Source organism: Thermobia domestica, chromosome 12, assembly GCF_964235325.1.
Source record: "Thermobia domestica chromosome 12, izTheDome1.hap1.1, whole genome shotgun sequence".
NCBI lineage: Eukaryota > Metazoa > Arthropoda > Insecta > Zygentoma > Lepismatidae > Thermobia > Thermobia domestica.
This window is the reverse complement of record NC_137465.1, coordinates 50,455,662-50,527,750: the sequence shown is the minus strand read 5'-3', so window position 1 is coordinate 50,527,750 and position 72,089 is coordinate 50,455,662. Positions and strand designations below refer to the sequence as shown.

General features: G+C 36.2%; 1 protein-coding gene across 1 annotated transcript; it reads left to right on the top strand.

The window, feature by feature from the left end:
- Window positions 1–47,428: 47,428 nt before the first annotated feature.
- On the top strand, window positions 47,429–48,247 carry LOC145665955 (uncharacterized). The gene has a single exon (XM_081733060.1). The coding sequence runs from the start codon at window positions 47,429–47,431 to the stop codon at window positions 48,245–48,247; it is 819 nt and encodes a 272-aa protein (XP_081589186.1).
- The last annotated feature ends 23,842 nt before the right edge of the window (window positions 48,248–72,089 follow it).

Below are 72,089 nucleotides of genomic sequence, written 5' to 3'. Positions count from 1 at the left end.
AAACCGAGAGCAAACGAAAATTAATTTTATTCGCATCTGTATCCATGTATCCACATGCTGCAATGCTGAAAAAGAATCTTGCTCTAATTTCTAGTTTGTAGGGACGAACTAGACTGATTTTCACTTCCCATAAAAATTGAATAATAATAATAATAATAATAATAATAATAATAATAATAATAATATTGCAAGAAATAAACAAACATCTTGAATTTAAAATTTTGATTGAAAGGTCATGAAAATCAGTTCAATTCAGTCCATGGTAGATAGAATTAGAAAGTTGCCTATATTGCCTTAATAGTTTGGCCTAAGAGACTCAAAAAAAAAAAAAGTGTTACCGTTGAGGTTAGGGATGCAATTTGTTTATGAAAGAAAAAGTTCACGAATTTTAGGTTAACAAAACAATAAAAGCTTTAATGAATAAAAACAAACAAAAATGTTTAGATAAAAAAAAATCGAGTATGATGAAAATTAACGCTGCATTTGGAATATTATGATAACAAGTGTGAAAAATAAGGCAGAAGGCCTTAGCACCGAAATTAATTTAAGTAAATTACATCTGTTTTCTTTCTTGACCTCCAGCTTGAATGACTTATTACCAGCAACTTGACATACATAAAAAAAAAACTAGTGAGATTGATATACATGAACAGTCATATCTGAAATTTATGATTGATTATCCTTTCATAACGAGAACAATACACGCTGGTTAATTTACGACCTTACATTTGAAAATACTTATTTACGTAACTTTGGATAATAAAAGGTTAGCGTTGATCAGCTGATACTTTATGACTAATAATATTCCTAAAATTATGAATTTAAGATTTGTATAATGTGATGGAACCTGAATCTAATTACCTACGATTTAAGTTAAGTAAAATTAATATATATATTCCCGAATAAGTTGGAATACATTGAAATAGCAATAAATCGAAATAAGTTGAAATAGGTTGAAATTAATTGGACTAAGTCATGACTTTGATTTAGAATTTAGTGAGAAATTTGAGAGAAAAGCAGAATGAGCTAAAGAAAATGAGTAAGCTTAAGCCTGACTTCTAATTGTTCTTAGTTATGACTGAGAATTGTAGATAATTACACCTGATATTAAATTTGATATCATCATAAACAACAAGAATACCTCATATATAATATCAATGTGATTAATATAGTGATTTAACCATGCATAACACACATACATATATATACACATATTAGCGAATATAGCAAAATATTAAGACACATACACAGATAAATCATAGATATAAGCATGCATAGATATACAGAATACAATTTTATACTAGAATATTGATAATAAATGCAAAGACGTCTTTTGAAATAAATTTTTAGACAAGTTTATCTATTTTTCATGGTTTCTCTTATGTTGCAACAGTAACATACGCATGTATTCGTAGGTTGTCGTAATTATTGTGGCCTATGCGGTCTATTGGAATTCTGATCGCTCTATTGGCTTGAGGATCAGAATAATTCATTCAATGCGGCTTTGCTTAGACTACTTCATGGTTATTGCCAATACATACTTTTCATGAGAGAATCTAACAGCTGTTCCGTTCTTAATAACGGATTTCGTATCTCTAACAAAAATGACTAATCGTGAGATTATTCGCGTTTTTCTGATGCTTCTATTACCATATTGATTGAAATGAATTTACTCAGTTACCAACTCCTTTGTAAATGACTTTACAGACATAGTGATTCCATACAATTTAAACAATACACTCATTACACTTAAAAAAATTATCAAGCTTGGTTTTTACATTAAAAAGAGTGCCTGTCCATGGCTTAGACGCATTTTCACTGCATACAAATTCAAACATTCTAATTTGAATACTTAATAGTCATATTTTATCAAGAATTGCACAATTCGAGCCACTAAAAAGTCTACATATATTTTGTTTACATTTAGTTTTTCTTTCTTCCGCAATTATGCTTCATAAGTGACAAAAACAAAAAAAATGTAGGGATTAATATATCTTGAATGAGAATGATGCGGTCACTAATATCACATACTACATAAGTAAGATTGGCAAAGTGTCTCTACAGTTCAATGTAGGCTGACTTTAAGGTAAAAAAAAAAAAAAAAATTCTAATCGTTGATAGCTCAAGTTCGAATTATAATGTCTATTCTCAATGCGATGGAATTATGCTTGGAAGTCTAAACTATTTCCGGACTTTAATTTTGGTATAGAGAACGTCTTGCATTCTTACTTAATGCTGAGAATTTTTCCTTTTTCTACCAATAAATAATTTAGATGGATCCTACCTTTCGTTGTCACCACTGCCTTGACCACTTTCGTTGTTGCCACGGCGCTGACTCCTTTTGTTGTTGCCACGGCGCTGACTCCTTTTGTTGTTGCCACGGCGCTGACTCCTTTTGTTGTTGCCACGGCGCTGACTCCTTTTGTTGTTGCCACGGCGCTGACTCCTTTTGTTGTTGCCACGGCGCTGACCACTTATCATAGAGGTCCTTACGTCTCCTCTTTCCATGCCTGGGCGACGAATGTCTTGGGTCCTGAGTTCTGTCCTCAGACTCCTCCTGAGCTTTCCTCCTAAACTGCCAGGGGCAACGCTCTTTGGTCTGTCCATGTCCATCGAAACAAGCACTGTTCCGTTGATTCATCTCTCCAACAATGCACTTTTCTGCACTAAGAATTCCAATTATTACACTGCACCACCACTCTTTGTGTCGTGTCGCACGGACTGATTATATTAAATGTTTTTATGAAGTATTCATGACAATTTAAACTAATTTCGTATTGTTAGGGCTAGTCTAACTGCTGTTTGAAAGTGTGTAGGCAACGTTCAAGTTTGTTTTCATGTCTAGTTAGTAAACGTAGCGTCTTAGCGAAATCAGTTTATTAACGCTTGGTGTGCAAGATTTTTTCATAAATGTATGTGTAAAAACTATATCACTCACACAAAATGTCTGTAAACGTTTACTTAGTTGCGATATTTTAGTTTTAGTCTGTTGCAGAAAATTTAATTATAAATGAATATACTTTAGTGTTGTTGAATGATCGTCCACCGGGCTACTTGTTAACCTAGCCTTGCATACTGTTTCTTAATTGACGTTTTGACTTACGAGGAAGGTCCATAAACTGTGAAAGTTGAATTTTGATGAAAATTTGAGACAAGATTCAGTTCGAGTTGCTAAGTAACGTAGTAATAGTCACTCGATGCGCAAATGCTTCGTTGAGCTGCTACACCGACGCCATCTTGAAATCCTTTAGGCAATGTCCAAGAATGCCCTTTTAGCACAAAAATGAAAAAAGCTTTTGATATATCTGATTTCAGTATTGTAAACCAAGGTAAATCATCTATATGCGAGAGTACTTCCAGTGCATGACCGCCATCTTGAAAGGCGCCATATTGAATCGCCGTCAAATATGATAAATAGTAAGGGGGTCATGTGGGGTATCAAATAGCACTGGAATTTACTCCTGAATTCATTTCCGTAACCAAAATTTAGATATCTGTTTTCACTTCAGGGTTAAGAGCCCTCTTACCCACAGGAACATATAAAAACTGTGCGAGTTAAACTTGTCATGAAACACGGTCGTGCGAGCACTTGCATGATTTTAACTAATGCAGTAGTTAATGCAGTACAATAGCAACTATACCAATCAGATATTGACACTAGTAAGAGAAATCGTTAATTAAATTGAAATTTCTGTAGTGAAAAATGGAATATCAGCATGCTACAAGTTATACCTATTTCAAAGTGCGATGGAATAGACTGTTGGTCGATGAAACACATGCCTAATAGTACTGACAAGCAGAGAATACCAAAGGGATTGTTCGGATATATATTAGAAAAATTATATAAACTGGTACATATTAGTTGGACGACCAAAATGGTTCGGATTCCACTATAATCAGTAGGTCCACGTCTTCTTTAGCGTAGCAGGCGTGTGGGACGTTGAATTGTATCAAACCAAAAATCTCTTTTAGGCAAATTTACGTGGTCCATTATAGTGTGTTAAGTTTTATTCTCCAATCTAGAAACCTTACGCAAAGACCATCATTGTTGCAGAATATTGTGTTCCTTTCAATACTCATATTTGACGACCTATAATTTACCGTGCATATTACGAAGTTAAAATACTTTAATGTATTTATTGACAGTTTCTCTAAATACAATCGATTTATTGCTGCCACATTGAACAATGAAGGAGATTTAAATTATCAGTTCACAGCCAATTCTTAGAAGCTACATCTGGAAACTTAGAATTCACTTTTCTTGTGTCTGTTCTGCTATTAGTGATAAGAGAATGCATTCAAAACTGCTAAGAATATGTGGCAGTAAAGATTATTGCAAGATTCAATTCCAAGTTGCAATCCATAAAACAAGCCTCTTTCCTCCTTTTCCCTTCAATATAAAATAATTAAATATCTGCATCTTTCCACCTTTAACGATAAAACACTTGCTTATAATAAGGGCAAGACTAGTTTTCATATCAAAACTGTGATAAATAACTGATTGTAGCAGGTGTTCACTTCTTCGGTGTACAAGTTATATGGCAGAATTTTCATAAAGAAAATGCATTCTGTTGTATATCATCAATTTTGTGCGCCAGTCCTAAAAGACATGCTTGCATATGCATGGCAGAAATGTGAGTACGTAACAGGAGCAATAGTTGGTTCATTTACAAATGTTCTGAAGACTAGTAGAAAATAGTGTCTGTGCTCATGAAGATTGTGACGAAAGTGCATTTGTTAAGTGTTTGCACTGCTCCATGATGCTGTGTGCTAATCACTACGTTTTGGATCTCCATCATCACAATTGAAGAGCAAAAGGTTAGTAGGTTAATATTTGCTTATGTGCAATAGTTTATATTATTTTTCTAATATTTTTTCTATTAATTTTCTAATAACTTCAAGACAGATTCTTTAAAACCATATGTGCCGTTCCACCTAACTTATATTACAGCATTTAAATGCTATGCATAATCGCAACACACACAGACTCATATATATATAGCGATTTTGAAATAGGTATAATTTGTTACAGTGCTGCTATTCCATTTTTCACTACAGGCATTTCAATTTAATTAACGATATCTCTCACTAGTCTCAAGATCTGATTGGTATAGTGGCTATTGTAGATCAAATAAGTACTATTGCATTAGTTAAAATCATGCAAGTGTTTGCACGACCGCATTTCATATCACAAATTTTACTTGCTCAGTTTTTATACGTTCCTGTGAGCGAGAGAGCTCTTAACTCTGAAGTGAAAACAGATATCTAAACTTTGGTTACGGAAATGAATTCAGGAGTAAATTCCAGTTCTATTTGATACCTCACATGACCCCCTTGCTATTTATCATATTTGACGACGATTCAATATGGCGCCTTTCAAGATGGCGGTCATGCACTGGATGTACTCTCACATATAGACGATTTGCCTTGATTTACAATACTGAAATCAGATATATCTAAAGCTTTTTCATTTTTGTGCTAAAAGGGTATTCTTGGACATTGCCTACAGGATTTCAAAATGGCGTCGGTGTAGCAGCTCAACGAAGCATTTGCGCATCGAGTGACTATTACTACGTTACTTAGCAACTCGAACTGAATCTTGTCACTAATTTTCATCAAAATTCAACTCTCACGGTTTATGGACCTTCCTCGTTAGTGTAGTGTGCGTGTGTGTGTGTGTGTTCCGGGTAAAAGTTTTTGAACGCACTTGTTCCCGGTTTGTTGACTATGTAGCACTGACTGACTGACTTGGAATTTTGAATTCTCAACTTCTCGATTGTTTAGGACACGCCTCTAACTGCGTTTTTGCTCCCCCTAATTTTCTTTCATTGGTCAGATTATATTGGCGTACTCAATTTTTATTTTCTTGGTTTCCGCCTATTTACGGTGTTCGAGCGTCGTCTCTCCGACGTACGTGCTTTCTTCAAATTTTACATGTTATATATAAAATTTTTATGGGGGTTGATATGGCGTCCTTTCGTCTCATGCGTGCTCTTGAACCAAGTTACAGACCTGTGTCAAAATTCTATCTAGGTTCTACGTGGAGACATAGTGACGAGTACGCGCGTTTGACAAATTCACAGAGATTATTTTCCACTTGGATTCTATTCAATATGTGCAGACTTTATTAATTTCGGAATTTCACAAAAAGATGCTAAGAGCTGTCTTGTTTTCCTTCTTTGAGCTCACGGAGGGTCCTCTGTATGTGTGGTCTTTCTTCTACGCGTGTGGCTTAGGCAGCGTGAGTATTAAGAGACAATAGAAGGGTCTTTCAAATGTCCTCGCCGCAGCGACAGGTATACAGAATAAAATAAGAAAACATCTTACTCTCGGATAGTGAAGGAAAATAAAGAATGTCCTTTGCTTCTTTAAACATACAAAATGAAAATGAAAATGATATTCACTAACGTTGTTCATAATTATATGCAAAATTGAATTAAAAAGATTTATTTAAAAATTAAATAAAAATGGTGATGATTCAACTGTGACACAAGCACTGTATTTTTTGTTTGATTTTTTTTCTTAAATAACATCGATCGTTTTCGATCATTTTTACAAACCAACTCACTATCAATTTTCCATATATAGAAAGACCCCCCCTCAAATAAAGGAGAATTTAAAAAAATGCTAGGACACATTCTGTTTATTTTCAATACAGAGTTAATACACTGAATTTCAGCTCCGTAAGTTTGACGGTTTGCGAGATACTAAATTTTCTTTCTCAAAAATTCGGATCCTCACTACCTCCTTAGGATATTACATTATAATGAAAGCAATATAACATCCCAGTTTGGATTAAGGCCTAACTATATAAGAAAAGTAATTTCATTTGACTTTGCTATTTGACCGTGATGATCAGGCACTCATAGTTACATTCAATTTTTTATATAATAATTTATATATTACAGTGATCCAAAAATGTATTTTTTCCAGTAGTTAGCTCCTCTAAAAACTCAAAGGTTTCGAAAGCCAAGTAGTAGTATAAGTGCTATTGTTATTATTACAATTAAAAATATCAATTTCCAAAAGTGTCTGAAGTTCTTTTTTCACTTAGTTAGATATACTCACCTCAGGTAAGTAGACAGAAACAAATGGAAAAGGAAGGGAAATGAAGCTCTTGAATGTAAAACGAAGACAAATTTACCAGTCTTCAGAAGATACTGTCTACAATGCAGTGAGCAGAGTGAGTCGGTAGATCATACTGAGTCGGTGGGTCGCAGTAGGTCACGGTGGGTGGTGGGTCGCAGTGGGTCACGGTGGGTGGTGGGTCACAGTGGTCATGGTGTGTGGTGGGTCACAATGGGTCATGGTGGGTGGTGGGTCGCAGTGGGTCACGGTGGGTGATGGCTCACGGTGGGTCACATGCTGTTGTCCCACTGACCCACCCAGAAAACTTGACCCACTTGACTCACTGACCCACTCCATCTCTGATTCCTACAACGTAAATTTCTCAGAAAAGATTAATGCTTAAGTTTTCTCAGAAATGCACATTTTGACGAAGAACAAAAATCTGTCTGAACTTACTGAATGGAATAACTGTCGAACTCCTGATATCTCTCTGATCACTACACATCAGATAACGGGATGATATAACCTGGTCACGGGAGTAACTATACTTTTACACAAAATAACAATACTGCCACGACCAAGTGTAATATTTTACTGCAGTGCATGCTATTTGTAAGTAAGCATCTTTTATTTTAAATGAAATGAAATCTTTGAGTTTTACGTCCCACGGTTATGCCGGTTAGGCTAAAGGAGACGGTGATAATGAGTAATGAATGAAATGGTGGAATGAAGAAAGTGGGAGGAAACGGGAGAACCCCGAGAAAACCCACGCACACTCTTTTATTTTAGTATGACTTTCAACATCGAAGTGAATGAGGATGCCGACTGATTTTTTTTCTGGTTCTTTGTCGAAAACAAACAAGATCATCAGAAAAGTGACGGAGGTTAAAAGGAACGTTCAGATAGTGAGGTCAATGCATGCACCTTAAAGATTTCGATGAATTAGATTTTGTTATACACAAACAAAAACGAGCGTGGAACTTTTTAGTACTCGGAACGCAGACTATCGCAACATACGGTACTCTGCAGTTGGTAACTCTGTTTTCGAGAGAGGTTTTGGTAGTAGTTTTAGTTGTGATCATTATCAACTCACCGTTTGTCGACCTATAGCGGTATCAGTCTGTGTGGGAGGCCACTAAGGGGGCCTGGCCCCCAGACCCTCCCTTGGCTCCGCCACTATCACTAAGAATTATTTCCGTTGCGCAGGAAAGAATTGCAGTAATGCAAGCGATTCATATGATCGAATAACTCATTTGCTTAAGGAAATCTAACTGATTCAATGAACGAATTACTCGCAACCAACTTGCGCGAAAATAATGAACGATTCATGTGAGCGAATCATTTTGCCCATCAAACCATTTTATTCTCTGTTTGAATTCTAGCAAGCTTGTCCACGTGCCACTGTTGTCAGATTCATAATAACAGACTTCCCGCTCAAAGCCCTGAAATTTCCCGATCGGTTGCAAAATTTCCCGCCAAGAAAGAATCTCTATCAATAATTAATTAATGAATCATTTATGAATAATTAATCATTATATTAATAACTTTAAATTAAAATCAATTAATTATGAACAATCAATCAGCAGTAAATCACTTCCTGCGGGAGAAGAAATTTATTATAGGGCAATCCTCCTATTTTATATCTGTAGTTTATTTGTATAGAGAGAAATATACATATTTATATGTTTGTATGTGTGTGGTACTTCCAAGTATTATATTTTCCCCTTCACTTCACCCTGATATTCCGTGAATGACTGACAATAATAAATATAGTAAGAAAATGGCCATAAACCCGCCCGCCCTCCCTTCTTTCTTCTCGAAGAAAATGAATATTGGCGAGATTAACAATCAGTTCCATTTGGTTCGGTTTATAAACCTCTCTTACTGTTCTGGTTCTTTTGACCTTCAAAAACGCTTCTAATCCATGTACAAAGAGATGAAGACAAGGGGTCAGAAAGAGCCAACATTAACAGGAATAAAATTTGGCAGAATTTCCCATTTTCAAGCAAAATTTCCCGGATTCCCGTCAATGCTAAGAATTTCCCGTTTTGCGGGAAATTTCCCGGCATCTGACAACACTGCCACGTGCATTAAATACTATAGTGTTTAAGGTATTAACATATGAAGCAATGGCATAAATCACCAATTTTTGCTTCTTCAAAAATCATTAAAAAACGCTTACGAACCAAGAAGAACGAGAACAAGAGTAAACACCCTTACTTCTGCCCAATCAGTATTACGTAACGTGTTAACTGCTGGTATTCTCAGTTTCTTCCTTAGGTAACATAAACAGTATCTAGTATAGTATTTTAACAATATAAATTAAAGTCGACTATAATTTTCAAACGAGTTTGAAGCGTTGTTCTAAAATACTTGCAAATCAAGTGTTATGTAGGACATATATTACAAATTGCCTTATGCTGCCACCTGTGGGGCACTTTTCAATTACGAGTATAGAGACTACTTTTTGGATCAAAAGTTCCAGTATGTTGCAGGCAAAAGTTTTCTTGTAGACCTTATATCTGGGCAGTGGCGTAGGGAAGGGTGGCTCAGAGGGGCCGGGCCCCCCCCCAAAGAGGTCCGACAATGTACTTTGGTACTTTGATGTTTGTAATTTTTTAAATATATTTTTATGTTTATATATATTTTTGTTTGTAATTACTCTATATGTACACCTTGTCTCAAAAAGGTTGAGCGCATTCTTTATTGCTGTTTCGAGGCAAAAATTTTCTAAGTCCAACTTCGTGTATCTTCGGGAAAAAGTAAACCAGGTTCGAACCTCAAAGCCAACCTTTGCAATCGGGAAAAATCTTGCAGATGTGTTTTTCTTCTTTTAAATATAATAAGACTTGTTACCAATTATATATAAAAAAGCAACATTGATTGAAATACTTAATGATGCAATATTTCGAAACTGTATTAATGCCAGCACATGCTTGTTTGTCATTTTGCTCTCCATACTTAATGGAATATTTAGATACGTAAACGAATCTTTCCATATATAAAAGAATGGTGAAAGTTAAGACATAGAACATTATTCTCTCCTGAGTACTAAAATAAAAGTCAAAGTAGAACAAAAACAGCGTTTGCAGTGGATATGAATGTAATTATTATCGTAAATACCGCTATATATCGCTAGAAGTATTATTCGAGGAGCGTTTGTGTTAGCTCAGTGGTACGCCGTTGGATTTCAAATCGTAAATTCGAGGCTTCGATTCCCATCTGAGTCAATGTTATTTTATGAAATTCTATTTTCCGCAATGCATGAAAAATTATATAAAATAATTACATTAAAATACGTCAGTTGTATATATATAACATATAATCATTGCGGAACATAGTGATTATTATGTTTAAAATATAAAGGTGTTCACAGTACGTTGGTATTCTATGATATATGTGAATGTTAAATACAAATTAAGAAAATAATATCATCGCCATAAATAAATTATGTAGTGTATTTATTTGTAGCTATTTGTCATATAGGGGTTACTTCTGAACATTCGTATTACAGCATGTCATTGATATTCTTGAAAAATTATCCGAGGCATAAAAAGAGGGTATAAACAGAGAATCCAAAGTCGGAACGCTCGCAAGAAATTCATGTACCCCAAAGGTCACGTGAGCAGACTGGAATTGTTTTTATGAAGCATGCCACAGCAGAAGGTCTTTACATAGATTTTCAATTCAATACCTGATATATGCTTTTGCAATGTGGAAGTGGTGATGCCTTTGGTCGCTCTCTCTCACTTTCTCGCTCGCTCACTCTGTATTTATATATATGAAAGTGGATGTATGTGTGTGTTTCGACATAATTCTGGTATGTCTAGAGCAATTTTAACCATATTTCTTACAATCTGGAAAAGAGTACTGTCGGGATATATATCAAAAATGCTAGAAAAGGATCGATATTAGTATCGAATCCATAGTTTCGTGGTCGCTTAGGTAAACAGTTCTACTTTCAATTCAAGTCCAATTAAGCTCCCATTAGCACCCAGGGTGGTTATGTAGCGACAAAAAAATACCGAAATCAACCAATATTAGAGTCGAAGCGTAAGTTTTCAGTGCCGCATTTCCCATTAGTCCAACTAGGCCCGTGCCTAGAGGGCAACATATTGGAAGAGAGCAAAGTTTAAAATTTTAATTTTTTTCGTTTGAAAAAGTTAAAAAAATCGAGAACAAATTTACTATTTCATGAGCAGTCCTCTTTTACTATTCTAATATATTTAATGATAGCGTAAGAAATCTGAAAATAATTCAGAATATGTTTCCCATTTATTTTTTGTTACGTAATTGTAGCTGTAGCATCTAGTGAGTGGTATTTAACTGCAATAAATTCACTAATTAAGCATATTCGAATTAAGTTTTATTTGTAAGTTAGGGATCAAGGGACGGAGAAATGTGTAGTTATTGGGGGCGCCGAGAGCAAAAGTGCGTAGGGACGCCGAGCTTCTAAATGCAGCACTGTTCGCTAAATTAATTGGTAGAAATTTTAATGCCATTTAAGACCAAATTTAGTCCTAGCAGTGGCAGTATCCGTTTGCTGTCCTAGGAGAAATGAAAGGGACTGACATCAAAATTATAGAAAAAGACCTACATTAGTGTCGAATCTATAATTTTGGGGGTCTCTTAGGTAAAGATTGGAACTTCAGATGCCATGTAATTTAAGCACTCATTAACACAATGCAGGAGTTTGTGAAATTTGTGACATGTAGAAATAATTGAAAATAACCAATGTTAGTATACATACAACCCATATCTTTCGTGGTCGCCAAGTTCATTGGGAGCAGTTCTGATGACCTTTAAGTTTAAGTTCAACTTCCAGTAAGAGTAAGATCCCCCAGCACATCTAATAAGGAGAGCGTAGTTCTGGAATGTCTGGGACAACCTTTACCAAACTTGGGGGACATACTACTTTCAATCTAAGAAGAAAATATTGTAGTAGTATGAAGTTATGGAAGTTGGGAGGTGTGACATGTAAAAATAATGTAAAACGACTGATCTTAGTGTTTTATTCATAATTTTATCGTTCGTTGAGATGGATAGTGATGCGCCCAATGGAAGTTACATCCAAATTCATCCCCATCTTCACACGATGATGGCCTGGAAGAGCTAAAAATAAAATATCAAAAATTACTTAAATATTTGTCGAATTCATAGTTTTCGGGGTGAGAAAGCGTTTCTAATAACTTTGGAAGGTAATTTGTACCCACGTCAAGATGGGCTTTTTAATCATATCAATTTCTCACCTTAAGAAGAAATTACCATTACAATTATGATATTAAGCCAACCTTCGCAATCGATGAAAAAATTATGTGGATGTACGTTTCGTCTTTAAATGAAACAAGACATGTTAAAATCAAAGATGGAGTGGGTCAGTGGGTCGGTTGGTAAGTGGGTGAAATGGGTCAAGATTTGTGAGTGGATCAGTGGATCGTGGGTCCAAAGGACGTGACCTACTGCGAAACACCACTCACCGTGACTCACACTGGCCCACCCGGTGGCCACCCTTTTAGTCCAAAGATATTTGGTCCAAAGAACATTTATTCCAGAGACATTTAATCCAAAGACATTTGGTCCAAAGGACAATTCGTCCAAATGACATTTCGTCCAAAATACAATTGGTCCAAAGGACATTTCGTCCAAAGAAGAATTGGTCCAAAGGACATTTCGTCCAGGGATGTTTAGTTCAAAGCACATTTCGTCCAAAGAACATTTGGTCCGGTAACGCTTGGGGGTCAAGGGTTTGTTTCTATTAGAAGAGTAAAAGTGATTCATATAACATTATGACTCAGTAGCTTCTTATTTCTAAAGGAAATTTGAAATAGAGATTTATTCCGCAATTTTCATTTTATAGAACAAATAAGGCTGAGATATTCAGAAAAACGTAAACGCCTGAAAACAACATGGCCGAACAACAGGAGTGAGGGAAAGGTTGTAGTGTGAAGTATGTTGCTGTAATAACTGCTAACATGACATCTAAAATTTTCATGTTGTGAATGAAATAGTTCTAAAATAAGTACCGGTAACTAAAATTAATGGAGTTTAAATTTGAGTAAGTTAAATATTAGGTATTCAAACCCTTGTGTTAGAAAAGTGAAAAATTATGTGTCAAGCATCTTTGAAGAAATACTGAGAATAGAAAAATACACATGTGTGAAATATATTCTTAGTGTTCAAAGATAATACTCTTAAATAGTCACATTCTTGGCTGCAACATCGTGAAAAGTGATTGACAAATATAAGATGAAAGTTGGAACATTTCGTGTAGAATATACGTATCTTTTCAGGTTAACCACAAGTCTGGTTTCTATTTGTAGACTATTGATAGTGTGTAACTTCGGCAGACATAATTAGTGAGTTGTATGACAAACCAGAATTGTTAACTTGTCTTGTATTTTTATTTCAGTGTTACTCCTTATGCAAATATAGTATATACTTTTGCTTTCATATTAATTTTCTCGGTACAGCACAGTACATTTAAGATATCCATTGCAAAGTCTCAAACCAAATACAAGATTCACATGACCATGCGGAGGCAATGTTGTCCGCAAATGAAGAGGGAGTATGCTCTTCAAATGGTTGTTTATCATTTTGGGAGGTGAATTCCTTAACCAACGAAGCTACAACTGTATTTCTACGAAGCTAAAACTGTATTTTTGTAAAATTATTAATGAAAGCAAAGAAAGGTGGCCATTTAGTTTTCAGGCGTTTACATTTTTTCTGAATATCTCAACATATATTTGTTTTATCGAAAAGAAAATTGCGGAATAAATCTCTATTTCAAAATTTCCTTTAGAAATAAGAAGCTACACAAGTAACACTTCCCAATTGTAACACTCCAATTTTGATAAAAATTTGGCAGGCAGATACTACACATAAAATAAGTAAATACGTGTTTTTTTATTTTCTACGGAAAAACGGTTTTAGGGGGCAAAAGCCCCCACCCAAAATTTTGAAAGTTGTCGCCCGAAAGGCAAGAAGAAGTGGACCGAAATGAATGAAATCGTGCACAAATATTGTAGACGAAAAATGAGGGAATACGGGTTTCGTGTTTTTCTAGAAAGAATGGTTGGGTGGGGCGCGGACCCCTCCAAACCTTTGCTCATGAAATATCAAAAGTGCTAGTAACAGTATGTCCAGGGCCGTGCTGGGATACTAATGAGGGCGGTGGACAAGTCTACTAAAAGGGCGCCCATACAAACGGGAATATTATAAGATATATATATATATATATATATATATATATATATATATATATATATATATATATATATAGAGAGAGAGAGAGAGAGAGAGAGACTTTGGAAGAAAGTATGGGTGCCATTTTATATCAAAATCACCACCAAATTTGTTTTAGTGTTAACGTAAATAGCTAACCTCGAATCGAAATCCTCTATACTACAGAAAAACTTTTTAGTTCCTGTAATAATATTTCTCTCTAGTAAAAATAAGCTAAATGTATCAACAACTTAATATAGCACACCTATGGACGCAGGAGGCTCATTGCCGCGTTTACAAAAGCTCTCCATTGATTTCTGTCCTTTGAAAACTGAACCCAGTTTCTACTTTATATTTCAATCTCTGCGAGTACCATTTTAATATTGTCCCCCCATCTGTGCCTCGGTCTTCCTAACGGTCATTTTCCTATTTGGATTTCCAGTTACAACTTTGAAAGCGTTTCTAATTTCTTACATTCTGGCTACATAACCTGACCATTTGAGCCTTCTAGACTTGATGACCCTAACAATGTTTGGTAAACGGTATAAAATTATGCAGTTCCTCGTTATGAAGTTTCCGCCTTTCCCCATTCCCGTTCCTTTTGGAGTTCGAATATTGGTTTAAGAATCTTGTTTTCAAATACTTTCAGTCTGCGATTTTGCCTCAGAGTCAGTGACCATGTTTCGCAACCATACAGCACAACAGACATGATTATCGTTTTATATTTTGAGCTACAAATTCCTCAACAGAATTAGCGACAACAAAAGATTTGCAACTGAATAATAGCACGAGATCCCTGCTTTCAGTTGGCATCATTTTTTTTTAGTGATTATGGTTTTGGTGTGTTAATAATGATCCTAGATATTTGAGAGTATCTACTTTGTCGAAATAAAATATTATTTGGTATTTTAACACATCCATAAAATGCAGTATTACGATCCTGACAAACTTCCATTTATTTAGTTTTCTCTGCATTTACTTATAAGCCTATATCCCTGCAAGAGTTAATTAAGATTTCTGCATTCCTTTCTATTGTTCTATCATTCCCTATTAAATTTACATCAGCAGCATACGCCATAACCTGGCAACCTTTGATTTTCCTTATAGTGTTCTCCAGAACAAAGTTAAATAATTATGACTACAACGCATCTCCTTATTTCAGGTCTTTCTCAACGTGAAAGCTCGTGAACAAGAATTTCTCTACTCGAACCTTACTTCAGGATTCATTTAATTATATCTTAATTAATCTACCTTTTTCGGTATTGCAAATTCTGTAAGCATGTTGTACAATGTTTCCCTCCTACCAGAGTCTAAAGTCAATAATTGATGTGCCAGGATGTTGTATTCTCTCATTTTTTTTCAAGTATTAGTCGAATGGTAAATATCTGGTCGATAGTTGATCGATTTTACCTAAATCCGTTCTGATAATCTCCAATAATTCCATCTGCGTATGGAGTCAATCTTCCTAATACAATGTTTAAGAGGATTTATTGGATGTTGGCAGAAGAGAAATGCCTCGATAATTATTAAATCAGTTTTGTTGCTTTTCTTCTGAGCTGAAACAATGATTGATTCTCTTCACTCTTGTGGTGATTCCTCCTTGTTCCAGATAATGAGAATGAGTTTGTGTATCTTGCTCTACAATAATTCCCCTCCAGCTAAAATTAAGTCAACCAGAATTTCGTCTACACTCGGAGATGTGTGTTTATTTTTTTTTTAAATAGCGATTTCTTTTTCTGTCTGGTTAGGTTCTGGAATATACCGTTATGCTGCATGCATTTCACTTTCTCCACGTGCATTAGTTTTTGGCTATGTGTTAAGCAAATTGTGAAAGAAATCTTTCCATCTATTTAAGATGCTATCTGTATCAATGAGAACTATTCCTTTAGGTTTCTTTAATATATAAGGACGAAGTTGATAGCCCTTCTTAAGTTTCTTGATGCATTTATACATGTCCCGAATGTTTTTTTTTTCACTATTATCTTCAAGTTAATTAATTTTAACTTTCAAAAGTCGCGTTTCTTTGTTCTAAAAGTTTTAGAAGTTTTCTGCCAGATGACAATGGAATTTTATTTCGTTCGGATTTTGTAGCCAAGGCAGTTTCTTCTGTTTTTTCTTGTCTGCTACTTTAGTACATTCCTGGTTGAACCATGGTTTGTTCCTACGTATTTCTGCGTGCTCCAATATTTCTTTTGCTGAAATTTTAATGTTATCTCTAATTTCAACCAAGTATCTTGAGCACTAGTGCACTCCGAACCTTCTAAAACCGAGAATCTATTCGACACTTCAATCTGGCTCCCCTCTCACCTGACTCTCCTCTATTTTTTTTAAAAAAAAATACCGCTCCGTTTTCAGATATTGAATATTTCCTTTATTCCACAATAGTCTCTCTCTTATTATCACAATCAACTCCTCTGAACGACCGAACATCAGTTGTGCTAGGCTGTTCTTTTCTGTCTACTAAAACATGATCAGTTTGAATATTGGTTTTTCATCTGATGAGGTCCAAGTATATTTATGAATGTCGCGATGTTGGAATTTTGTAACCTTCACGATAAGGTTTCCGGATATTGCACAGTTCACGAGTCTAACGCCGTTCGTCACAACCTTCCTTATGCAAACATTTATTCCCTATAATCGGTTTGAAAATACCGTCTGGTCCTACCTTCGCATTGAAACCGCCTAACAGAATTTTCATATGGTAATGCAGGAGATGATCAAATTCCCGTTCTATTTTTTCGTAACAACTGTCTTTTTTTAATGGCCATCCTTATTTTCTGTTGGGGCATGTGCATTTAAAACAATAATATTACACCACCGATCCTTAAGAGAAGTAAAAAAAAAATCTATCATTAACAAATTCAACCTATGTAATTGCTGATATTATGTATTCGTTTGTGAACGGAAAGCCGTGTTTCTAGTTGGTAATTTTTAATTTGTTCCCCGTAAAAGATCGTAAAATTTCCTGACCTGACTTCTCAATTTAACTCTCATCTAACTTCCTGATATCCCACTAGGTCCAACCTCTATTTCTAAACTCATTTTTTACAAATTTTAACGCGCCTTTCCTATAGAGACTTATATTTTATGTTCCAAATCTCATGTTGATTTTACTTTGCGGAGTTCGTTCCAAGTTATCAGTTCTGATCCGAAGATTCTGCTAACTTATCTGAATTTTTTTAATGGATGAGGTTGTTAGCCTCACACCAAATTATCCAGCTGGATTATCACCCCTTGTCTGTCCGCAACTGCTTACTCAGTATATTCACAGCTAACCTCTATATCCCAGAGGCCACATTTTACGGAACTTAATACAGCTTTATTTCAGAAATACAACAGGTACTGATTATCCGAACACTGCTTTAAAACACGCAGGAACAATCAATATGCTCGGATATATGGATGCATATTAAGACTGAAAGCTTCGATGCCGTAACAATCGTAAATTAGAGACTAGTGTCAGTGTAGTATTATATAAATGCATCGTACGTTTGACTATCCGAACTATTCTTGATGTATCACATTGTTTCGTTTTATAGCTATATAACTATCTGAAAGTATTTGAGAACAAGATCCTGAGACGAATATTCGGACCCAAGAGGAACGGGAATGGGGAATGGCGGAAACTTCATAACGAGGAACTACATAATTTATACAGTTTACCCAACATTGTTAGGGTCGTCAAGTCTGGGAGGCTTAGATGGGCAGGTCATGTAGCTAGAATGGAAGAAAGTAGAAAAGCTTTCGAAGTCTTGACTGGAAGACCAATCGGAAAACTACCATTAGGAAAACCTAGGCGCAGATGGGAGGACAATATTAAGATGGATCTCGCAGGAATTGGAATACAAAGTAGAAACTGGATGCAGTTAGCTAAGGATAGAAGTCAGTGGAGAGCTTTTGTGAACGCGGCATTGAACCTCCGGGTTCCATAGGCCATAGAGTAAGTGAGTTAGTTAGATTATACTCTTTACCTGTTCTCTGCCAATAGCAACTCTATGGATTTGTAATACAAAACTGAAATACAGAAGAATAAAATAAAAAAATGTCATATTTCGCAGGGCATCTTATGTAAAGGGCTCCTTGTATTCTTCAGAGGTTCTGTACTACCAGTCAGTATTTCAATTTATTAAACAAAGCTGTTATACAGGATAACTAAAACCACTTATTTATAATGTGATGTTTCGTAGGGCGCCTTATGTAAAGGGCGCACTGTACCTTTCACGGGTTCTTCGCCAACAGTAACTGTGTGTATTTATTGTACAGAACTGTGTTATACAGAAGAGTAAATAACATCGTTCATCTTTGATGTGGTCTCGGAAGGGCGCCTAATGTAAAGAGCGCCCTGCACCTTGCACGGGTTCTTTACCAATAAAAGTGTAAGAATTTATTACTAAAAACTTGTACCTTTATTTATACTGTGATATTTCGGAGGGCGCACCGGGACACGACCCGGTGTCCCGGTGGGCCAGCACGGGCCTGAGTATGTCAGAAGTGCTTAAATGTACACCTTGTCTCAAAAAGATTGAGCGCATTCTGTTCTGGTGTTTTGAGGCAATAATTTTCTAAGTCCAGCTTCGGGTATCTTCGGGAAAAAGTAAGCCAGGTTCGAACCTCCAAGCCAGCCTTTGCAATCGGGAAAAAGTTTCCAGATGTGTTTTTCTTCTTTTAAATATAATAAGACTTGTTACCAAGTGTATAAAACAGCAACATTGATTGAAATACTTAATGATACAATATTTCGAAACTTTTTTTTTAATGTCAGCACATGCTTGTTTGTCATTTAGCTCTCCATACGTAATGAAACATTTAAATACGTTAAAGAATCTTTCCATATGTAAAAGAATGCTCAAAGTTAAGAAATAGAACATAATTATCGCCTGAGTACTAAAATAGAAGTCAAAGTAGAACAGAAACAGCGTTTGTAATGGATATGAATGTCATAATTATCTTGAGATCCGTTATACATCGCTAGAAGCATAGTTCTAGAAGTCCTTGTGCTAGCTCATTGGTAAGCTGTCGGATTTCAAATCATAAGGTTGAGAGTTCGAATCCCGTCTAGGTTAATCCTTTTTCTAAAATTATAGTTTCCGCAATGCATGAAAAATTATATAAAATAATTACATTAGAATACATAAGTTTTGTATATATAACATAATCATTGCAGAACATAGTAATTATTATGTTTAAAATATAACATCTGAGATAATTTTTACAGTAGGTCGGTATATATGAGGATGTAAATACAAGTTAGGAAAATCATTTAATAGCAATAAATAAGTTATGTAGTGTATTTATTTGCATCTATTTGTCATACAGATGTAACTTCTCAATATTCTCATTAACGCACGTCATTTACATTCGTGAAATACAATATATTCCTACGGATATAGAAAGTATATAAACAGAGTATCCAAAGTCGTATCCTGCTTCAAGACACATAACTTTTCCCGATCCCCTTAACGTCACAAGAAGAAACACAAACTCTCTTTAGAACGGAATGTCGTTACTTAGAGTCTCATTCGAATACGTTGAATATGCTTTTGTATATTCATCTCTCTCTCTCTCTCTTTCGCTTTGTTTATGTGTGTGTGTTGCGGAATATCCCAAGTTGAATACAACATTTGCCAAGTATATGAGCATCATTGTCATCGAATACCAGAAATTGAAAGTCGTGTTTCTTCAGGTTGGGTTTGCGTGTTCATGTTAGCTCACTGGTAGAGTACGGACTTGCCAATAAAGAGGTCTTGAGTTCAAAGCCTACAGCTAATTATCATTCTTTTGTTAGTAGGATTGCACAGAAATCGGATACAAGGAGTGGTTTACTTCTAGAAATATTTTCAGAAGCGTTTAGGTAGCCCTGAAAAGGGCTGTTTTCGAGAGTTGAGGCGGGGACATTAATATTGTGTCCAAGACCCTTCTGAATTTATTACACGCTCCATTCTTCTGGGCATGGAATCTATTACATGGGTGACAAATCTATCTCCTTCCCCTACCTCCAGCCATGCTTCAGAAACAAGATGCCACAGGTCATACTGAGTTCTTGGTGGATCTGCCTCAGGCCAACTTTCCCTTAGAGTACGCTTTACTTCTGCCCACATATTTTCCATGAGATTGAGGTCTGCTCCACGAGCGGCCAGTCGATTAAATCAATCTCAGGGTGCCCTGCGAACCATTCCTGAATCACACGGGAAGAATGTATTGGCGACTGGTATTTCTGGAACTGAATTACACCATCAGGCTGAAATACTCGTACAGATAGCACCATGATATTACTGATAATGTCTAAGTACTGAGCATTGTCCAGATGTCCTTCAATTCTATGAAGCTGTCCTGCTCCGCGACTGGAAATCCAACCCCAACATAAAATAGATACATGGCCACTGCGATTGCAAGCAGCCACATATCCATGGTCATATCGGGTGCCTCTCGGACGATACACAAAACGGCGTCCCTCCTTTGATGTTGTGAATATGGATTCATCTGAGAAAACTATGTTTTCCCAATTGAGACCCACATTCGCCTGTGCAAACGCGAGACGGTAAATTTTGTGGTCGTCTGAGAGTTTTTTCTTCACGGCAGCAACACGGCCACGTAACCCAGCATGACGAAGCCTTCGCAGAGCTGTATGCTTTCTACCAGGAAAGAGAGAAACTTTCCTTAGCTTCTAGACGTCCTTAGTGGGTCTAACCGGGCTTCGTTTACTAATCTCGCATCTTGGGCTTCGGTTGACACATGCGGGCGACCAGGAGATCGTAAATTATCAGTCTGACCTGTAGCACCATATTTCCGAATCCATCGCCTTCCTGTAGAGGCCGGGACACCTACTCGCCTGCTAGCTGCAGTTGCAGAATAACCTTCCAACTCCCATAAAGTAATTACTGCTGTACGTCTATCCATAGTTACCAATGTTCTGAGCTGTGAGAAGGAAGCAATAGGTAAAAGCTAGTACCTGGCGTGTGATTGGTTACTTGCACGACACGCCTATTGTGGGGAACAGCGTTGCCACATCTAGCATAATGATGCTAGATCTAGCATAATTTGCATGTCTCTAGCATCTAGCATCTTGCTTTTAGCATCCTGCCCAAATCTAGCACAATTTCAGCAAGTTTATCAAAAAGCCGTAAAACCTGGAGATGAGAAAGAAGTTGGTCGTGGGAAGAAAAAGAACGGCAGAAATGTATCCTCTTCCATTGATTCATACAGTCGGTAAACCATACAGGCAGTCTTATTTTCCGAAGTAAGTTCGAAACGTCTTTGGGCTTTTTTGTGGCTCCACCCAGGGTTTTCTAATCCTTTAACTCCGAGGCATGGGCGAAGCTATGGGGGCCATTCTCCCTCCAACTTTTTGAAAACTTCACCATCTTTATTTCTGACTTCATGATCATATTTATTCCTGAAATGACAGCTCCGAGACCGACCAAAAATCTGCCGCCCCCCATCCAGCAGACGATTCTCAACTCCCCTTATGCTGCGAAGTAATTTTCTTTCAAAATATGTAAACAAAAACTTTGCATTCATTTATACAATATATACGCCATTGAGTCTGGCAACGACTGCATTAATTTAGTTGAGTTAAAATTTTGGTGCGTGAAGTATTGAGTTCTATCCATGCATTCTTGCTCTCTGTGTATTTTAAGTTACGTTATCGTATCTCAACTTCGTTTTTTTAAACTCCTGAATTAGTAATTATGAGGATCTAGCATAGTTTGACCGAATCTAGCATAAATTCGATCAGGTTTTGGAATAATTCCGAGCTGTGAGTCTGGCATCGCTGGTGGGGAACGACTTGGTCAACGACTCGCGAAAGAAATCTGAAAATGGTGCGCCGTAATAATAATATCAAAAACAGTTTTTATAAAGGAATATTAATACATACGCAAAGCTGTTTAAAGAATGAATTGTTTTACTGACTTTACACGTATAAAAACATATACCATATACCAAACAGATTGAGCGATATGATGATAGCTGTTTTGAGACAAACTCTTTCGAAGTCCAACTTCGGGTATCTTCGGAAAACAGTAAACTAAAGCTGCTGGTTCGAACCTCCAAAGCCAACCTTAGTAATCGGGAAACGATGTACAGATATGTTTTTCCTTCTGTTAAATATAATAAGACATGTTGAAATGGTATTAAGTGTAGAAAAAAGTAACATTGAAATAATTAATGATACAATATTTCGAGACTAAGTATTCACACTCTCGTTTCGTCATTGTGATTTCCATACGGAAAAGAGCATTTACGTATGAGCTCAGTTATATTTCAGAAGCAGCTTCCGAAGAGCGGTCATGTTAGCTCAGTGGTACACCACCAAGCGTTTAAATCGTGAGTTCGATACCCGTTCAGGTGAAATTCTTTTATGATATTCTACTTTCCTCAATGCATGAAAATTATGTAAAATAGTTACATTACAATTCATCAGTTGTATATATGAGTTGAATATATATATTCATATCATCAGTTGTATATATCAGTTGAATATATATATTCATATCATTTCAGGACATAAGTAATTCTTATCTTTAAAATATAACATCTGAGGTATTGACAGAACGTCGGTGTGTTATGTGTGAATATTGAATACAAATTTAAAAAATCGTGTAATAGCAATAAATAAGTTATATAATGTATTTATTTGCAGCTACTTTCATCGCAGATAACTTCTCAATATTCGCATAACAGCATTTAGGTAGAGCATATCGAAAATCGGATCGTGGTCCAAGACAAAAAACTAGCTAGCCCCAAACTGTCACGTAAGAAATTCGCGAATCGCAAAAGTAAAGTGAAGAGATTGAGAGCGGTAATTCCTTAATCGCTCTCTCTCAACTCTCTCTTATCTGCATTTATACACATAAAAGTGTATGTATGTATGTTCCAACATAACTCATGTATGCCTAGAGCAGGGTTTCTCAACCTGGGAGACGCGGCCCCTAGGGGATCGCGAAGATAGGCGGAAGAGATAAATATAGTTAGAATCTAATACCAGAAATTATTTTTAAATATTATTTTTAATTTTGTTCTGATAGGCATACTTTTATTTTTTATACACACTGTAAAGAACAATAAAAAATAAGTCTACTGAACATTTTCAAAGGGTGTAGAATTCGTGTTACTATTCGGTTCAAAGTCTCTTGTCGTCGCGAATTCTGTCGAGAAATTTGAAGCTTAAAATATACAAAACGATAATCATGACTGTTGTTCTGTATGGTTGCGAAACATGGTCGCTTACTTTGAGGGAAGAACATAGACTGAAAGTATTTGAGAACAAGATCCTTGGACGAATATTCGGACCCAAGAGGAACGGGAATGGGGAATGGCGGAAACTCTATAACGAGGAACTACATAATTTATACGGTTTACCCAACATTCTTAGGGTCGTCAAGTCTAGAAGGCTTAGGTGGGCAGGTCATGTAGCTAGAATGGAAGAAAGTAGAAACGCTTTCAAAATCTTGACTGGAAGACCAATCGGAAAACGACCATTAGGAAGACCTAGGCGCAGATGGGAGGACAATATTAAGATGGATCTCGCTGAGATACGAATATACAAAGTAGAAACTGGATCCAATTGGCTAAGTATAGAAGTCAGTGTAGAGCTTTTGTGAACGCGGCATTGAACCTCCGGGTTTCATAGGCCATAGAGTTAGTTAGTAGAGTTGTTTAAAAATGAATTTAAATCAAAGAGGTATGATATGAAACTAATGAGAACTGTATATAGAAATACTAGAAAAATACACATGCAACAAAACCTGCACATTGAAATACAATTAAAATTAAAACCTAATGAGACATCTAAGCATGGTGTAATTTCACTAGTTCAGCAATGTCCGGTTCAATCTTCATGACGAACATTATCAAGCCATTTTCAACTGATAAGCGATTTCTTATCTTTGTTTTAATGTTTACCATAAAAAAAACACACTTTCGCACAAGTACGATATAGCAAATGGAATTATTACTTTTAAAGCAGCAATCACCAGACCAGGATATTCTTCTCATCAGGCAGAACTTGTCCAAGTCTTCGTTACAAAAAAAAAAAAAACAGTTGCAAAGACTTGTCGCATAATCATTCTATTATTTGGTCAAGAAGTTGTGGGCTTAGATCGGATACGTTAATGGCCTCTTCAATGAAGGAGTTTAACATCCATCTTGAACCAGCACCTTCGTCGTTGGGAATATAGATATTACAGTTACTGTATCCACTGTCAGTGCCGGGAGCCGAAAAAAGGGACCAAACATTTCGGAGGAAGTGTGTTACTCATGTTAGGAAAGTGCATGTGCACATGTGTAAAATAGAAGGAAAAACGTAATAAAATGTGCTCAAAATTAAGGAAAGGTAGGGTTTATTTTGAAAATGTTATTGAGCTTCGTGCCAACCATGGTGGCGCTTCGTAGCTAGTCTGTCGACGTCACTCATATATACGGTGACATCGTACTATACTCTCGCCCCGGGCGCTGATTTTCCATGGCACTGTTCACTATAAACAAAAAAATGGATTCTACTATTATAGAAATAGGTATGTTAAAAATCCCACACAAGCTTATTATAAAACAAATTAGAAAAGGGTCGCTGGCAAGAGCGGGTGATAAAAGGGGATCGTGATAGGAATTAGATTGAAAACCACTGGCCTAGAGTAATTTTAACCAAATTTCTTATAGTTTCGAAAAGAGTGCTGTCGGGTTACCTATGGTGAATGGGAGGGGAATACATATAAAAGATTGCTAGAAAATGATCGTTATTTTCGGGGCCGCTTAGATAAATAGTGAGACTTTCAATTTCGCTTAACTCCGATTAAGCTCTCATTAGTAGGGATGGGCACGAACGACTTTTCTTTGAAACTCGACTCGACTCGAAACAGACATCTTTGAGGTCTACTCTTGGACTCGGCGCGAAAAATATCTTCCAACTCGACTCGGATTAGAGTCAAGTCGAACCAAAACGAGCAAAATCCTGTGTGTAGTCCTACCTAGACAATACATAGACAATAATTATTCTATCATCAATTATACTACTATTACTACAAATAATAATAATAATAATAATAATAATAATAATAATAATAATTATTATTATTATTATTATTATTATTATTATTATTATTATTATTATTATTATTATTATTATTATTATTATGCCAACACCGTGTACAAACATGAACAATAGATGGTTAGTAAAGGAATACTAAAAGCTAGTTGACTGCCGACGTCGGTAGTCATGAACTCTACAAGGCAAAGACATCGTTCATTACTCTAAACTGTAAGCGTCGGTGGACTACAGATGGTCAACTATTGACCTCTAGTCAGAAATTGGTGGCCCCGCAGCGACGATCCGTGGTGGCCCAAGTTCTATTTTGAAAACTTTACTACCAGCAGCAGAGACGCGATGAAACGCCAACGAACCACAAAATTACTCTCCCAAAATATGTCAAAATGCCCATATGTGTGATTTGTTTATATTTAGGTGAATCAAAAAAAAAAAAAAAAAAAAAACACACAAAACAAATACCAGGGGTGGGCGCAAACTATCAATATTACGATTACTAGGCACGTGTTCTTCTGACTTCCCCACGGAAACGATCATAAAAAGCTTGGTTGTTGAAGGATAAATCATTGACGTCTTAATTTAGCCAATCACACAAACCCCTACATCTCGAGTTCTAGAAGGTGATACCGTGAACCATTCAGATTTATTGCTTCCTGGTGGAGTACTATCCATGAGCAAAATTTGAGCATAATAGCCGACAGGCATCTTCGGTGCCTCTTATCTTTAGTACAATTTTAACCAGAGATGGTGTGGGTCAATGAAAATTTGATCCACGACCCACCATGACCCACTATCACCCACCACCCAAATGCCCCATTGGCCCACTCTGACCCATCAACCATCGTGATCCACTCTGACCCACCACCAACTATGAACCACTCTGAACCATTGTGACCAACTCCGACCCACCAAAACCCATCGACATCAACTCTGACCGATGGCCCACGTCCTCCTCTCCATTGGCTAAAGAGGTTAGACTTGTAATAAAACAAGACTGTGAAATTATCACTTACCGGAGTTTGAATTTCTACCGTTAATGGCTCAAGCACCTCTCTGTTACAATACTAGTGGGTCTGACCTTTACGATATATAATGGCAAAATGTTTCTCATCTTCCAAATTAAAATGAATTTAAATTTATCATATATAATTATTTCTTTGTTGCCTTACAGACACATTTCAGTAGAAAATAGGGTGAAATTTGAAAGTTTCAAATCAAGGAAAAGTAGACCAACGTAAAAAAAAAGAGAGAGAAACTAATTTTCTATATAATTAAGCATGCCGTACTAATTGAAAATGCCCATGTAATTAAGTTTAGAATACAAATTTTATGGCCATTTTTCTCTAACTTTATGGCTTGATTGCCTTATGCTCTGAACGCTCCATATATTAAACACCAGCTTCAGCAATTATAAATAGAAAGCAGTGGGTATAAAATTCAAAAAGAACTTTAGTTTGCATTACTCAATTTGTTTCTCAACTAATATCAATCGTTTTCGATTATTTTTACAAATCAACCCACTACCAATTTTCAATATATAGAAAATGCACCCCCGTCCCCCCGCTCATAAAAGATAATTTTAAAAAATGCCAGGACATATTCTCTTTATTTTTAATAAAGAGTTATATGCTGAATTTCAGCTCTCAGTTGAACGGCTTGTGAGATATTAAATTTTTCGCAAAAATAAGGACTTCTACTCCCCTTAAGGATATGTATTATAATGAAAGTGACACGCGTATGGTAACTTCCCAGTTGGGATTGGAGCCTGATTATATACCAAACGTTAATTCATTTGACTTTGCAATTTGACCGTGATGATTACGCAGACATAGTTACTTTCAATTTTTTATGATACATATCCTTATTTCATATGTTACAGATGATTCAAAAATATTTTTTCAAGCAGTTAGCTCCTCTAGAATCTCACAGGCTGCATCCCAAAATCCAACTCCTACTATCCTATGACAATCCAAAAGTGACTGAACTTTTTTTATTAGGAACAAATGACAAAAGAAAAATGGAGAGCTTGAAAGTAAAATGTAGAAAAGCTCGGTGCCCCCAATAACTATATATTTCTCCGCCCCTTCATCCCGAACTTAAAAATAAAACTTAATTCGAATGTGGTAAATTAGTGAATTTATTACAGTTAAATTCCACTCACTACATGCTACAGCTACAACTATGTAACAAAAAAAAAACAACTGTGAAACATGTTCTGAATTACTATTAGATTTCTTACGCTATTATTAAACATATTAGAATAGTAAAAGAGGATTGTTCGTGAAATAGTATATTTGCTCTTGATTTATAACTTTTTCATAAGGAAAAAATTAAAATATTATTCAAGTTTTAAACTTTGCACTCTGCAAATATGTTGCCCTCTAGGCAATGGGACTAATGTGAAATGTGGACTAATGTGGACTAATGGGAAATGCTGCACTGTTAGCGGCGCTGAAAACTTACGATTCGATTCTAATATCGAATGATTTCGATATCTTTATGTCGCTACGTAACCACCCTGGGTGCTAATGGGAGCTTAATTGGACTTGAATTGAAAGTAGAACTATTCACCTAAGCGACCACGAAACTATGGATTCGATACTAATATCGACCTGTTTCTAGCATTTTTGATATGTATCCCGACAGTACTCTTTTTCCAGACTGTAAGAAATATAGTTAAAATTGCTCTAGATATATCAGAATTATGTTGAAATACACACATAAATTCACTTTTATATTCTGTATAAATAGAGAGTGAGCGAGCGAGCGAGCGAGAGAGGGCAACTCAAGGCATTACCACTTCCACATTGCAAAAGCATATATCAGGAATTGAATTTAAAATCTATGTAAAGACTTTCTGCTGTGGCATGCTTCATAAGGACAATTCCAGTCTGCTCACGTGACCTTTGGGGTTCATGAATTTTTTTGCGAGCGTTCCGACTTTGGATTCTCTGTTTATACCTTCTGTTTATGCATCAAATAACTTTTCAAGAACATAAATGACATTCTGTATTATGAATGTTGAGAATTACCCTCTATATGACAAATAGCTGCAAATAAATACACTACATGATTTATTTATTGCTATTGAACGAGTTTCTTAACTTGTATTTACATCCTCATATATAATACCGACCTACTGTGAAAATTATCTCAGATGTTATATTTTAAACATAATAATTACTATGTTCTGCAATGATTATGTTATATATACAGAACTTATGTATTCTAATGTAATTATTTTATATAATTTTTCATGCATTGCGGAAAATATAATTTAAAAAAAAGGTTTAACCTAAACGGGATTCGAACTCAAAACCTTATGGTTTGAAATCCGACAGCTTACCAACGAGCTAGCACAAGGACTTCTAGAACTATGCTTCTAGCGATGTATAACGGATCTCAAGATAATTATGACATTCATATCCATTACAAACGCTGTTTCTGTTCTACTTTGACTTCTATTTTAGTACTGAGGCGATAATTATGTTCTATTTCTTAACTTTGAGCATTCTTTTACATATGGAAAGATTCTTTAACGTATTTAAATGTTTCATTACGTATGGAGAGCTAAATGACAAACAAGCATGTGCTGACATTAAAAAAACAAAGGTTTCGAAATATTGTATCATTAAGTATTTCAATCAATGTTGCTGTTTTAAACACTTGGTAACAAGTCTTATTATATTTAAAAGAAGAAAAACACATCTGGAAACTTTTTCCCGATTGCAAAGGCTGGCTTGGAGGTTCGAACCTGGCTTACTTTTTCCCGAAGATACCCGAAGCTGGACTTAGAAAATTATTGCCTCAAAACACCAGAACAGAATGCGCTCAACCTTTTTGAGACAAGGTGTACATGAAGAATTGCAACGAAACTTTGTGTATGGACAATATGCAAAAAATAAATGAAGACGGGTTTTTTATTTTCTGCGAAAAAAGGGTTATAGGGTGCAAAAACTCCCACCCAAAATTTTGAAAGTTGAAGCCCGAAAGCCAAGAAGAAGTGGACCGAAGTGAATGAAATTGTATGTAGATATTGGATACGTAAAATAAGGCCTTTCGTGTTTCACAAGTGTCTCCATCTGATTTCTTCAAATTTGGCAGATCAACAACAAGCACAAACAGTATAGTGTATTTTATAGCATTTCAGGAGGCACCTTTAACCCTTACAATGTTTTTCCGCATAAACAAAAACACGTGTCGATTAATTTCCTGTTTGTTGTTGATGTGCCAAATTTGAAGCAAAACGGATACGGACACTTCAGAAACACGAAAGACCTTATTTTACATAGGGTCTCTAAAATGTCTACCCACAATTTCATTTGCTTTGGTCCACTACTTCCTGCGCTATTTCGGTAATATTTACTTTTTTTCGGAGAAGGCCTAGGCCCCGCACAAATTAAAACATGTTTCGTTTATTGGTTTGCGAATTGTCCCTATACGAGGTTTCGTTGAAATTCTCCATACTCTTTAAGAACCTCTGACGTATAATTATTTGCACTTTTGACATTTCGTAATCAACAGTTTAAAAGGTCCGTGATATATGCAACCGATTTTTTTAAAAGGAAAATACGAAACCCAATTACCTCAATTTACGTCTACAATATCTGTGCACAGTTTCATTCAATTCTGTACACTTCTTCTTGCCTTTTAGGCCTCAAATTTCAAAATTTTTGGTGGGGGATTTTGTCCCTTAAAACCGTTTTTCCTCAGAAAATAAACTCGCATTCGTTTATTTTTTGCGTATTTTCCCTACACAATATGTCGTTCCAATTCTTCATGTCCTTTAAGCACTTCTGACATACTGTTATTCGCACTTTTGATGTTTCACGATCAAAGTTTTGTAGGGGTCTGTGTCCCACCCAAACCTTTTTCTTTTTTTCAGGAAAATACGAAACCAGTATTCTCTCATTTTATGTCTACAATATCTCTGCACAATTTCATTCACTTTGGTTCATTTCTTGTGACCTTTCGGGCCTCAAGTTTCAAACTTTTGGATGGGGGCTTTTGCCCCCTAAAACCGTTCTTTCGCAGAAAATAAAAAAACGTATTTATTTATTTTTTGCGTATTGTCCCTACTCAAAGTTTCGTTGCAATTCTTCATGTTCTTTACACACATCTGACATACTGTTATTTGTACTTTTGATATTTAGTGATCAAAGGTTTGGAGGGGTCTGTGCCCCACGTAACCATTTTTTCCAGGAATATACGAAACACGTATTCCCTCATTTTACGTCTGCAATATCTGTGCACAATTTCGTTTACTTCGGTCCACCTCTTCTTGCCTTTCGGGCGTCAACTTTCAAAATTTTGAGTAGGGGCTTTTGCCCCTCCTAAAACCACTTTTCCGCAGAAAAACACGTATTCGTTTATTTTGTGTGTAGTATCTACCTGCCTATTTTTTTCAAAATCGGAGTGTTACACTTGGGAGGTATTACTTGTGAGTCATAATGTTATATGCATCCCTTTTACTCTTCTAATAGAAGCAAACCCTTGACCCCAAAGCGTTACCGGACCAAATGTTATTTGGGCGAAATGTGCTTTGAACTAAACATCCCTGGACGAAATGTCCCTTAGACCAATCGTCTTTTGGACGAAATGCCCTTTGGACTAAATATATTTTGGACCAATTGAGTTTTGGACGAAATGTCCTTTGGACCAATTGTCTTTTGCACCAATTGTGTTTTGGACGAAATGTCCTTTGGACAAAATGTCCCTGGACCAAATGTGTTTGGACTAAATGTCTCTGGACGAAAATCCTTTGGACGAAATGTTCTTTGGACCAATTGGCTTTTGGACGAAATGTCCTTTGGACCAATTGGCTTTTGGACGAAATGTCCTTTGAACCAAATGTATTTTGGACGAAAATCCTTTCGACGAAATATCTTTGGACGAAACGACCCCCAACTACCCACCGTCCCATTCTGTTCTGCGCATTGCAGACAGCATCTTCTGAACACTGGTGAGCTTGTCTACGTTTTACTTTCAATATCTCCATTTTTCTTCTTCTGAATCTCCATTTCTAATGAAAAAAGCTCAGGCATTTTTGGATTTTGATATTTGCAATTGTAAGAGTGGCAATAGCAATAGGAGTTCAATTTTGAGATACAGCTTGTGAGCTTTTAGAGGAGCTAACTGCTGGAAAAAATTTTGAATCACCTGTAATATATGAATTATTATACCTAGTATAAAAAACTGAAAGTAACTATGTCTGCGTGATTATCACGGTCAAATTGCAAAGTCAAATGAAATGACATTTGGTATATAATCAGGCCCCAATCCCAACTGGGAAGTTATCATACGCATATCACTTTCATTATAACACATATCCTTAGTGGGGAGTAGGTGTCCGAATTTTTGCGAAAAACTGAGTATCTTACAAGCCGTTCAACTTAGAGAGCTTAAATTCAGTATATAACTCTTTAATAAAAATAAACAGAACGTGTCCTGGCATTTTTAAAAATGTGTTTTATGAGCGAGGGGGGGGGGTTTCTATATATTGGAAATTGGTAGTGGGTGGATTTGTAAAAAATATCGAAAACGATTGATATTAGTTGAGAAACTAATTGAGGAATGAAAACTAGTCCTTTGCATTTTATACCCATTGCTTTCTAATATAATAATTGCTGAAGCTGGTGTTTAATATATGGATCGTTCAGAGCATAAGGCAATCAAACCATAAAGTTGTGAGAAAAATAGACATAACATTTGTATTCCAAGCTTAATTTCATGAGCATTTTAAATTAGTACGGCATGCTTAATTATATGGAAAACTAGTTTTTCTTTCTTTTCTTCTTACGTTGGTCTACTTTATCTTGATTTGATACTTTCAAATTTCATCCTGTTTTCTACTGAAATGTATATGTAAGCCAAGAAAGAAATAATTATATATGATAAATTTAAATTCATCTTAATTTGGAAGATGAGAAACACTTTACCATTGTATATCGTAAAGGTCAGATCCACCGGTATTGAACAGAGCGGTGCTTGAGCGATTGACGGTAGGAATTCAAACTCCGATAAGTGAAAATTTCACAGTCTTGTTTTATTTCAAGTGTAACCTCTTTAGTCAATGAAGAGAAGGACGTGGATCATGGGTCAGAGTTGATTACGTTGGTGAGTCGGAGTTGGTCACAATGGTTCAGAGTGGTTCATAGTTGGTTGTGGGTCAATTCTGTATTCTACCATTAATTTCATAATTCGCAATCAGCCTGTCCTTTAGCTTAAAGACACAATCGTGGAGCGTAGAATTTAATATTAGTGATGTAATAAACCCATAATAGGTCGCTTCTTGTTTTACCTTGGTGCATTATACTTTTGCAATGGTAAGACAAGTGTTTACCTCTTCTGGGTAGTTTCACAGTTTCACATTTGTAGAGGTGGTCAAGGAGTTTTCAATGAAGGATTTATTACCATCTTGAACGCTCGCTATTTTGCACAAGTTAGCATAAAGACTCGGGACTCTTACCATTTTTTTTTAATTTTAGTAATACTTTTAAATGACATACTACTTGATTTTCCTTACCATTTTCAAATTTTGAGTTGCACCCCTCCTGAGACCCACCGGGGAACCTTGGGGCAAATCTTTTTCCTCGACACGGGGTACCTTTGAAATTATAAAATACATGTTTTCCGGTGTTGACATCAGTTTCATCGTTTCAGACTTTTATTAGTGTCAACGGGCTTCATGGATACCATGCTTCTTTATTCTCTTAGTTTTCAGATACAAGCCCCCATGTAAGCGTCAGTGGACCACCGATGCGCAACTGGCGACATTTCGCCAAAAGTAGGTGATCCCGCAGCTACGATCCGTGGTGGCCCCACTTCGGTTTTGAAAATTATACCACCAGCGGAAGAGACTCAACGAAACGCCAACGAACCACAAAATTTCTCCCCCAAAATATGTTAAATCGCCCATATGCTTGATTTGTTTATATTCAGGTAAGTGTAAAAAACACTAGGGAAAAAAGCAAGCATCCCAAGGTGGGCGCAAACCTTCAACCTTAAGTTTACTTGCCGCATATTCTTCTGACTTCGGCACGGAAACGATGAAGAAAAACTCGCTTGTAGAAGGATAAATTATTGAGGTCTTAATTTAGCCAATCAAACAAATCCCTCTATCTCGAGTTCTGTGAGATGGTACTGTGAACTGTTTCGAGATTTATTGCTTTCTGGTGGGGTACTATCTATGTGCAAAATTTGAGACAATCGCCGACGCGCACCTTCGGAAACTCTCCTCTTTAGTGCAATGTTGACAAGAGATGGTGTGGGTCAATGAATCCTTGATCCACAAAATACTGACCCACTACACATCGTGACCCACAATGACTCAACACCCAACGTGACCCATTCACCCACCATGACCCACTCTGACCCACCACCAACTATAAACAACTCTGAACCATTGTGACCAACTCCGAACCACTAAAATACATCGTCATTAAGTTTGATCCATTATCCACGCCATCCTCTCTACTGACTTAAGAGGTTATATTTGTAATAAACCAATTTTTTCCAGTAGTTAGCTCCTCTAAAAACTCATAGCCTGCATCTCAAAAGCCAAGCAGTAAGTTATATTGCCATTGTTACAACTGGAAATATCAAAATCCAAAAGAGCCTGAACTTCTTTCTTCATTACAACCAAATGAAAAAAAGAAGAAAAATGGAGGTCTTGAAAGTAAAACGTAGACAAAGTTGCCAGTGTTCAGAAAATGCTATCTAGAAGGCACTGAGCAGAATGGGTTGGTGGGTCAATGGGTCAGTGTGAGTCACAGTGATGGTGTTTCGCAGTGGGTCACGCCTTGCTGAAATACGATCCACTGACCCACTCATAAATCTTGACCCATTTGACCCACCTACCAACTCAATCTCTGATTTTACATTTAATATATCATTTAAAAGACGAAACATACATCTACACAATTTTTTCTCGATTGCGAAGGCTAGCTTGATACATATACTAATTGAGATGGTAATTTCTTCTTAAGGTGAGAAATTGATATGATTAAAGAGCCCATCTTGAAGTGGTTACGAACTACATTCCAAAGTTATTAGAAACGCTTTCGCGACCCCAGAAAACTATTACTTCGACAAATATTTAAGTAAGTTTTTACATTTTATTAATCATATCTCCAAGCCCCTCATCCTGTAAAGATGGGGATGAATTTGGATATAGCGCCATTGAGTGCCTCACTACTCATCTCAACGACCGAGAAAACAATGGATAACACTCTACAATCAGTCATTTTACACTATTTTTACAAGTCACTCTTCCCAACTTCAATCCCTTGAGGTATCTGAATTCCACAATATTTTTTCCCTTAGATTGAAAGTAATATGTCTCCCATGTTAGGTAAAAGTTGCTCCAGACATTCCAGAGTTTCGCTGGAATATACACGTATACATACATCAAAACATTTAGAGCTGTGTGAGCAATGCTTTTGATGTTGCTCCTGTAAATTCAAAATCCAGGAGGCATAGTCGCTCATACCAAAACGTGGCATTAAATGACATTGTGTTTGTAACAGTGTCACGAACTCAAACTATGGATTTGACACTAATCTCAGTCACTTGAGACATTTTATTTTTCATCCTTTATCGTCCGCCATAATAATGGGTTTTGAATCAATTGAATTGATTTTGAGTTTAACGTCCCGTCAGCAGTGAGGCTTTATGAGACGTAGACCTACTAATTAACGCGAACTACATGAGCTCTCGCTGGGGGCCGAATCTGGGTCTCCCACACCGAAAGCCTGTACGCTATACGCTTAACCACAAAGGAGCTTTACGATGAGAGTTAAATTTGGACTTTAACGCTTTCGGAGTTGTAATTATTAATTTCTGCAACAACGAGAACTATGGATTCGACACTAATATCGATCGCTTTTACTTTATATATATTGGCGGAAAGGGACCACATCCATATACAAAAACCTTGCAGATTATTGAACTGAAATCGTTTGGAAAGAAATCCTATTCTGCTTTCTTTCTCGAGTATAAATAAGTCTCTTTGACATGACTTCGTGTTCGTAAATTTCCTGTTTACATAGTTTTAGGGATCGGGAGTTTTGTGTCTGTAACGAAGATTGGAGTTTGTATAATAATTTCTGTTTATACCCGAATAGTCTCTTTGCCTTTCAGAAAGCGTAAATCACTTGCTGTAATGAGAAAATTCAGAAGTAACTTTCGATGACAAATAGCTCCAAATAAATACACTACATAATTTATTCATTGCGATGATATTATTTTCTTAATTTGTATTTAACATTCACATATATCATAGAATACCAACGTACTGTGAACACCTTTATATTTTAAACATAATAATCACTTTGTTCTGCAATGATTATATGTTATATATATATATATATATACAACTGACGTATTTTAATGTAATTATTATATATAATTTTTCATGCATTGCGGAAAATAGAATTTCATAAAATAACATTGACTCAGATGGGAATCGAACCCTCGACCTTACGATTTGAAATCCAACGGCGTACCACTGAGCTAACACAAGCGCTCCACGAACTATACTTCTAGCGATATATAACGGTATTTAAGATAATAATTACATTCATATCCACTGCAAACGCTGTTTTTGTTCTACTTTGACTTTTATTTTAGTACTCAGGAGAGAATAATGTTCTGTCTTAACTTTCACCATTCTTTTACATATGGAAAGATTCGTTTACGTATCTAAATGTTCCTTTAAATATGGAGAGCAAAATGACAAACAAGCATGTGCCGACATTAATACAAAGTTTCGAAATATTGTATCATTAAGTATTTCAATGTTGCTTTTTTTTATATATGATTGGTAACAAGTCTTATTATATTTAAAAGAAGAAAAACACATCTGCAAGATTTTTCCCGATTGCAAAGGTTGGCTTCGAGGTTCGAACCTGGTTTACTTTTTCCCGAAGATACCCGAAGTTGGACTTAGAAAATTTTTGCCTCGAAACAGCAATAAAGAATGCGCTCAACCTTTTTGAGACAAGGTGTACCTATAACAGCACTTGCCCCCCTCCCAAACACACATCCTGGCTACGCTACTGTATCTGGGAGAACTACATATAGTCAGGGTTGCTATTCAGCTGGTTCGCATCGGTTCGCTAGAACCGGATATTAAAATATTTCGAGTTCGCAGAATGATTTGCTATACCAAGTCATAAAGCCTCTCTCACACACACACGAAGCTGGAAGGGAGAGCTTCTTGGATACAAATTTTTCGGAGCTTTGCTCTGTAAGTTATTTACATACCAGAAGATTAACTGCAGGATGGGGGAAAGGTAAATTTTATTTTAGGTATCTCTGTTTTTAGAAATTGTTATAGCTATAAAGTTAAATATATTAGGCCTATCTCTCGGATCAAGATATAAGCGATTATTCCTTAATCTCAAATGCTCAGATATCAAGAATGAGACTGGGATTATATGAGTGAAGAGAGTTATTCATATTTGAAACACACACACGCAGCCATTTCGATCCATTGCTGAATGAATCGTGCTGATGAATATTTGTAGTGCTACATAATTTCGTTACACCACCTTGTATTAGGATGCTGTGTAGGCAGTGGCGTAGCAATAGGGTAGGCAGGATAGGCACTGCCTATGGGCGCAGGACCTTTCGGTATATTAGGGGGTGCCCCAGGCTTTTAATAAAAAAAGAAGCAAATTATATAAATTAAGCCCCAAGTTTTTGCGCGGTCTTCATTTCCGAAAGTGTTTCATGATTATGAGACACAGCACAATTGCCTGATTCCGCGGCTGCACTAAACCAAGGACAAGCAACAAGGATCGGGCAAACCGGACAACTCCCCGGGGTGCCAACATCAGGGACGCCCAAACAAGCACCCAAAATAAATTTTCGAACGTATTTTCTAATATTAGAGGAAAGTGGGCGAATACTGCGCAGGACGGTAATACCGCGCATCAAAGTTTCTCTATGATATCCCAGAGCATGATATTTGTAATGGCAAGGGATAGGTAGCAAACAAGGAGTGAAACAGTAACAGTTGGCTGTGGGAAGGTGCAGTACTGCGCAGTACATGTTGAAAGAAATGTGGGAAGGTGCTTATAATTTGAGCAGAGACATTAAAATGTTGTGTGTTGGATGTGTTTTGAAGAAGAACGAAATTACGTTGCTAACGTATGTAGGATACCATGTTCTTTTATAATACAAAACAACTACCCGACAATATTAGCATGTTCTATTTTCAATTATTATTATTATTATTATTATTATTATTATTATTATTATTATTATTATTATTATTATTTTCTGAAGGTGTATATGGGGTAATGGCGCACAACGTATTCCATTGGTGCGCGGTTTTCCCCCTCATTTTTTTAGGGAACAAAATATACTCAAAATTTTCTTCCCCTCTTGTTTTCACAGATGCTGAGAAAGTACTTAAAGAAAACTAAACGCAAAAGCTGGACAGAAGAAGCATTGTGCAAATAGACTTGACAATAGTTTGTGTTAAAGTTTGCAGTAGGCCTTATTTCAAGTTTTACCTCAAGTATTTCATTTCAAGTTTGTTGTCTCTGTTTTCAGTATTTCAAGTTTATAGTACGTAGTAGATTATTAAATACAGAAACATATGTTTGGTTTCTATGTTACATTGGGTTATTTTAGAAAATCATCTGCGGGTTATTACCCTAGTGAACACCGTGCATTTGCCTCACTCACTTTTTCTCTTGTTTTTTTCATGATGTAATGCAGTTGACATAATAGTTTATACATACGTTTAAAGTTAAGGGATGTGATTATGTATTCCTGAGTTCTGAGTCATTTTCATCCCAAAATGTCTGCGTAATTCGCGATTAAACCTTAAGTGCGCGGTATTCACCTACTTTCCTCTACCCTAATAAAATGTAAAATATAAGCCAGGACTTGGGGACGGGGGAAAGACACCTTTTCTTCTTTCCCATAGTTCGAAATTGTAGAAAGTTTCCTTGTATTTTATGATATGGATATACACTGTCCAGAAAATTATGAAGATTTAATAATAAAAGTCCCATTAAAAATGAGATTGACATTAAGAAGTACAGAGAGCAAGGCTACGATGGAGCAGCATTAATGACAGGTTGTATTTCTGGCTTGCAAACGCGGATTCAAAGACATATCAAGAATGCCATACATGTTCATTGCACAGCACATGATCTGAACCTCGTGTTATCGGGTGCTGCAAAAGCTAACACAGAAGCTGTTAATTTCTTTGCCACTCTACAAGATATATATAACTTCTTTGGTAGCAGCGGGAAATGCTTTAAGAGTCTTCATCCCGGCGAAATTAAAATACCGCTAATTTTGCAGTAATTATGTGACATCTTCAAATAGATAAAAGATAATCGAAATGTGGAACAAGAGCGCCCTAGACAATATTATTTTACATGAGAAACCGTTATCACTACTCACTTATCTGCTTCCGATTTCGAACCATTTTGAAAATCGGCATTTATTTTCGCGTTTCTAAACAGCTGAAAACGGAAAGCCACTAGGTGACTTGTGATAACGGTACCTCACGCAAAATAATATTGTCTAGGGCGCTCTTGTTCCATATTTCAATTATCTTTTATCTATTGGAAAATATCACATAATTACTGTAAAATTAGCGGTATTTTAATTTCGCCGGGATGAAGACTCTTAAGGCTTTACAAGACTGTATTCCCAAGGATGCATCCTCGGAAAATCAAAAGATACTGAAGAAAGTCTCTCAAACACGCTGGGATTCAAGTCATAATGCTGTCTTCGTACTAAGAAAGAGGTATGCGGACGTTATGAAATGTCTTAAGGTCATGTACCTTACTGGGACAGAAAAAGAACGGACAGAAGCAGTTCGTTAGAAACGAAAGGTTCGATTTCATGGTAATGCTTGTGTTGTGGGAAAACGTTCTAAGAAGCATTAATGTTGTGTCGAAAACAGCTACAGAGCCCTAGTGCTTGTCAGTGTCAATGAAAACTGAAAAAAAATGCTGTGCCTCAAGTGTTCAAGAAAGCCAGTGCTTGTGCGCACAAATTTGATGTTTCAGATAAATTTTAAAGAAAGAAGTCAGTGCCGAAAATAATCTTTGATGAATTGGCACAAGAATTCGAGATCAAAGTACTATTGCCTATCCGTAATAGTAAACACAAGGGTACGCTTCGAAGAATGAGGGAACTTTGTGAAACATTTTCGTTCTTATGCCCGTCAATGTTACGAACCACTCTCGAAGAAGAGGTCACCAAGAAGTCTTATGACTTTGCGCCTCTGTATGCAGACGATTTATCCACTGACTTTCCGAGACACTTTTCAAGACAGACTTTCAAATTTTTCAACCCACGAAGAGATTCTTCATTTTATTATCAAATCTGAAATCTGACCTCAGTTCAGCATTTCCAAATCTGATGACTGCGCTTTGTTCATATGTAACTCTTCCTGCTACAGTTGCAACAGCTGAGCCATCATTCTCTAAGTTAAAATTAATCAAGAAATATCTCAGAAAAAGTATGACCCAAGAACATCTTTGGAGTATAGCCGTGCTGAGTATTGAGCGAAAAAGAGCTCATGAATTGGACATCTCTGATGTGATAAAAGAATTTGCAGAAGCAAAAATGAGAAAGAAACTTCTTTTGTATACAATTCGTCGATTAAAAAACTGAAAATAGAAAAAAATGCTTATAAGTGGTTTCACAAGGTTTATTATTTCCAATTATGTAAAATCGTAACATATGCTCATTTGAATTCTTTTTGGTAATACTGGTTTATATATTACAGTTTATTTACACTACCACTGCAAAAAAGTTCGAATTTTACATGAATATATTTTTTAATGAACAGGACACTCTGTCCAGTTTATTTTTAAAAGACATACTACAACATAAAAGAAAAACGATCAATACCCTTTCACTGATAATTTTCGGTTTATGCCCTTCTTTGCGTACGCATAAGTTATAGATGATCACGCATGGGGCCTATCCGATGGATCAGGAGGGCGCCACTAGGAATTTTGCTTAGGGGCGCCAAAGGCTATTGTTACGCCACTGTGTGTAGGTCACTATTTGCTACTTGTGGTACCCAGTAAAAACTTCGGTTTTGTCTACCTTGTATGGTTTGTTTCCTAAGAGAAATGTATCTATCCATATATATATATATATATATATATATATATATATATAGATAGATAGATAGATAGATAGAGAGAGAGAGAGAGAGAGAGAGAGAGAAAGAGAGAAAGAGAGAACCGGTTGTTTAAAAAATAGAATAGCACCACTGCATATAGAGTAGCCAAACCGAAACTACCACTTAACTAGTTATGATGTACTTATTTCGTAAAAAATAGAAAACTCGATTTAGGGGCCATTCAAAATTTTTGTGGCCTCTGATTGAAAAATCCAATATATTTCACTCAATCAAACATTTTTTTACACGCCTCATATCTCGAGAACTACATATAGATAGTGTAGCCAAACCTAAACTATCATTTAACTCAGTATAATGTACTTATTCCACAAAAAAAGGAAAACTCGATTTAGGGACCGTTCAAAAATTCTGTGGCCCTTGATTCAAAAATCCAATATATTTCATTCAATCGTAAATTTTGTTGTACGCTTCATATCTCGAGAACTACATATAGTATAGCCAAACCCAAACTATCACTTAACTCAATCTGATGCCCTTTTTCGTATAAAATACGAAAACTCGATTTAGGGGCCATTCAAAAATTTTATGGTGGCCCTTAACCCAAAATCTAATTATTGGCCAAGATCGTAATCTTTTGATCCATTGGGGACGCGGTGACACAATGATAGAGCGTTCACCTCCGGTGCTTGAGATCCCTAGTTCGATCCCAGCTCGCACCGTGTGGACTTTGTGGTGGACAAACACCATGCTCGTGGGTTTTGTCGAGGTTATCCCGTTTCCTCCCACTTTCTGCATTCCACCATTTCATTCATTTCTCATTATCACTGTCTGCTTTAGCCTAACCGGCATAACCGTGGGACGTAAAACTTAAAAGATTTCATTTCATTTTCTTGTGATCCATTTTTTGGATCATTCCTAAGATTCTTGTTCGGTATATTGTTTAGTTAATTTGGAATTTAAAGTCCCTTTCAGCGCCAAACCAATATGAGATGTACACTTATGAGAAACTACTTTAATTAAGATCTAGCAGAGCTCTCTAGCAGTTTCTACCTCTACCAGTAGAATTAATAATAATTTTCAACCACCATTGGTATGCAACTTGCTACATAACTACAAGTTACTGTGTACGGAACTTTCATCCTTATGAAAGTTTCTCTTGATGTTTCATCATACGTTCTACCACATCACCCAAACTGCAATTTCTTCATTATCAATTACCTAAAATATTTTAAATTATTTCATATAATTTTCTCCATTATTATTTTTAATAACTCTCTTTGGTTTATCATTCCTCCAATCCGCGAAGTTTTCCACTTAACATACAAATATCCGAGAACTCAAGTACCAGTACAGTAGCCTACTTTCTTGCGTATTCTCGTAATGTCCACATTTGTGTCCCGTAAAATACGATAAGCCTACTCTACATTTGAATCATTTTTGTAACTCTTAATTCAGTAATTCACATAGTGTGCTTTTATCATAATTATCACTCAATCATCTTAAAATAATGTATTCAGATATATTATGGGGGAGAAATTCAGTTCCCCCCCCCAAGTTGTAGAATTCCCATTCAAAATTTTGAATATATATGTGTAGCATATAGGTAGGGCCTATACACATTGATTTTTTTGTATCAGTTTAAAATTTCACGTAAGTTAATATTTTTTATTTTCGAGTTTTTTGTTAGTCCTTTTTTATTTTCTGCAAAACTTCACATCTTTTTTTCATTCAAGCCATTCTTTTTATATTTTCTATTGTGATACCGAGAATACTATTGCTATAATTCCCTCTAAGATTCGATATTTTCTGAGAGCCTGAACATTGTGTAGAAGCAAAAAGCAAAGACAGAAGATAATTACTGTATTGATGTAGTGCGTTTGTGATATGGAAAAGTGTAATGCTTGGAGTCACAGGCCTGTCTATAGGGTGGTGCAAGCTGGGCACGTGTCTAGTGTCGTCAACGGCTCGAGCAGCTCAGCACATGGCTCAGTCTCCATTGAGCCGAACCGAGAAGTGAGCCGACGTAACAGCTTAAACAACGAGCCAGCTCAAGTCAATGGCTCACTTGAGCCTAAACGAACCGAGCCGATGGCTCATCTCAATCCAACCGGCTTGAGCCGATGCCTCATCTGAGCCGAACCACTGGCTTATCGTAACCGAGCCAGCTCGAGCCAATGGCTCATCGCAACCGAGCTGGCTCAAACCGATGGCTCACCTGAGCCGACCCAAACAGAGTCAATGGCTCATTCCAATCAAGCTAGCTGTAGCTGTTGGCTCAGTTGAACTGAGCCTGTGCCTCAGGGCTCGATCCGGTTGACATCACTACTGTAACTAAGCTACATATTTTTTATAGTTTGTAGCGAAGTTTGCACTAAAGTTACTAATAAATTTTTCCAGGATGCAAAAATATTTTGTAACTCCAGCAATTTCTCACAATTTTTAGCATATTTTTTATATGTAGGGACGCGCACGAGTCGAGTCGAGTCGAGATTTAAACCTGTCTCGACCAGAAAATATCTTTCTGTCTCAACTCGTATATCGACTCGACAGTTTATGTCTCGACTCGACTCGAACTTGAGACGAAACATCTCGAAATTCGAGTCGAGACAAAATATACGATATAAATCATACGCACACATCAGCCAGAACATGATACCTACCTAATTGTCAGAATGTCCACCTTTGGCACGGATAACAACGGCGACACGTCTTAGCATAAACGCAATAATCCTTGGTAGGTCGCTGGAGAGAGTTGGCACCACATGTACACACACAGATCACCTAATTCCCGTAAATTCTGGGGAGGGGTCGATGCGCTCTGACGCCACGTTCAATCACACCCCAGATATGTTCGATTGGGTTTAGATCCGGCAAGTTGGGGGCCTAACATATCACTTGGAACTTTCCCCTGTGTTCCTCGAACCACTCCATCACACCCCTGGCCTTCTGACATGGCACATTATCTTGTCGAAAAATGCCACTACCGTTGGGAAACATAGTCGTCATGAAAGAGTGTACGTAGTCTGCAAGCAGTGTGCGATACGCCTCGGCCGTCATGGTGCCTTACTCGAGCTCCACTAGACATATAGGTGCTCACGTGAATGTTCCCCAGAGCATAATTAAGCCGCCGCCAGCTTGTCTCCGTCCCGCACTACAGGTATCAAGGTGCTGTTCCCTTGGAATACGACGGATTCACACCCTCCCATCGTCATGATGAAGAAGGTATCGGGATTCATCAGACAAGACAATGCTTTGTCACTTGGCGATGGTCACGTGTTCATTTCAGTCATAGTTGCCGATGTCGTGGTGTAAACATTCGGACATGGATGGGTCGTCGGCTCCGCAGGCCCATCGTTAGGAGTGTTCGGTGCACTGTGTGAGACCAACTTGTACTTTCCCCAGCATTAAAGTTTGATGTTAGTTCCGCCAAAGTTCGCTGCCTGTCCTGTCACCAGTCTGCCCAGCCTACGACGTCCGAGGTGGGAGGCGCCCAACCCCTCGACGTTTCGACGTCGTTTTTCCTTGGTTTCGCCACTTGTTGAACACACTCACGACAGCACGCCTCGAACACCCGACAAATTTTGCACTTTCGAAAATTATCGTGCCTAGTCTCCGGGCCATTACAACCTGCCCTCAGTCAAACTCAGAGAGATCGCGCGCCTTCACCATTCTACACACGGCCAGAACTCTCACTGATACTACATGCACTGTACGTGTGTCTGACTAGCAGGCATTCCGCGTTCTGCACCTTTCTAAAGTAATAAATGCTGGAATTTGTTTCAAGGCTGTTTCTGAATGAATACTTTCTTCAAAACAATATTAAAATTATAGAAAGATTTTCTAGACATTCGAGTCGAGTCGAGATTTTTACAAACAGTCTCGACTCGGCTCGTGTCTCGACTCTTAAATTCGAGTCGAGAAATACATTTGTCTCGACTCGTCTCGAATTTTACAAAGTGTGTCTCGACTCGAATTTGAGTTCAGTCGAGTCGAGATTCGAGACATGTCTCGACTCGTGCGCATCCCTAAATATATGATTGTTTTCTGATTTCTGTCTCCATATGTTTCGCAACATTGGATCGTAGCATGATAAAGAAATACGAGGTAAATGTTTGTTAGGCAAATGCAAGTGTGTTATGTTTTTTTTCCCAAAGGAATATTACAAGAACATTTTCTGAAATAAATTGTGTGTTGACGATGGGTGGAAAGAATAGTAGACTCTTATATTAGGCCTACATGTCATTCTAGCAGCGAAAGCATCTACAACATTTTTGGAGGGGGGGCAATATATATGCTTTAAAAAGGACAGATAAAAATGCATACTTTATTGTGAAGTGCAAATTGACAGACAAAGCTTTTATGTAATATTTTAACCAAACTTTAAGTTCAGTTACGCATGTAGACATATATTATGATGCATGACATATATTATGATGCATGATACTAAGTAAACTGTATTTGTGAGAAGAGCGTTAAGTAGGGAATAGCTGTAGAGAGTATATGTTCATTTTAAAAGTAGCTGTAGCTCAGCTACTTTTCTGGAAAACTAGCTAATAACTGTGGCGAGCTACAATTTTTATCGTGTAGCTGTAGCTATAGGGCAACTACTTTTGAAAAGTAGCTTTCCCATCACTACCCATACTAAAGTAATGTTGGCAAATGGCGAATATACAATATACTTGCCTTCTATGTGTGCGCCTCGGGACTATTCTGACGAGCTTGCTTGCCTCGATTTCAACATGCGGTAGCAGCGAATTTATTCCTATTTTCAGTTGGTTTTCTGTATGTTCAGAAAGCTCTTAAAGTTAAGTATATGATTTAGAATACTCGGGTCATAACCAAAGGAGAGGCAAGAAAACCATGGCCCTACTCACCTAAACCGATGAAAACTACTAAACATTGCTTAAATCCATTAATTCTTCAAGATAGTTATATATGAAATTTATTGCGATGAAAATTTCCACCTGACTTAACAAGAACTTTGTTTCATAACAGTCTTCTTCACAGCCGAAACAAGGACTTCTTTAAGGAGAGGCCAGACACAAGAAGATCCAGTAAGCCGGACATACAGTTACTTCCATAAAAGCGACATCCGATCTAATCTCTAGCAATCATACTCTATCCATTTGAATGTGTTGAATGAAATGTGCCGATTCTGGTGCAATTGATTTAAATGGGTCGCCTCACGGCTTGTTCACCAATTGCCACAGAGCCGAGCTTAGAAAGACCACTCATATATCACGTCTATCGAGCCGATGGCGCACCTCAACCGAGACAGCTCGAGAGGATAGTTCATCTGAGTTTAGCCGAACCGAGCTGATGGCTCATCGCAACCGAGCCGACTCGAGGCAATGGCTCATCTGAACAGAGTCGAACTGAGAGGATGCCTCATCCTAACCGAGCCGGCTGGACCCGATAGCTCACTTGAGTCGAGCCGATGGCTCATGCCAACCGAGCCGGCCGAGCCGATGGCTCTCCTGAGTCGAGCCGAACCGAACCAATGGTTTATTCCAATGGAGCTGGCTCAAGCTGTTGGCTCTGTTGAACCCAGCCAAGCCAGTAGCTCAGTGCTCGAGCCGAGCCAGTTTACATCATTACATGTGCCCTGAGCATTAGGGCCAAAGGAGTGCAAAATGATATACCGAGCCAGAATAAATAAAAACAAGGCTTCAAATCAGTGACTCATACTTGCAAATGTGCTTGATGTCGGCACTTCCTCATCTGTATGGTTCTCCTGTACAGTCCTTTACTTAATAATACTGATTTTTCTTCTTACTGTGACACATTTGAACTTGGCATGTTCATTGTTGTTCACTGAAAGCTTTCCGCCTATCAACGATAATAGAATCCCATGTAGATGTAGTAGTCTGTCTAATCTTGTATTCACTGAGCTCATGAAAATAATTCAAAACTATTCTTTTCTGTATTATTACTTACCTTTTCTTCACTTTACTTTTACTCTTTTTTTTTTAAATCTGTGTTGCTTCTTACTTTTATCTACAACGTGGCGATTACACTATTCCTATTCCTGTAGCAGTGGAACAAAGAGAAGACTTTTTTTTTTTTTTAAATGTCAATTGTAGCACTAGAGCTCGCTGTAGGCAACTGTATTATGATATGTCTAAGTTCACATCTTTATGTCCAAGAAATTGCATTGCTAATCTAGGCCTACAAAGTGTAAACTAATAATAATAACATAACAATAATAACATTAACTTGGTGACTCAGGGAGTAGAAGGATCTGCAGAGTAAGAGATCCGTATTATATTTGTGTTTGAGTGGAATTCCTAAGTTTTCTTAGCTGTTGAAGATAGTGAGGTGAACATGAAGTGTTACCGGTAATGATAACAGTTCTTGGTTGCAATATAGAGCTGGTGATTGATCCCTAGAACTGAAAACTTGGTGACTTCAGATCATAAACAAACATTCTGTTGAGGCTGGTTGCTTGGCGCTGGAGGCCTGGCTAGGGAAGTGGAGTGTGCTTGTAAGTGAATAAGAAATTTAAAAATAAATAACATTTATTTGTTTTTAATATTAACAACAACTGTGCAGTGTGGTATATATAATATATATACATATATATATATGTTTCTTCATAACTATCTCAATAAGTAGAAAAAAAAGGCACATTTGAGCCAGTGTTCTGTTTTCTTTTGCATTAAGACAGTGTTTTGTTCCAGTAAGCAGGGTGCCAGTTCCTGGAAGTCAATCACTACGTTCATTGTCCGCCATTTTGAATCCTGAGTTCTGCTTTAAATATAGCTATAATGTCATCCTGTACGAGCTGCAATTCGAAAATTAGTCGCTATGATGATGCATTACAATGCTCAAATAAGACTTGTAATAAATTGTTTCACATATCATGCTATAATATTTCGGTGGAAATGTATATTGATATGAAACAAACAGGTAATATAAGAGAATAGATTTGTAATGAGTGTAAACGTTGTTATGTGAGTGAAAATTCTATGAGAATTGAAGCAAAATCCACGAGTACTGTAGCTTTAACAGGTGTTAATGATTCTACTACTTGTAACACGATTGGTAATCCTATTAGTATTACAGATATAGGGACAAAGCTTGAAGCATTGTGTGTTCAGATTGCTCAACTAACATCAAGTGTCCAATTCATGTCCAATCAATATGATGAGTTACTTAAAAAGTTTGAAGTAGAGATTAGGGAGAACGTCAGACGGGATAAAGAAATCACTAAATTAAAAGCGGAAAATGTAGAGTTGAAAACTCAACTAAAACAACAGGCTATAGAATTGAATGATCTTAACCAATACGGGCGTAACAAAAACATAGAAATTCATGGAATCCAAGAGCGTGTTGGTGAGAATTTGAAGGAAATTGTAATTGACATGGCAGGAAAATTGCGATTAAATTGCGAAGAACAAGATATAGATGTAGTACACCGAATTCCAAATGGTACTAATAAAAGCAAGAGAAAAGCAATAATTGTGCAGTTCAAGACACGATCGGTAAGGGATAGGTGGTTAAGTAAAAGAAATACAGGGTTGGTTAGCAATAACTTAGTTTCTGGAAGTGATGATCAAAAAATTTTTGTGAAAGTAAATTTGTCCCCTAGAAATAGGCAACTTTTTTGGAAGGCAAGAAACGCTGCGAGAAATACTCACCACAAATTTTGTTGGGTTAGTTCTAGTGGCCAAATCTTAATTAGAAAAAATGAAAGTAGTCCGGTAATGATTATAAAAACTGAAGACGATTTGCCAGGTTTTCCTAATTCCATCAATGAAGGAGACAGCACTTTGCCCATTAATTGAGTAATATACTTGGATGATGATAGTAAGTAAGCGAAAATTATGTCTAAAGAGTGTATTAAATATACATATTTAATTAAATATATTATGTGGAGTGAATTGAAAGGTGTAATGTTTAGAATAATAAGCAGATTAGTAATTTCAATATTTTTAATGATATTATACTATTTAAATCTATTGAAGTATGATGACTGGTACATAGTATTTTTAATGAACCTATATAGCATTATGGGAAAATATTTACTATTCTGTCGTGTAAGAAGAGCTCGAATACTTGTTCAAAAATAATCCACAACACTATGTATTTATTGATATTAAAAACTATTCTAGTAGTATGTCAGTAGTTAATAGCACATTTGATATATTCTGCCAAAATGTTAACGGTTTAAAAACAAAAGTTAATAATTTTTATCTGAGCTCAACTATGTATGATTTTGACTGTGTGGCTATTACTGAGTCATGGTTACAAGCTGAAATATTTAGTACTGAACTGTTTGATAACAAGTATCAAGTTTTTAGGAAGGATAGAGATCTGGAACGTTGCGGAATGCGTGATGGGGGTAGTGTGCTCTTAGCTGTTAACAATAATTATACTTCAGAGTAGTGTTGTAAATAGAAAAAAAACCGTTCGTGTTTTTTTCAGAAATGTACGTTTTTTTAGAAAAAAACATTGCCTCTCGTTTTTCTCTAAATTTCGTTTTTTTTTTCAAATATTCATTTGTAATGCATCTTACGTCTATTTAAGTATTAAATATTTTTATGTAGGTATAATCACCGTAAAATGCAACATAAATTAAACGCTAGATACTAATACACTGCAAATATTTTACAATTTACATGAATACCATACCTATTAACAATCCGGGTTTCAGCAGTTTTCATCGATATCAACTAAGAAATAAAAGTAGAAATGAAATTTTGTTTTTTCGTGAAAGCAGGCCTTTAATAAGTACGAAAATAATGTCACGAACAGTATAAAATTCAAATAACTTGTCTAAAACTAAAAACTAATACTAATTTGCCTAATAGTATTTTAGTAAATGTCATATATAAATAATTTGTCGACTAGATATATGTGATATGCAGAGCCGGCTTTACCATATATGCAACACGTGCATTTGCGTGGAGCGGAATGTTTGGATAGTCCGGCAAAATCTGTCATAAGTATATTATTTAAATTAAATATTTCGTGTTGGAAACAGACTTCATGATGATGGTAGTTACATTTACTAAGCTGGCCTTCTATTAGAATACTACATTCAGAAATTATGTTTAGGTTGCATTAGTTTAAGGCCACATGGACAATGCTAAAGCAAATGTCGAATAAATCCTAGCACAAATTGCTTGATTGTTGCCAAATGCAAGAATTTGATTCTCGAATAGTAGTGAATATCTGTTCCATTTAGTAAGTTATCACAGTTTTGATATGACAACTAGTCTTGTTTTTGTCAGAAACAAGTTCCTTATCATTGAAGATAGAAACAAGTTTTTTTATGTTAACAGATATAGAAGAGAAATCAAGAAATAAAGATAAAAGAGCTAGTTGCACTGGAATTGCAAACTGATACATTGAGATTGAAGCTCGATAGTGAATTCTATAAAAAGGATTACCATCTTTCCTCTGCAGATGTGTTTGCTTTATCTTTCACAAACATAATAGATTAATATTTTTTTTAAAAAACAGACACAATGGGATTGCATTTTTAGTAAGTATTTAAGCCTTTCTGAGTGCAACTGCACTTACACTCACCTTTGTTGTTCATGCTGGAGTAGCATACTTAAAGTCATGACTTTTAAGATTTGTTCTTTCTGGAGAAATGGGGAGGCGGCAAATTATGCCATTGCATGGGGCGACAAATTGACTAGGACCGGCCCTGATTATATGTATATAAAAGACATGAATATAGGATGACACAATTTGAAGTAATGCAGGGTGTTTCAAAATTAATATTAGGGTTTTGAAACTTTGTAGTATCTATTACAATTAACTTACAATCTATATATATAAAAGAGAACGCACAAAATCCTTTGTCCGCTCATCACGCTAATACGGCTGAACCGATTTCTTTCATTTTTGGGGGGTTGTTAGGATTTGGACCCTAGATGGTTTTTATCATATCACTTTAATTTTCAATTACCAGTGTCTTGAGATAATTGACCAATCAGGTGTCAATACGTAAAAAAAATCCTTTGTCCGCTCATCACGCTAATACGGCTGAACCGATTTCTTTCATTTTTGGGGGGTTGTTAGGATGTGGACCCTAGATGGTTTTTATCATATCACTTTAATTTTCAATTACCAGTGTCTTGAGATAATTGACCATTCAGGTGTCCATACGTACAAATCCTTTGTTATTAGTTCATCATAGGTATAAAAATAAACGTATTTATATGCAACCCGCATGACCCTGTGACTCGGCGGGTTAACATAACTGGCAGGCGCTATAAATCACTTGAAAGCGAAAAAGTAAAAATTATCTAAGTAACAAAGTTTATTGCGTTCCGGGGTGACCGCAGCGAAGCGGGGTGAACGCTGCTAGTTATAAATATTATATCAAATGAAAGAGCAACTCAAACAGTTTTGTACGTACGCATGTACATGCATTGTTTCTTCTGTCTGCCGTTAGAAAGAGCAAGCAGCAAAGATGTAGACTAGAGAGCAGAAAGTTTTTTGTGTTTTAATAAAGACTGAATCTGTACTGTGCAACGGTCTGTGTGAAGAGTATTAAGAAGACGCTTGCAACTACGTCCTTATCGTTTGCAGTTGCTACAGGTCTAAAGCCTACAGACTACGGTTTACGTGCCAATTTCGCAAGTGAAATATTGCTGCATAACAATGAAGATTTTCTGGATCGTGTCGTCTTCAGTGATAAATCGACATTTCACCTAAGAGCTAATGTAAACACTCATAACGTTTGTATCTGGCCGTCAGCAAACCCTCAGGAGATGGTACACTTGAAACGAGACTCCCCTAAATTGAATGTGTTTTGTGCCATATGGCGGAAAGTTTATGGGCCTTTCTCGCCTATCGACTAGATGTGTGCCGTGTGACAAATTAATGTCACATTGAACACTTGTAGCAAGGACTGTTTGAGGTGCTCTTTTACTTGATTCATTGCTTATAATTGTACGTAAAATGTAATAAGCCCCAAAATTCATTTTGAAACACCCATCAACAGTGTTGGAACTAAGATGTAAAAAGGAGAAAATTTTCATTATAAAGTTATTGTTTACAACAACGATATTATTATTAGTCGAGACTATAACTACAACAGCAACACGAGTTAGTAGTCAAAAAAATGTAATCAAATGTATACTCGGTGGCCCAGATGGCCAAAGTGGCAAACACGGGTGTGTCATTTGTTTAATCCGCTCCTGTGTGGACACTAATTAAGATATCGGGATATTATTCTTGCAAAATATGGTTGGACTATAGTTTATCATATTAATTTTTTTCTTTTGGTGTCGAATTTCCTTCTCAAATTTCACCCCAGTCAAAAATTCGAGAATTTTTCGAATTTCGAATTTCCTTTACTTCTTTTTTCTCTGTAGCTTCCTTTGTTGTAGAAAGACCTCCTTAAGATTTGCCAGGTAGATATCTCGGATGGATACCTAACTGTTGACATCAATTGGATGGGCCTGCGCGCAGTGTTGCCAATTAGGGAAATTAAAATTTTCCTAAATTTGAGCAAAAAATTAGAAATTTTTGTTTATAAATCCATACCTGTACGTCCGAGTGCAAGTCAACTTACGTCAATCGAACATTTGTCCTTACTTAATAAACGCAAGTACAGATCGTTACAATGGGGTCATTAGGGAACGCAGGAAAAATTTGTATTTAGGTTCTAACCCTTGATTTTCCTAGTTTTTTCTTACTTTTCTGTTTACCGTAATATATTTATAGTAATTAGAAGTTTTGTTCCTTAAATATCGTCATAATACTTGTTGGATATATTAGTGGTGTACCAATGTTTAATTTAAGATAGTTTGCGTCTGTCTGGTAGCAGTGTTACCAGCTACAGAAAATTTTAATTCCAGATTTTAGGGGGAAATTTTGGAAAAATTATCTGTTTTGTCTCTATTATTTCCCCCTTGTTGGCTATATCGGACCAAACGTACCAGTATCTGGAAGTCTAGTGTTTGCTCTACACAACGCACTATAGAAAGTTTCAATAGGATAATTAGGGGAAGTACAGTTGAGGTTTACAGTAGACCTTGTACTCTAATTGGGAAGATTACTGTGATTTTTTAAAAGGTAGAATGAGATATTGACATGCTTACTTTATTAGATATCGTCACAATACTTGTAGGATATATTAGAGGGATACCAAAGCTTATATTAAGATAGTTTGTGTGTGTCTGATAGTAGTGTTGCCAGCTACAGAAAATTTTAATTCCAGATTTTAGGGGCACATTTTGGAAAAATTTCCCTTTTTTATTTCTATTATTTCCTTCTTGTTGGCTACATTCGAACAAACGTACCAGTGTCTAACAGTCTCATCCTTAGCCTACACAGCGCACCATAAAAAGTTTCACTAGAATAATTAGGGAAAGTACAGTTGAGGTTTATAATAAACCATGTTCTGTAAATGGTAAGAAAATGGTGAATTTCTGAGGTAGAATGAGATTTTTTTTTAAAATTTCATGCTTACTTTGTTATATATTGCCATGATACTTGTAGGATATATTCTTGGAGCACTAAGGTTTATTTTCAGATAGTTTTCGTCTGTCTGATGGCAGTGTTTCCAGCCAAAACAATTAATTCCCGCTTTTAGGTGAAAAATTCGGAAAATTTCCCTTTCCCCCTCTATTATTACCCTCTTATTAGCTACATTGAAACAAACGTACCACTACCTAAAAGCCTCGTCTTTGGCCTACAGAACGCACTATAAAAAGTTTCAATAGGATAATTAGAGAAGCTGTAGCCCCGGCATATTTGATTTTTGCTTGTGAGGCGTAAAAAGTGTCAAAATTTCATGCGTATGACAGAATTTTCCTTTCCCTCTTTGGATGGAAGCAAGCGACTTTAGGATTTCACTGTACCTTGTCAACATACCAAAGATTCTTTTAGGTGACTTGAACCCATATAGCAGCAGTGGTACTAGATACAAAAAAAAAAATTGAAATTCGGTTAGGGAATTTTTTGTAAATTTTCACCCCTACATTTCCCTCAATAATTTCCCACTTGTTGGCAACACTGCAATGCAACTTACACCAAAAAATAGCCACATCCATTTTCTAAAAAACAAGGCCTTAACCATATCAATCGAATGAATGGTTTTTGAGCAATAAGTCACTAACTGGAAATGTAGGAAAACGCCAAAAATGACCTGGGGCCGAAAGGAATAATCACACAATTTTGCTACTGTATAGGTACAAAGAAACAAAAGATTTGTAAGTTACGAGGGCTTCGACTCAAGTTCTGTTGATTATTTCAATAATCTGCAACGTAAATCAATAAATAATAGTTGCCAGAAAAAAACAGACATTTGAAAAAAAACATGAAAAAGAACGATGTTTTTTTAAAAAAAAAAAACTTCACAGAAAAAAAACCGTTTTTTTACAACACTACCTAGGTACTTCAGAGAGATTAAATGAATTTGAATTACCGAACTATGAAGATTTGTGGGTCAGAATTGAGTTATCTAATTCAACTTTTATATACGTTTGTGTAATATATTTCCCTCCCTATAGCAAAGAAGAGTATTATTTAGATTTTTTTAGAAATATTGAAAGATTCAAAGAACTATTATTGTCCCATAATGTTCTCATTATCGGTGATCTCAATCTTGGGCTCTTAACAGAATATATGAATGGTAATTATTTCGTAACTTTGTCTAATTTGGAAACTAATGTTTTACACAAATTGAGCTTCTCGAATTTTTCGCAATTAAATACTGTTAGAAACGTAAACAATAGAATTTTAGATGTAGTATTAACTAACGTACCTAATATTGAAGTTGCCAAATCAGACGTTTGCTTTGTTCAAGAAGATAGACATCACCCGAGTTTGAGTATTAGTATCCAGTTTCTAAAACACTGTAAAACCTATAACGAACTTGGTGACGCAGTTTATAATTTTACCAAATGTGATTTTCTGAAGCTGTATCAGCTTCTTAAAGAAAAAAATTGGGATTCCTTGTACGTAATTAATGATGTAGATGAAGGTGTTAATTATTTTTATTCTGAATTATACAAGGTACTTGATGAATGTGCACCAAAAAAGGTTAAGAGTAAACGTTCCTATCCGCCTTGGTTCACTGTTGAAATAATAAAAAATTTAAAGAAGAAAGATCGCATTATACGCAAATTTAAAAAATCTAAGCGTTATTCTGATTACATGCACTTTGTAGATATTAGGAAACAAATTAAGTGTAGCATTGAATTAGCTTTCCATAATTATAATCATCAGGTAGAAGCGAATATTGCTAATGAACCTAGGGAGTTTTGGAATTACATAAATAATAGAAGATGCTCAAAAGTTAATATGAATCAATCTGTCCTTGAATATAACGACGAAAAAATTATTGATACTAAGTTAAAATGTGAAGCTTTTGCTACACACTTTCAATCTGTTTATAGTTGTGAACCATCTAATATAGATCTACATGAAATATGTTCTATTGAAATTCCTTTAAGTGTAGATATAATGATTTTAGACAAGACCCGCGAAGCTGAAGTTGGAGAAGCAATAGACAAAATGAAAAGTAAAAGATCGTTTGGCCATGATAGTATACCGTCCTATATTTTCAAGGGTTGTAGAGAGTATTTTATTAAACCATTGACTTATTTGTTTAACTTGTCTTTGACTCAATGTAAATTTCCTGCTAAATTTAAAATATCAGCGGTTTGCCCGGTTCCTAAGGTTAATCCGGTAAGATTAATACAAGATCACAGACCAATAAATCTAATATCATCTCCTGCTAAAATATTCGAAGCAATCATTTATAAACATATGTTTAATCATGTATCTACGAATTTATCGGATTCTCAATATGGCTTCAGACGCAATAGATCAACTATTTCCAATTTCCTGACTATAAATCAAGTAATTAATGATTCTTTTAATAAAAGGTCTCAAGTAGATGTAGTATATACAGATTTTAAACGTGCTTTTGATTTGGTTAATCATGGGGTACTTCTTAGTAAACTGAGAACATTTGGTATATCGCAAAAACTGGTCAAATTGTTTCATTCATATTTGAATGAAAGAATTCAATATGTTATTTTTAATAATATTAAATCTAAGGAATTCACAGTGTATTCTGGGGTACCCCAAGGATCAAATTTGGGTCCTTTACTCTTCCTTATTATGATAAATGATCTACCCAATATGTTTCAATATAGTTCATGCTTAATATTTGCAGATGATACCAAATTATACAAAGAAATCCGCACGGAAAGTGATTGTATTAAATTACAGACGAATGTTGATAGGCTTAATGAGTGGTGTAGGAGAAATAAATTTCAGTTGAATATTTCAAAATGTTATGTAATGACTTTTACTCTTAATAAAGCACGCACAATATTTGAATATACTATTGGGAATCAGACGTTAGAAAGAAAGGAAATTATAAGAGATTTAGGTGTTTGGTTTGATATTAATTTGAAATTTAAACATCATATAAATATAATAACTAACCAAGCTTTTAAAATGCTGGGTTTTATTAAGAGGTCAAGTCGTTATTTTAAAAATCAAGGGACTATTTTATCGTTGTATAATGCATTTGTTCGATCCAAACTAGAATATGCATCTATTGTTTGGGATCCATTTTATCAGTGTAGGAAACAGCAAATAGAGAAAGTTCAGAATAAGTTATTGAGATATACTGCGTATAAAATATATGGTATTCAAACTCGTTATATTCCTTATGATGAACTTTTAAAAAAATTCAAATTATTGTCGCTTGAAAATAGGAGATTTATACAGCGAGTGCTATATCTTAAAAAATTAATCGATAACAAGGAAGATAACGTATTCTTATTAAGTAGATTAACTTTTTATTGTCCTCGGCAAAATCTGAGAGGTAGACAGGTTTTTTATATGCCTGAAAACAGAATAAATGTGAACAGGAATTCACCACTGTTTAAATTATGTGATGCAGGTAACAAAATTGAGTCTATGGGATTGGATTTATTTCAGCATGAATTTAAGACCTTCAAGCGAAAGTGTTTTCAGTTACTAAATGATAAATTGTAGTATATTTTTGTACAGCATATGTAAAGAGAAAAAAGATTTCTATTCTAGTACTATTTCGTGTTACCAATGTTAGTTCCATATTTGGAGTTGGGTTGCATATCCTTCGATAATGATGTATAACTTTTGTACTTTGTAATTGCCTTTGGGTGTAAAGTACAAATAAATTATTATTATTATTATTATTATTATTATTATTATTATTATTATTATTATTATTATTATTATTATTAACAAGACTTCTTTAATTTAAATGTAGTGAAGTTTAGGGGACGAGCGTCATTTCATTTGGGGGGGAGGGGCAAGACCCCTTGATAAGTAAAAGTTCGCGTTTTTCAATGATTTACTACTAGAAATATTCTATTAATAAAATCTATATAAATCTCCAACTCAAGGGGGGCAATTGCCCCTCCCTTCCCCCCTAAATGACGCCCCTGGTTTAGGGTATCATTAGGACCACATGTTTAAAGAATGGCGGACTTCGGTATAGTTCTAGCTAAATTATTCCGTACAGACAGAGCACTAATAAGGAGACTTACGGAAGTGCCACTCACCAATTTGAATGAAACTTTGCACATTTGTAGAACATCGAAAAATAATCGAAGCGCATTCTTTTGTTTCGGTAATGGTGAAGTTTTAAGGGTGGAAACCACTTTTTGAACGTTAGGGGTGGTCTCTGAACAAAGACGAAAACAACCATTTAATTTAGAAGAAAACATACTTGCGAGGAGGGGTTAGAACAGCTGATTCAGAATTTGACGTCAAAATCACAAAATTGAAAATGGCAGATCCAATATAGTGGTTACTATTACAAAATGTCTTCTGATTTCAAATTCTCTGCACTTAGCCAAATGGTAGAGATTATTGCGAGAAGGTTGAAGTCCAATTTGAAACCCCTTTCTCTACTCATTTTAATGGGATGCTTGATTAAAGTGAGTCTTTGCACCTCTCATTATAGAATTTGCAGAGACACAAACAGTAGAAAGTGTGGCACAGTCAATAAATCTATGATTTACTGCTACATCATACAGCCTTTAATTTCTGAAAATGGTGTTCTGTTATAACTGTTGTTAATTATTTTGCTGGAGAAGAATGGAGCATTTGGCTCTATAGTCCAAAACAACCTCTTTTAACCTGAAGAAAGTCCTTGTGCAAGCATCAAATTCGGAAAAATTAACATCAGGTCTTGTGAGACCATTGTTTCAAAATATTTTTCTACCGGCGTCTAATGCAAAGTGTATTTTGTTAGATTCGTAAAGTGGTCACAATTAATCAACTTTTCAACGTATTTTACGAACTAAAGAGTACCTCAAAATAGAAACCATTCGGCACTAACAACTGGTTAAGATTCAGGCTCCTGATGTGTTCATCTTTAGCCCGTGGAAAAACTTCTTGAGACATTTTACTAATATTGTCCTCTACAACATAACATAAATTTACATCTTCGTAATAATATAATTTAGATCTAAATCACTGATTCATAATCAGTTTTCTTCTCCCAGATTTGCAAATCTTATTGGATAAACGTGATACAAAAACAATTATTTGGAAGAAGATTGTGCTACATTTTGCGATTTGTCACAGTTATTGCTGTAATAAGGTGAGCTTGGTGTAAACAATGTTTATGCATCACGCACTTCTCTTTACGAAATATCATTACTGTCAAGGGTTTTCTCAATAAATTCATAATTATAACAATTGAGGATATGTGAAGTTCTGCCATAGTGGGAGGCGAGGGGACTCACTATACATAAGCACCCAGAATAGGGAGAGGTGCAGAGACTCACTTTAATCAAGGGGTTAAATGAGTTAAAATAAAGGGGTTTCAAGTCAATAGAAATTGATTTGAAATCGGTCTCCAACCTTCTCGTAGTAAACCCTGCCAACTATAATTGTTCTTGGCTAAGTACAGAGAATTTGAACCAGAAGACATTTTGTAATTGTAATCACTATATTGGATCCGCCATTTTGAATTTTGTAATTTTCACTTCAGATTCTGAATCAGCTGTCCTGAAACCCTCCTGGCAGTATGTTTCCTTCTATATTAAATTATTGTTTTCTGTCTATGCTTGAAACCACCCAGGGGCGTCATTTAGGGGGGCAGGAGGGGGCAATTGCCCCCCCCCCAAGAGTTTGAGGAATACATATACTTTAATAGATTGCCTACTAATATACTAGTACAAAACGTGAAAGTCTTATGTCGGAGGTGCTCTTTCACCCCACCCCCCAAGCGAAGTCTGAAATGACGCCCCTGAAACTACCCTAACGTTCAAAGGGTGGTTTCCACTCTTAAATCTTCACCATTCCGAAACAAAAAAAGAAAAGTGTCGATTATTTTTCGATGTTCTACAAGCATGCAAAGGTTCATTCAAATTGGTGAGTGGCTCTTCCGATAAGTCTAATTGTAAGTGTATTGTTTCATTTGTGGTTTGAAGAAAATTTGGAAGTAACGTTTTCAAGAACTTCACGCTTGAATTGTTTAAATTAGCCACGTAGTAGAGGAAGCCTTCCTTTACTTTACATATTGTGGATATGATTTGGATTCAAATACTGTAAAGGACTAGGGTAGATGCGCATAAAAGTTGGTAATATAAAGTCTCCTAGAGGTTATCCCCCCCCCCATAACGAATTTTTATTATAAACCAAAAGGTACTAAAGTAGCAGTTAATTGAATATATTAGAAGAAGCAATGAGGATCGAGAGACAAAATTAATTCTCAGGAAACGTAACTTCCTTTCATACCATTATTTCTGATATCTGCCCACCACCAAGAACGTTTTCAGTGATATAGGTAGAGACTGTAGTCGCAACGTGAACAAACGGTGGGGATATTCAGCAACGAAAGTAGTTTGTATCTTAGATTCAATGACGGTCCTTACAGCGTATGTAAACTTTCAGGTGAGAGGAAGAACCCAGCCTTTTCTTACCCTCTCATAAGATCCACATTTCACTTTCACGTATTTCCTATGAGAGGGAGGAAAGAACTACCCTCAATTCTGGCCTTCATTTAGGAGAGTATTATAGTAGTCTACGCAAAGTATTCATAATGTTAATCCGGTCCTCCGATCTTACATAGACACTTTTTGGGGTCTCATCTTCCAACAGCATATTACGCATTCATATGCCGTCCGGTGAACCTGTGTACTCTACTCGCTATACGAATCTTACACTAGTCTGCTGAGGTTCCCGGACTCGCAGAAAAAGGATATATCCTTTTTATCCTTTGTCTGTGCCCGGACTTTAAGCCTTATCGAGCAGATGTGGTTGGACAGCGCCTAATCGTCACTCGGCTCCAACAATGGCCACCTTCCAGACACGCAGGGCCTGCAGCATGTGACCAGCTACGCGTCCGAACAGTTGTATAGCCACTTGCAATAGTTACACGTTCTACGAAGACAAGTGCTGTATTTTTATAACATGTTCAGGAGGTGTGATGAGTAGTATTGGGAACAAGGAAAGCTACTATTAGCTTCTTGTCCTGCACCAATTACGGACCAGATGAGTGAATTTCTACTGTGTATTCCATTTGTGCCAGTGTAGTTATATAGTCTTCACATATTTCATTTCATTTTAAAGCTAATGAAATATTAACTTGTGTAAGAAATCTTATGACGTCTCTCCCGTCATCTGATTGCAAATTCCTAATATTTCGTTTTATCTTTTGTTCTTAAAAGATGCGTAAGTACAGGGTTAGCATAAATCATTCATTCGTTTTGAAAATGCTATATTTTCGAAAGTATTACACGTACACACATGAAAGATATATGAAAAGAACCACAAACATACCAAGTTCGTATTGTGTATTGCAGGTGGCAGCACGAGGGCAACCATGTTTCTTAGATGTGCTGTCTTCAGAAAACCATATCTTTACTTGCAAAGTTGCAAATGCCCCAGGAACTAATACGTGTAGTTCCTGTTTTTAGTTCATTTCAACTCAAACACTTTTCACAGATCTGTTTTTATATCCCCATCTTTAAAATTTCAGTATCTAGCTTTTCTCCTCCTTTCTTTCCTGGCTGCACTTTTCAGGAAGATTCCATTTCAGTCAGCAGAAGATTGTGACTTCGACAACTTTTGCGTTTTTTCTTTCTTCTCACCATTGATGTCCATTGTAATTTTTTTAGTGGGTTTCTTGCTACAAATTTAGAAGTAGGGATGCGCACGAGACGAGTCGAGACAGGATTTTCCTGACAAAATTCGAGTCGAGACACGGCTCTTCCAAGAGAGAAATATACATTTTTCGAGTCGAGACATTACTTTTACAGCACATTTTCGAGACGAGACAGCCACAAATCTTGTCTCGTGCGCACCCCTATTTAGAAGTTTCCGTACAGAAAGAGCATTAGGTAACTTAGGTAGCCTTTTTATGTTGAATAGCAGTTATATTCCGCCTTATGCAGAGTCATTTTGACGTCTGATTAGCATTATACTAAAGGATTGACTACTGCAAGAAACATATGTTAATCAAACTCGTTAGTATGACACTAATAATGCGACATTTTGACTCTGCATAAGGCCCATTATATTTATATACTATCTCTCAATTGTGGTCCTTCTCTATCTCTCTCGTTTTACTTCCATAACCGTATGTGCAGAGATGGAGTGTGTCGGTGGATCGTGGGTCAACAAGACGTGATCCACTGCGACCCACCACCCACTCTGACCCACCATGGCCCACCGACCCATTCTACTCAGTGCATTGTATACATCATCTTCTGAACACTGGTGAATTTTGTCTACATTTTACTTTCAAGACCTTCGCTTTGCTTCCTTTTTCATTTGTTTCTATTTACTTAACCTGAGACGAATATATCTAACTGAAAAGAGAACGTGCGATACTTTTGAATATTGATATTTGTAACAGAACTTACTACTTAGCTTTCGAGACACAGTCGAATTTTACACTGTTTTTTCTTTTCTTTTATGTTGGCATACTTTACCTTGATTTGAGACTCAAATATCATCCTATTTTCCACTGAAAAGAATCTGTAATTTGACAAGGAAATTGAAATTCATTGTAATATGCCCCATAACAAACACTTTACAATTTTATTTATACCGTCAAGATCAGATCCACTAGTATTGTAACTGAGCGGTGCTTGAGCGGTTGACCGTAGAAATTCAGACTCCGATTAGGGATGCGCACGAGACGAGTCGAGACAGAATTTTCCTGACAAAATTCGAGTCGAGACACGGCTTTTCTAATAGAGAAATATACATTTTTCGAGTCGAGACATCACTTTTACAGCACATTTTCGAGACGAGACAGCCACAAATCTTGTCTCGTGCGCATCCCTAACTCCGATTAGTGATAATTCCACATTCCTGTTTTATTACAAGTGTAAACTCTTTAGTCAATGGAAAGGAGGTCGTGTATCATGAGTTAGAGTTAATGACGATGGGTTTTGGTGGGTGGTGGGTCAAAGTGGGTTATGGTCGGTCGTCCATCAGAGTGGGTTACGGTGATTCATGGCGGATAATGGGTGAGAGTGGGTCGTGGTATGTGGTGAGTCGGAATGTGTCACAGTAGGGTTACAGTGACTCATGGTGGGTCAGAGTGGGTCACTGTGTGGTGAGTCATGGATTAAGTTTTCATTGATCCACGTCATCACTGCGTACGTGAAGACAAAAAGATTCGCTGAAGACTGTGGAGAGTGGAAGCTTTAGTTGCGGAAAGTAATATACGAATAATGACAAATGCGTATGATGTTGATGACTAGCAGTGGCGTATTTAGGGGGGGGGGCTTCCGGGCTTAAGCCCCCCCCCGAAATCTTACTTACTATAGTAAAGTATATGAAATGTCTTGCAGAATTTTCACATTTTCAGGCAAAGCCCTCCCCGAAAGTTAGCAAAGCCCCCCCCGAAAGAAAATCGTAAATACGCCACTGATGACTAGAAATACAAATCAAGAACCACATGCATCAAGGCAACACACATGAATATTCAACAACCCCAAAAAACGTAAAATTCGTTCTTTTCAGAAGCTCAAATTCCCAGCTTTAAGTATATTAGTCAAGTTATTCATAAATAAAGAAATAAATGTGATCACCAATTTTGGTATCTAAAAAAAAAAAAAAAAAAACTAATTTAAAAGACTAATTAGTTTGCACAGGAAGAAAAGAGGCACAATAGCTTCAAGTTTCTTTCTTTTTTCTCTTTTTGCTGATGTTACTTTTAATTTTAGTTGCATGACTTAAAAAGCTTATGTAAGTTGATTTTCTTTTCCTCTTTATCTTAGTCTTAAGTCATTAATACAGTATTACGTTGTTAAGCTGTTATGTAACTCCTACATTGGAGTTTCTTATTGCAAAGATTTATTTACATAATATTACAACATGAAATTCCAATCTCAAGTGTCTAAAATATCGTTAAAAAAACAAAAAAAAAAAAAAAAAAGAAAGAAAGAAAGAAAGAAAGAATGGTAGGCGATATGTTTTCCTTCTTTAAAAATCATTATTACATATGTCTTATTCACATAAATCAATAAAGAAAAATACACCCTGTCAGTATTGAAGAGATAATCGGAGAATGCATGTAAGGTTATAAGTAAAGACTGGATTTTAAGGTGCAAAAATGTGGTAGGAAAAAGGGAATAAAAGGGGCTGGAAAATCATTCACAAAGGTGCAAAAAAAGTGCTATAGGATATCTTTATTAAGTGTTATAGTATACAGTTACATGAACATTCTTTATTCATTATACCAACAAAATATTGTTAAAGTCTTGGCTTTAAACACTGGACATAAATTGCAAAATTGTTTATTTAATTCCGAACTTGTATAACATTCAACATTCTTCTAATAAAATTGCGCTTAAAACCAACTCGGTATTTTAAAAAAAGAAAACTTTAATTCAACAATATTGTGGCTTGAGAAACCGTCACATATTACTGGGTCTTCAGAAACTGGTTATACTTGATTATGCATAACATTTCTATATTTTCAAATGTTAGTTTATGCAGCTTGGAGCTCAGGAGATCCTTGTATGTGAAGAAACTTCGTTCGACATCAACGGAAACCAGTGGTACACATCTTGTAAGCGCATGGACAGGGAGTTCAGTTGACGTTGCAAAAGTTTTTATGTCCGGATTGTTTCGCAAATTCAGTTCAAATTTATCCCTAGCAAATCCGTCAAGATTGCGTCTAAATTTACGGAATATTATGTGTAAACTAGATTGAAAATAAAACATATTGTTCTGTCCAATTTTTTTTTAAAAAAAAAGAGAAAAAAGGGACAATAAAGGTGCTGAAGGCTAAAAGAAGTAAGGAAAAGGGAAATTTTTATGAATTTAGCAAAAAAGGTGCAACATTCACGAAAAAGGTACAACAAAGTGCTTTCATTTCAGTTCGTTTTATACCCGGAAATACATATTTTGAACTTTGGTTGTTATAACAACTACATTTTTAGAAAAGATGCTGCACCTTAAAATCCGGTCTCTAGTTATAAGTTAACAGCTATTCTAATTTGCAAACAACGGCTGTAAAACTATAAAGAAGCAATGTAACTACATTGTCGTTGTTACGATGACAAGTCACGCACAAACATACAAAAAAAAAAGTTCTGTGCACCGTACCCCAGGGCACGGATTAGATGTATTTTGTTAAACGAATCCAAATTTCAAAACAATTGGACGGTTGACCCTGTCAGTTTTGTTTTATTGGCGCAAAATCTGTGTCATTTCTATCCAAAATTGCTGAAATTTTTCGCCCATAAAAAGTTGAGACGGTCAATCGGCGTAGGTTTTCCAAATTTGGATTCTGTGTAGCGAATTACATTGAATCCACACCTTGGGGTCCGAATCAGAGCACTTTTATTTTTTGTGTGTGGCTGTCTAATTTGTGAAGTAAAATCTCATTTCCCTATTTTGATTCTTTGTTTCACTTTTCAATTCCTCAATTATAAGAATCAGGCAGTGGAACATATACGACTGTAATGCCATTCCATCCATACGTCCGTTACTCCCCATAAATACCTTTGAGCGAAATCGAGTATCTCTGTCGAGTTCGTTAGTAGAGTCAATCCGTTAGCGGTATGGTGGCTATCTACATCCTGTCTTAAATATATAACATTCCTTTGCTTGTATGTAACCTGTATAGTAGCAAAGAAATGTGGGTTGTCTAGAATCAAGCAGTGGGACATAATAAGGCTGTAATGTTAGTTCGTCCGTCCATTAATCCGTATGTATACCCTCGATCAAAAGTGAGTATCCCGATCGAGTTCTTAGTGGAGTCAATCTGTTAGCATCTTCAGAAGTAACGGTAGTTATCTATATTCCGTTTAAAATATAGATTTTCTAGTTTTTATGCAACTTGTACAGTAGCAAAAGAATGTGGGTTGCATAAAATAAAGGATATAGAATAGCATGATCCTCTTAACTGCATTTTTTAAAACAGAGTTCATTATTTGGTTCATTGATTAGAATTTAATGCCCATATTCGTTAATTTACTTGTAATTACACCTTTTGGCACCAGTGAAACAATATAGAACGAGACTTACAGTTAAATTTGGGAACTAGACCACTTTAATGCTTAACTGCTGTCTCATCGAGAATGGGATCCGGTACCTCCTCCACCGAAATAAACGCGGTGTCAACTAGACCTGCGAAGAAAACATATCCTTCTTCAGCACCAATGCTGTATGAGACAGGGACATACTCCTTAGTGGGATCCGAGACAAGCACTACCATTGGAAATCAAATCTGCGATCACATGCACAGAAATCATGTGTAAATGAAAAATAAAATGAAATCTTTCAGTTTTACGTCCCACGGTGAAATCATGTGTGTTAGATACTTAGTCACAAGAGGAACTTCTAAATTATTGAATACCTGCATGGTTTAAAGGAAGAGATTACTTTTATCTATGGCTTCCATATTTCTAGACTTAAAAAAGTAGCACCCTATGAAAATGTATAATATCTTCATATTTATACACTTGCTCCTTGTTGAAACAACCTTCGGGATACGGGAAGAGATCATGCAAGCTCAGGACTGTTCCATATAAAGCGGGACATCTGGGAGTCCTACTTTTATCCCGTTGTGTTCATCTGCTTGTGCTTTGCTAGTGATGGCAAAATTTTATGATGTTACGAGAATTTATGGTTACGCATCTCTATAGGTAAAATTGAAAGTGATGGTGTTTGTGATCGCATCACAAGAAAATGACTCAAACCATTGAAATGATTTCTTGAATATGACTAGTATCAACCTCGATCTGAGTTTTTATTATTATATTTCACTTTGATCAAAATGTGTGTCCTAAGATAGTTCCAGTGGCATTCAAAAGTTATGCCAAAAACAAAGCATCTGACGAGACCTTTAACGTGATCAACTTGATATATAAAACTCTTTAAAAATAACTTGATACTTGCGACTACGACGTTTTCGTGAATTTGTCTTTTAAAGAGAGGGAAGGTGACATTTTCTACAATGTTTCGATGTTGTCTATGCAATCGTAATAGGAAAACGAATGAACCTTTGATGAATTTTGGAACATAGCTAGCACTTAGCAGAATTTTTGTCATGTTTTTGAAAGCAGTTCAAAACTACTGTACTTCTCAAGTACTTTTCAGAAACTTAGACAGCAAAAGAATTATGCTGCTAAGATGATACAATTTAATTTTAACGCAAACCAGTGGTACAGTGAAACCTGTCTTTAGCGGAATCGAGCGGGACTTGCAAAAAATTCTGTTAAAGTCAGGTTTCCGCTTAGTGGAGGTAGACCTTTCCTTTCTTTTTTTAAATACATGCTTATAAAGGGGCATACTGAGAAAATATATTGCTGTACGTACATTGTTCGATTACAGTACTCTTTCTTCAACGAATAAATATACAAAAAAGTTAAAATGAATACAAAATATGCTATGCACATGTTTTCTTTATCTTTCTAATAGCCAAGCAGGGTTTTCTGGGTGCATTGCTGTTTGGCTTTCCGCACACACTTTAGCCTGAGAAATTATACTAAGTGAATCAGAATCATTTTTCCGTAAGGCAAATTTTTGCAGTTCCTTTAAACTTCTGAGAGCATTTTGATATGTATTTATTCTACACTCTTCTTGGAACTCGGTATCGTATTCCTCTTCTTCCTATATCTCGTTTTCTTCTTTCCGACATTCCTTATTATTCTTGATTAAGTTGTGGGGATTAAGGACAATTTGTGGGAGTGAATATGAGTAGTGGTTGAGGAAGGTCAACACTGTCCAAAAATATTTAACAAAAGAACGAACATTTTATCGCAAACAGTGTAATGTATATGTCTCACAGAATGTCGAAACATCTAAACGCTGTAGTCCGGAACTCAGAATTTTCCGTTAAATGTTTATTTTTCTTTCCGTTGTCCGCGTAACACAGTTTCCGCTTGATGAAGGGGCTTTTACACGTTTTGTTCTCCCAAATTCATGGGACCGTGAAATATTTCCGTTTAAGACAGTTTTCCGTTTAATAAAGGGTCCGTTGAAGACAGGTTTTACTGTCATGTTTTTGAAAGCAGTTCAAAACTACTTCTCAAGTACTTTTCAGAAACTTAGACAGCAAAAGAATTATGCTGCTAAGATGATACAATTCAATTTTAACGCAAACCAGTGGTAGTATCAAGACCTCAGCATGTTATTTCCACATCAATAATAGCGTATTACGGTTAATACAGATCCTGTATTACCGGTTTGACAGTCGGTGTTCAACGGGGTGAAAAATAACACCAAACGGTCTTTAACAACTAAGTGAATGAACGAAGGAGCGCGGAAAAAGGAACAGTGACACGATGTTCATTCAATACATAACCTGTGTTATTTAGTAATAGCCTAGCTCACATTACGAATATTGATTATTCTAATATTCACAATCAATAAGCCAAATATTTCATTTCCTAAGAACAATGACTTAGCAAAATTATCTCAGCAACCTTAAAATCCTCTGTATCACACAGATACAATAATATTCGCAATCAATTAGCCAACCCCCTAAGAACAATGACTTAGCAAAGTTATCTCAGCTACCTGAAAATTACTGTGTATCAGACATATATATTAATATTCACAATCGATTAGCCAAACCCTCTTCATTTCCTAAGAATTATGAATTAACAAAGGTACATCAGCCACCTCAAAATTATGTGTATCAGACAGATGCAATAATATTTACAATTTATTAGCTAAACCTTTCATTTCTTAAGAATAATGACTTAGCAAAGGTATCTCAGCTACCTGAAAATTACTGTGTATCAGACATATACATTAATATTCACAATCGATTAGCCAAATATTTCATTTCCCAAGAACAATAACTTAGTAAAGATATCTCACTCACCTTAAAATCTTGTGTATCAGACATACAATAATATTCACAATCGATTAGCCAAACCCTCTTCATTTCCTAAGAATTATGACTTACCAAAGGTACATCAGCCACCTCAAAATCATGTGTATCAGACAGATGCAATAATATTTACAATTTATTAGCTAAACCTTTCATTTCTTAAGAATAATGACTTAGCAAAGGTATCTCAGCTACCTGAAAATTACTGTGTATCAGACATATACATTAATATTCACAATCGATTAGCCAAACCTTTCATTTCCCAAGAACAATAACTTAGTAAAAAGATATCTCACTCACCTTAAAATCCTGTGTATCAGACAGATACAGTAATATTCACAATCGATTAGCCAGTACCTCAGCCACCTCAAAATCATGTGTATCAGACAGATGCAATAATATTCACATTCTGTTAGCAAAACCTTTCATTTCTTAAGAGTAATGACTTAGCAAAGGTATCTCAACCACCTCAAAATCCTGTGTATCAGACAGATACAGTAATATTGCAGTTTTAGTATGCACATGGTGTAGAACTTACATTAACACGGTATAAATAACGTTTATACCAAATAATGTATGATATGTTTAGTAATCTTTCACGGAAATAGTTTTGTGAGCGTATAAATTTTCTGACAAAATTTACACTAGTAGAAATGCTACAGTCTGTTTTCGGTTTTCTGTACGAAGACGGCATTTCAGCTAATTGTCAATAAAGTAGAAAGTTACCGTGTAGGAAGTTGTTTAGTGTGCATGTCTGTAGCACATATGGTTTAAGGTTTGATTACAAGAATACTAAAGTTAGTGATGCCAACCTGAAACCTTATAAAATCCTGTCTCAAAAGTCAGAAACTTTCATTCTACTCTTTAATTTCTCACGCACAATACTAATTACAAAATTTTCAAAAAAAAAAAAAAAAAAAAAAAAAAAAATTATAACATATGAAAAGTGAAACTACGGTATGTCACTTTTTTCAATATTTCGGTGATTTATTCGTAAATTTCGATTTTCTAAATTCCTAATAAGTATTTTCTTTAATTAAAAGAGACTGTTGAAATCGTTGATGAAAACAAACACACTTTGTTGTCAGAATTTACTATTTCCATCACGTTAAGGTTCTACTAAACGAAATGAAACTAGACAAATTTAATTCTCCAATTATTCCGCGTGGAACATTTTAGAAGTTCCTGTTTCTCGTTTGGTAATTTACTTTCTTCTGTTTATATTAGAAAAAAAAACCGAGCATAATTTACTTTACGTTCATTGTTTTTTGAGATTCACAAGTTTCTGCATAAATAACTTTCACATTTAACACGCACTTATCAACAACAAAACTTGACAATTAGCCCTGATTTCACGTTTATTCAAGTGCCATTAGCCTACTTTCCGCTTATAGAGAGTTTTGATGGCATCAATGAAATAAATATGAAAAATCCCGCATGTGCTGCCAATTTTGACGAAAATTCCCTTTATCCCTATTTGAAAAATTAATGTCAAAAATCCCACAACAAGGGACTTTTTGCACGGGTTGGCATCACTGGCTAAGGCAATTACTAGAGCAACCCAAAAGCATAAAAAGCACAACCAGTGATGCCAATTTAGCCTATTTTTGGCTAAATGTAGCCCATTTGAAGAGGCTTTTAGTCACACAAATCTACGAATTGCTTATAGCCTTAAATATAGCTTATTTTATGAAACTCTTTTGCCATTTTCCCTTTTTTCATTAGATGTTAAATTAATTCTAAAAATATCTTTTTCTTTGAAAACAAAGTATAGACTAATTTTTTAAAAATTAACCAATATGTCACTATTGTATTAATTGATTTTTCTAGGCAGAGGGTGTTTTATTACGCAACAAACACTTGTTTTTCATTGTTCTTCTCTTTCCCTACCCACAACTTAACAATATTTATCGACTAAGAAAATTTTAATGCCGCTCCCGTAACGGCTCCGTTTGTTTCTTTTTAATTATTTTAATTTTCGCATTTCACTGCAAGAGTGAAAGTTCTCTATACAAATTTTGTGAACTGTCCGGTTCTTCGAGCCACAGAGATTGTTTTTGTTTATTAAAGGAAACAAATGGGATCTCTAATTAGCTTGAAAACTCTCAATGCAATCGTGATTCATGTGGGTGTATGAAGAAATAAGAAGTGTATGTAAGGACAATGAAATGCTGAAAGAAGTACCACTGAAAATTGGGACAATGGCAGTCTAGACAAACACAACCAACCCACAATCCAACGGTGTCACGTCAGAAGGGCCCGGACAAAAGGGCGAGGACAAAAAGGCCCGAGTCAAAACGGCCCCGCGTCAAAAGGGCCCCGGTCATAAGGGCCCGAGTCAAAAGGGCCCCCGTCAAAAGGGCCCCGCGTCAAAAGGGCCCGGGTCAAAAGGGCCCGGGTCAAAAGGGCCCCGCGTCAAAAGGGCCCCGGTCATAAGGGCCCGAGTCAAAAGGGCCCCGCGTCAAAAGGGCCCGAGTCAAAAGGGCCCCAAGTCAAAAGGGCCCCGGTCATAAGGGCCCGAGTCGTAAGGGCCCCGCGTCAAAATGGCCCGGGTCAAAAGAGCCCCGCGTCAAAAGGGCCCCGCGTCAAAAGGGCCCCGGTCATAAGGGCCCGAGTCAAAAGGGCCCCGCGTCAAAAGGGCCCGAGTCAAAAGGGCCCCAAGTCAAAAGGGCCCCGGTCATAAGGGCCCGAGTCGTAAGGGCCCCGCGTCAAAAGGGCCCGGGTCAAAAGAGCCCCGCGTCAAAAGGGCCCCGGTCATAAGGGCCCGAGTCAAAAGGGCCCTGCGTCCAAAGATGCCGGGTCAAAAGGGTCCCCGGCAAAAAGGCGCGAGTCAAAAAGGCCCTGAGCCAAAAGGGGCCCCGAGTCAAAAGGACACAGCGATCAAAGGGCCTCACGTCAAAAAAGCCTGAGATATAGCGTGAAAGGCATGAGAAATATAAAAATGCTTATTAGATTAAAAGTATTCAGTGGACACCACCTGCTTTGTGTTGAAAGAACGTACATGTGGATCTGTATACAGTGTTAGTCAAAGTTATTACGACAGCCCACTTACGATTCATGTGAACAGAGAAAAGTGTTGCAGGTAGGTATTGATCAGTGCCGTGTCATGGTGCGGGTGAGCGGGGCAACGACCCTGGCTGCCGAAGGAAGGTGGCGCAAAATTCGGTAGTAAGAAATAAAAGGAAACAAGGAAAGAAAGAGAAAGAGGAAAAATTACTTGGAATATTTTAGATCAATAGCAGATAGTGTTACTCGTGTTAGGAAAATCGACAAGATATGAAGATTTTTCTTTCTAAGGATTCATGTTAAGTAAGTACTTTTCAAAAGTAATAAATGTAATATGTTTATCTCAAAAATACTTTTTGTTAGTAATGTCTTTTTTTCACTCTTTTTATCTTACTGTAAGGCTTTATGCAAGATTGGTACTTCTAAAATATAATGATCATAGTGTAATGTTAATCAAAGTCAAGTTGTTCAAAAAATATACTGTAATGTAAAATAATTATATGCGTATAAAATCTGATCAGATGCAACAGAAAATACAAATGCTATTTGTTTGTAATGTTTGTCATTTGTCTTTCAGCTGTTTTTAAATCCTTATTATAAGGCTTCGTGTTAGGTTAGCACCGTTAATATATAATAAGAATAATGTAATGTTCACCGAAGTCAAGTTGTTAATATTATATATTTCTCTATATATAATTTGATGAGATTTAGTGGAGAAAATATATATAATAGTTTTTAGTAATGATTTTTTGTTTATAATATACTTCTTGTTTCATTATTTTTTATTTGATTCCATGTCAGTAAGGCCTAGACAAAGAACGACGTGTACAGAAGGGGTCGTCCTCAATTCAATATCGTATATCAGTGGCTCCCAATCATGTTTACCTGGCACCCTCAATGCAAGCCCTTAATATTTCACACATTTCTTACCGCTTGTTGGCTACACGTACTTTTTCTGATCTTTTACCTGATTTCAGATACGCCATTGAATTTTCAATTCGATAATAATAATAATAATAATAATAATAATAATAATAATAATAATAATAATAATAATAATAATAATCTCAATATATTTATATTTCCTGTAGCAAGACTTCTGAATAACTTTGTAGTCCAATATTATTATTTACCAGCTGTATTCCTAATTAAACCACAGTTCGTATTCAAAAAATATTTTGCATTCCTACTTTTAATTTAACATATCTCTTATATCATTCGTAATATTTCTAATTAAGAATGTAGTTTATTTCTGTCAGTAGCTTCTGCACTTCTGTTCTTCGAAATAGCATCCCATCAATGTGGGTTTTCATCGCTCCAATAGTTATAAT

Coding starts and splice junctions, on each gene's coding strand:
- LOC145665955 (XM_081733060.1), top strand. CDS start 47,429: ATGAGAATTGAAGCAAAATCCACGAGTACTGTAGCTTTAACAGGTGTT.